General features: G+C 39.5%; 2 protein-coding genes across 5 annotated transcripts; one reads left to right on the top strand and one right to left on the bottom strand.

Annotated features, from left to right (window-relative positions):
* Positions 1 to 12,416: 12,416 nt before the first annotated feature.
* sox13 (SRY-box transcription factor 13) lies at positions 12,417 to 47,865 on the top strand. 4 transcript variants are annotated; one of them, XM_026306443.1, is made up of 14 exons: positions 12,417 to 12,734; positions 32,047 to 32,263; positions 32,426 to 32,528; positions 34,317 to 34,403; positions 34,984 to 35,156; positions 36,091 to 36,159; positions 36,259 to 36,370; positions 38,103 to 38,179; positions 38,816 to 38,981; positions 40,084 to 40,220; positions 41,615 to 41,720; positions 42,215 to 42,385; positions 43,371 to 43,587; positions 44,864 to 47,865. In XM_026306443.1, the coding sequence occupies exons 2-14, from the start codon at positions 32,048 to 32,050 to the stop codon at positions 45,147 to 45,149; spliced, it is 1,920 nt and encodes a 639-aa protein (XP_026162228.1). In that variant the 5' UTR covers positions 12,417 to 12,734; position 32,047; the 3' UTR covers positions 45,150 to 47,865. The 4 variants fall into 4 exon arrangements, with proteins under 4 accessions (XP_026162228.1, XP_026162226.1, XP_026162227.1 ...); XM_026306441.1 differs by having other exon boundaries at positions 36,256 to 36,370; XM_026306442.1 differs by lacking the exon at positions 12,417 to 12,734 and adding an exon at positions 16,869 to 16,916 and having other exon boundaries at positions 36,256 to 36,370.
* Positions 47,866 to 49,180: 1,315 nt separating this feature from the next.
* etnk2 (ethanolamine kinase 2) lies at positions 49,181 to 63,416 on the bottom strand. Its single transcript, XM_026306444.1, has 9 exons — positions 63,032 to 63,416; positions 58,796 to 58,933; positions 58,584 to 58,705; positions 57,479 to 57,619; positions 55,188 to 55,330; positions 54,845 to 54,928; positions 54,589 to 54,749; positions 54,410 to 54,483; positions 49,181 to 53,248 (listed from the first exon to the last, which is right to left on the bottom strand). The coding sequence occupies exons 1-9, from the start codon at positions 63,176 to 63,178 to the stop codon at positions 53,176 to 53,178; spliced, it is 1,083 nt and encodes a 360-aa protein (XP_026162229.1). The 5' UTR covers positions 63,179 to 63,416; the 3' UTR covers positions 49,181 to 53,175.
* Between the last annotated feature and the right edge of the window lie 1,906 nt (positions 63,417 to 65,322).

Here is a 65,322-nt window from a genome sequence, read left to right as displayed (position 1 = left end):
TACTACTCTGTGCCAACTGAGATACAGACGGGTGACATATTTCCTTAGTTGGTGTTTTGATGATAGAGCTCTCTAACACCTCACTCCAACATCTTACAGAGGTGCTAAAATGTGTTGAGATGTGACAGAAAATGATTCATATCACTTTCATAATTGTCAATAAAAAGTCATCAATACACACTTAAAGGTGCCAAAAGTTGGATGAGAATTCCCAAAAACACCCAGCATTCATGTTAAATAATGATTTAAAGAATCAATGGGCCTTGCAATGGGTACCAGGCATGCCATCATAAATCAGCTGGGTCCCATGACAGGGGACACCATTCTCTAGCCCTCAATTAATCTATCTTAAAGCTGTATGCTTTTGTTGCCACTTTCAATTCCTAGCAAAACTAGCTGAACAGTGCTAAAAGCTTCATAGAACTGAACCTCAGTGTCAGGTTATAAATGTCTGTGAAATTATCACTACAAGTGATACATTAGAAGCATATGATTTATTGTTAACATTGTTAAAATATTGATAAGTGCAGCTTTAATGCACTTGTAAAAGTGATTATAGAGTAAGAAAATGAGTTTCCAGTGTTGAATTCAGTTTAGGTTGGCATAAACTAAACTCAAAGTTCAGAGTTGTTACATGCCCAGAGATGAATAACTATAATAACTTTCTAGGTAAAATCCTGTAAACCCTATTTTATTCTCTTCATTCATACATTTGTACTAATCCTGGTAATTAAAAGCGGTTCTTACATTTCAGTAGCCCTACCTACTCCATACCTACTCATATTCTCCTTTTCTGTCTCTTCTCCTTTTCTGCGTTGTATCCTATCACTGTATTTGCTATGGCTCAGTGTCCTCATGGGAATCATTAAGCAACCTGGCACACTAGTATGGAAACTCTGGCACTCCAAAATTACAAACTGAGGTGGAGGATCTGTAATAAAGAACACGATAATACAAAGATTCACTAGAAAAGTATAATTAACAGTGGCTGAAGGTGCTGTAATGTGGTGCAGCCTGGCAGAGTAAACAAAGCAGACTGGCACTGCTCAGCAAGGCTTGGCCAGTTTCATCAATACAGACAAAGGTACATGACCTGAAAGTCAGGAAGGGGGAATAAAGTTTCAAGACTGAAGTTGAGACTATGCTTCCTACTTAAGAAAAACCATGGCGATTCAGAAGCACCATTGGTTTTTGAATGTAGAAAGGTTTGAAGGCTAAATATGAGGAGTTGAGCTCCCATCACCTGTAATGACTATAGAAGTAAACCAATGACTGTAGAAGGGGTGGACATAGCAAGGCCACTTCCGGGTTTGAAGCCATATAGGAAGTAACCACTGGTTCCAGCAAGCCCTGACCCCTATTGACCTCCATTGAAAAATCAGTGCCAATTACTATGTCACTGTTGTCATTAGTAGTTTTACATTTTCTCAGGTAAACATTTGATATGTTTTCAATGTTCTATTGTGAATAAAATATGATTATCAGCTTTGCAAATCATTGCATTTTGTTTTTATGTAGATTTTACACAGTGTCCCAACTTTTTTGGAATTGGGGTTGTATCTTAATTGTCTAAGACAAAACAATGTAGGAAAATAAAAATACATAAGAGTATTAAATAAAATTTTGGGGTCTTAAAAGCACAGTTTGACAGTTGAATTAAATATTACTATTATGGTGTTGGGGATGCAGAGAATGTGAGGACTTGATAAGAACAATGATTTATTTACAATTACCAGAGTAACTGAAGAAACTGAGCAGTGTTATCTAACAATAGCTCGCTACCACTGAAGACTGAAGGCCGAGATGTGGAACACACACAAGGAAACAAATCTTCCGACAACTGAAGATCTTCGGAGCGGAGCTTAAGTAGACAGCCGATGATTGACGCAGAATCAGCCGCTAAACCACACCTCACTCACCAACTCCACTGCAAGAGAGAGAGAGAACACACAGGCAAACACACACACACACAACCACCAATCCTAACATATTACAGTTTTTAGAAACCCTAGCAAATTTTGTGGTGTCATTTGTCACTCTCACTCCTTCTAGAGGTTTCTTTCATGTTATTCGTTGTATTTAGCAGTGGAATTAGAGTTTAACTTTAAGTTAAGGTTAGACTTGAATTGAATGCAACAATTTCAATTCATACTTCTACTATTGTAAATTACAGCGAAATTACTTTATTTTATTTGGAAAGTTGGCTGCTAATCTTTACACTAGTAGTATAAATGACATCCTGAAAGATGGTTTTTGGTGCTGGCAAACAAATTTGGTGACATACTTCTTGTCAGTTTGAGACCAGATATACATGGTGCACCTGCTATGGACCAATGAGGAGGAATAAATTGTCAGTAGATGTGACAAGCCTGGCTTATTTTGTGACTAATGAAATTCCTTCCTTCCCACTGTACGCTGTGCCATGTTTTCACGATGGAGCACAATGGTCCAAACTACGTTAACCAGAAAACATTCCAAGTGGGAATTCATGTTATATGTGCAGAATTAATGCATGTAAATACATGGCAACCTTTAGTTTATATGCTTGCAGGGGGTTACTGTGGCGTTCCAGCCTAAGAGAATGTAGAAAACAGACCTCTTTAATAGATGCGGCCACCTCCACAGTTCTCACTGCGTTATGGTGCAAAACCTGACAGCTCTGTGTTGGATTACATTCATTCACACCACAGCCATTTCTGTGTAGTTCAAATCCAAAATGATCTTTCTTTTATTTTACTGTTTTACAGATTTACATCAGTTGACCAACTTATCTAGCAAAACTGCTCATCTGCACTGTAACTAATCATGCACATGCAATGGCAAAGCCACAAAAAACACAGTCCAAATGCAACTGTGCTTTGAACCCAACATGCTGTCCGAGCCAAGGAAATGCAAATCTTGGTAATAATTGACATGAAAATTACGCCTCACAGCTTGATTTTTACTGGAACTGCACCTCTGTCCCCACACTTGCAGAGTTAACCTCACTGTTTGTCACCAAAACACCAAACACATGCAAGTGAGTAAGAAACCTGCTTAATTGATATGCCACTTTCCTCCCCAAAGTCCCACCATGTGCCACCATGAGCCATGAAAAAAGAGCCCATAGTGTTTTGCTCTGTGTCTGATGTATCAGAAATCAAAATATGTTTTTCTTTGGTATGATGTGGATTGATATGATATCTAATGTAAATGTAAAAACATTTAAAAACATTAAAAACATTTAATCTCATGTTTCACAAAAGGCCATGACAGGGAGATGAAGATTGTTTGAAATGTTTCTAGTATATCTATTAGCAAGTGCAAACTGGTTCAGTTTTATGAATACTGATTGTTTTGTAAATATACTGCTCAAAAAATTAAGGGAACAATAAATCATCGCAGTGTAACACTGAGTCAGTTAATCATCAGGGATATCAATCTGTCTGATCCAGAAGCAGCAGTGGCTGTGAATCAGTTTCACCTGCTTTGGTGCAAATTAAAGTGACAACAGGTGCAATAGAGACTGATTCCTCTCAGGTTTTGTGTTTTCCTAGTGTCCTTTTACTACTGGTACCATGAGGCAGAACCTGCAGCCTAGTAACGTTGTACACGCAGTCCAGTTATAACAAGATAACACATCACTATGTACAATTATAAGAAGGTTTTCTGTGGACCAGGCTCCATAAAGGTGAAGGCTCAACATCCTCTAGTATGAACTGTACTAACAGAAGCAGCACCATGAAGCTTGATTGGCATTCACCAGAGAACACCAGCATTAGCGCCTTGTTCTCTTCACAGATGAGAGCAGGTTCACACTGAGCACATGTGACAGGCGTGAAAGAGTCTAGAGATGCCACGATAAACATTATGCTGCCTGTAACATCATGCAGTGATGGTCTGGGGAGGCATATCCTTGAAGGGCCACATAAACTTCCATGCCACAGCTAACAGTACCCTGCCTGCTGTGAGGTACTAGGATGAAATTCGCAGTGTGACTGTCAGACCTTACACTGGTGCTGTGGGCCCTGGGTTCCTCCATGGTGCAGGGCAATGCCCAGCCTCATGTGGCCAGAGTCCATAGGCAGTTCCTGGATGACAAAGGCATTGACACGTTCCTCTGACCCGAATCCAACTGAGTTTGTCTTGGTGCATCCAACACAAGTACCACAACAGATTGATGCCCTAAACCATTCTGGGAGGAGATCCCCCTGGACACCATCAGCTGACACATACAGGCACACAGTGATTTTCAGTGTGACCACATGTGTTGATGACTTCTAATGACTGATTTTTGTTCTGAACAAATTATACAATGTACAGATTATGGAAATTTATGATTTTCAACTTGTCAACAAATTCAGAGCTGTTGTGTGATTTAAGTGTTCTCAAGTGTTCTTCAGCCTTATTATTGCCTTTGGTTTTTTCCAGCACTAAAGTACCTTTCTAATACAAGCACTTGCACTATTCCAGACAGTTTTAATATAAACACAACAAACATTGCAGTTATATTAGGGCCATGAGCATATACATCCATCCACCCATTCATTTTCTATACCCGCTTACTCCTTAACCAGGGTCACGGGGTATAATATACGTTATCATTTAATAATTTAACAATGAAAAGTGTTTATAAAGTCATCCTATATTTTGTAAGTAAAGTTTTAAAACCCTAGCCTGGCCAGCCAGACTAAATCTTTCTCTATTCTATTCAAAGAATGAGTCTGGAATCTCATGGGTTGTGATCAAATTCCAGAGGGCAAGCCAATGGACACAGAATAAACCAATCAGAGAAACAAAGTATATGATGTGTGTGGTAGAGTAGAGATGCTAGTGAATGACTGTTGTCGTTTTTGTTGTAAAAACATAAGAATACACAGTGTTATCACCAGTTCTGTGCATATTTTCAAACAGAGTAAACAGCATAAGCCAGCTGTAGAAAGATTTGCAGACTTGGGACTGGCATTGACAAATGTTACAAACAAGTTAGTGCATATGTGTAAAGTTTGTTTAAATCTGGTTGGATGACTGGAGTGTAAAACCCGCCTTTTTTTTCTCTCCAAGTAATTCAGTTTAGTTTACACCTGTGCATGTGTGGCACAACTATTGCAACATCACATCAACAGTAAAGTAAAACTAACTGTTCTTACAATGATCTAAACCCAGCTCATGTTCCCTATTAGTGGGTGAACAATCCAACAGAATCTGAATCAGTGAATTCGTGAGGCCAAAACTTTCAGGGTCTGTATTCATACTGAAAATCAAGATCAAGCGAGCTTTTTCCCTTTTACCTAAAGGGTGTTCATGCTAGAGCCAGATGTCTTTTACAAACCATCAACAAAAAAGGACCTGATCTGACAAAACATCTGAATTGAGCATTAGGGTTTGTAATGTTAATATAGTCGGTGTTTTCACCTACTGTAGGTTGTCTGAAGGTGGTAGTCTATGTCCAGAGCACCAGTCGTTACTGAGTAGTGGCTCACAACTTTTCCAGCATATGTTACTGATCTATCCTCACTGTGAAATCTGTGCAGGCCGGTGGAGACAGTCTTCATGTATGATTTGGCCAGTCTTTGCAGAGGTTTGTCCCAGGCTTTAGACAAATCAAATGAAATTTCCCTCCATGTATAATAATGGAGGGAATGTGTAACTATTAATGTGTAATAGGAAACTGACCCAGGTAACACAAAGAAGAATTTTTTGCTAAAAACAAGATTTTGAGATATGTACTTGATTACATGAATTTAAAAGTATTAAATTAGAGCCATATTAATAGAGAGTTAAGCTAGTTAGTTAACATTTTGTCATGATAAAGTCATCACAATGATCTCGAGAAGGAAAGCCTCCCTGGCTACTGGATTGTATAACATGAAATGAATGCCAGCAGTCAGGAGTTAAGCCTGTGAGAATCAAAATTACAACAAAATAATAATGAAAACACTGCTGGTGGGCTGACAGTAGTCATTCAGCAAAATACAGTTTCTTCTCATTGTTTATGTGCAATGTCAGGAACAATGGTGCATGCTCTTTAAATCAGGTGAAACAAACAATACAGCCATGTTTCAGTTTGCAAAACAGAAAAATGCTACTGAGGTTTTGAAACGATGTACACCATTAACCAAATCACATAATGATGACTAAAAAGAACATTTCATTTAAGGTAGAAAGTAGAAATCTGTCTCTTCTTTGAATCACTTTATAGTTTGCAGTCAGAAGAATTAAAACAATTCATGCAGTTCATAGAGGAGATGATATGTGACTCAGCCTAAAGGGTCCTTTGACCCTACTGATGAGCTTGACCTGGACTATCCTAAGTGGTTAAGAAAGTGGAAGGAAGAGCAGTGAAAAGATTCTTGATGCTCCATGTCTTGCCTGCAGCTGATTATATGACAGTATTGTGTCTACAATTGCTGCCCTGATGTCATTTGATCTTTTCTTTGAAGGCCTCCTCCGGTGTACCCCTGTGTCTCTCTGCATTTCCTACTCCCTCTGCTTCTGGTTTTTGACACACTACACTCTCTATTGTTCATATGCATTGTTCCTAACAAAAGCTTCACTTTTGACAGAAACAAATCAACTGTAAAATTGAGTTGTGGCTTCAAAACTCCTCATACAATCAGTTCCACCTGCAGTACGGTAAGTTAGAAAATAAAACTTTCTTTAAAGGACATAATCCTTTAGTCAGTCGGTTTACTTACTTATACTTCTGTCAAAATATGAATTGTATAAGACAAATCCAACCTCAAAATGTCATCATGTGTAATGAGCAGGGCAGTCCATAATGTATTATGGAAAAATATATCCTTCTGGAGGAAAACAATGAAGCTATCATTGAATGTTTTATTGATTTGCTCAATACTAACATATTTGCAAACTGCTAAAAACAGAAATGACCAAATCATATATCTCATATTCTCATCGTGGTTAGAAAATCAAGTTTTAGTTCAAATAAGTAGGGTTTGATAAAAATACAGTAATAATGTTATAGACCAATCACAGTCATAGGAAGATGAAATAACACTGTCAGTTGGAAAGGAGAAACAAACAGCAGATTTATGTGTCAAGTTTCAATGTTTTGTCAACCCATCCATCCAACCTGAAAACCTCCTTACGTTTTGGAGCATTTGCTGAAAAGACTTGATGCAGTCTTATACAAGTGCTTGACACCATTTAACAATAAACTGTAATGGGTCAGAATAAGCTGCGTTTGTGCAAATGTTTTTTGTTTTTTTTTTCTGGTTGGACAGTTTCAACTGCACACATAACTTTTTATATATGACTACACATGTGTATATGGTCTATGCATACAGATGTCAGCGTCTACCAAGGTAGTTTTAAATTTGGACCCAAAAGCAGACACAGAGCAAGAGAGAAAAAAGATATGCAATGTTTATGCAAGTCACCCAGGCAGCACAACAAAAGATGGTCCCAAAAGGAATCAAACAAAAACAATGAAGGGATATCCAAAAACACAAAGGCAAAAATACATGTAACGTTCTCACCTCAGCAACATAAAGTGCAAGAGTAGAAAGCAGGAACATGAACTTGAGAGTCAGAAACATGGCACATAAACCAGAGAGCTGAGGCCAGGAACCAAAGGTAACACAATGACAACAAATGACAAGGATCTGGCAAGTGGCCATGGTGAAAAGCTGGTATAAATACAAAACAAAAACTAGTTGGACACAGGTGAACACTATTAGGAAAAAGGAGCTAAGTAAATTAGTGGAACATGAGCAAGGGTCTGAACTCAGGAAGTACATGGTGGATTATGATATAGATCCTTTAAGCAATAGGGGTGCATAAAGCAGCTAAAAGATCGAAATCATTGCTGCAGACCCACACTTCCCATGCAGGAACCTGACCACTGACACTGATTTTGGGTGAATTATGCTTAAAGCAGCTCCATCAGGAAATAGCAGGTGTACTCAGAGCTGCTTCAATCCAAACTGTAACATCGGGTCTAGGATCGGCTGAACAACGTTAGTCGGAGCTGCTGGTGGAGTGTAAGGTTCTCTTACTGGACAGTGTAGAGAGATGCATCTAGTGTGTGACTCTCCAAACTGTCAATCATCATCCCTACACAGGGACAGCATGTAGGTCCACAAAAGACATAAACATATATAGCAACACATGAGTATGTCTAGTGTGTCAGACAGACAGAAAAAACCTGAAAAGATGAACTGAAGAAAGAAAAGGGACATCAGTTTGAAAGAGGAAGAAAAGAGAAAAGTGAAAGGGTAAAAGAGAAAAGGGGAGATGGAGAGAAAAAAACAAGAAGTGTAGAAAAGGGTTTTGTAATCTTGGTATAGTGGTGTTGTGCCGTCTCCATGGTGACAGGCACAAAGGCCTGTGGTTGGCCATTGATGGCTAATTGTATTCTTCACAGCTCTTTTATTAATTGTTGTCTGCCCAGCTCCCACTTCCTGCTGGGCCACGGCACAAAGCCACGAACAGTAGGGATTAGAAATGGCACATCAGCTCCCTCAATACACAGCCGAGCTGTCTCTACCTTGTTCTCTCCCTCTCTTTCATTCTTTCTCCTTCTTTCTTTCCCCCTCTCTTTCTTTCTCTGTCTCTCCATGTCCCCATACAGCCGCACCTCCTTTTATCTTCTCCTTACGGTGTGCACTCCCATGACCTTGCAGATTCTTTCGTTCTTTCGTTCTTTCTTCATATAAAGTCTTCACTTCTTAAGTCACATTTTTGATGTTCATCATCTTGTTTTTCTTTGTAGATTCCACCGTTATTCACACAGATACAGATAAGACAAGGTTACTGTACAACATGTAGATGCAAATGCTAATACATTTAAAAATGCATCTTTATGTAACAGTTTTTGGCTTTTCACCATCACTAAATCAACATTTTCCACCAGAAAACAAAGCTTTTGTGTTGTTATTAGCTCTGTGCTGTAGGTTTAAACAACTGCTTTCTTATAAAGAAGAAATGTAATGAACGGTGGATTAAACCTTGATCACAACTCTCTACTTATCAGATCCTTTGACTACAGAAACATAAAGACATCAATGGCAGCAGCTACCGTTTGATCCAATATATTGAGACAAAAAACAAGTGATTAGAAAGACAGAGGGGACTGGAGCAGAATAACTGATCCATCAATTTCAGCCTCAGAAGGTTGCAGTATTACTGCATTTACCTTTATATATTGTTTCTTTAGTCACCTTTAAGAGGAAAAAGAGGAGATTTAATGAACCCTTAAAATGAGCAATTGATCTGCTTAGAACAGTCCATGTTCACTAATGACCTCACTCTGCACTAATAGGATTGGTATATTGTTACAATCACACCCGCATCCTGTGAATATTAACATTATCTCCTACACACCACATTCATGGTGCCCAGGCCATGAATCCTTATTGATGCCCTGAGATTTCCTTTAACAGGTGGGCAGCACTGTCAACACTGTCATGTTTCCCTCAGGAACAGGAATCATGTGATCAGTGATCTTTTTCACCATTAGGTCAAAATTTGACTTTGACTCTAATTAGCAAACATTAGCACCCTAACAAAGCAAACTAAAGTGGTGAACATGGAAGACATTATTCAGGACCTGCTTAACAACAGGGTTGTCAGGCTGAGAACGTTAGCATGCTGACATTAGCACACCATGTTTGTTCATATTTCTGTGGAGATGAAATGGAATCCTGCTTGAGTACGAAATTCAATTATATTTGAAAAACATACTTGCATATCTTGATTTTGGGGAAAAAAGTGAGGAACATTTTTTTGTCAAATGTTCGTTTTGTGTCCATGGTCACAATTTGTTGTTTGTAGATTATGTAACACTTTTCCTAAAAGGGATATTGCTCTTGAGTTGATTAAATATTATTTATTTTGCTTTATTATCCACCACAAATTAAATTATTTTCATTTTTCTAGTACCAAGTGGTGGTATATGTTTCCCATCCGTCTATGGATTATCCATACCCGTTTGTTCCTATTTAGGGTCACAAGGATCTGCTGGAGGTTATCCCAGCTCTCTTTGGGTGAAAGGCAGGGGTACACAGTAGACAGGTCACCAGTCCATCACAGGGCCACATATAAAGACAAACAACCTCACACACTCACACTGACTCCTATGGGCAGTTTAGAGTCACCAATCAACCTGACATGCATGTTTTTGGACTGTGGGAGGAAACCGGAGTTCCCATAGAAAACCCACACAAGCACAGGGAGAACATGCAAACTTTACATAGAAAGGCCCCTGGTGAGTTTTGAACCTGGACAAACCTTGCTGTGAGGTAACCTTTGCTATCCACCAATTCACCACGCTACCCAGCATATGCTTTTTCTTGTCAAAACCTTGATAAAACCAAAACAGTTTATAGAAAACTGTTACTGGAACAGACCCTTTAAGAGGTCAATTAGTGATTGGAAATTACTAGTTGTGCCACAAAAATTAAATGCTACCTATTTTGACAAAGTAAAATTACACACATTGCTTCTCCACTGTGAGGATTTGTTTTTTATCTTTTTATATCATCCATCCCTCCATTATCTATACCCGCTTATTCCTTAACCAGGGTCATGGGGATCTGCTGGAGCCTATCCCAGCTCTCTTTGGGTGAAAGGCAGGGGTACACCCTGGGCAGGTAAACAAAATAAGAGACTGTACAAAAATTACTAGACTGTACCAAAAATTCAAGCCCATCTGACTTTGAAAGAAGACCTAAATGCTAAAACACTAATAAACTTATAAACTTTATAAAAGGCATTTTTTTCATGCAGAGTTATATATAACAAAGCTTTAAGTGTCTCAGTTACAGTTACAGATAAGTACTGTAAGTCTTGGAGTATAGTTGCTTGGCTCTGGATTCAACTTCTGATAACTGGAAACATTAAGCTCCACAGGCAAACACATCCCTCCTCAAATCATTTACTCGCATCCTGTGTTTGGTTTAATTGCCTCATCTTGTGTCTTTTTCTCTAAAATTACAAAGAAGATACAAAGAAGTAAGGTGTTGGGGTACATCTTGAACAGCCCAGGCCATCACACGGCTGATACCTAGATACAAATGCATTTTCACACCTACTGGCAATTTAGAGTCACCAATTAGCCTACCTTGCCTATGTTTGCACTGTGAGTGCTATGTGATGTTGGTGGATTGACTCTGGCGAAGGCACCAGTGCACACCAGTATGCAGAACGGGTACATTTACTCTTTGGCACACTGAGTTTTCACCTCATGACCTACTGGTCATCTTTTCGACTTTTCTGTCCTCTCCATATCATATGGACATTTCATAATGTATCCTATTGCATTACCCAGGGGGCACTATGTGATGCTCACATGTTCTGATTCACTCATCTCAACAAGTCTATGTTAATGCTGAGTAACATTAATACCAATAATGTTGGCCTGGAGCCATAACGGCACAAAAAGAACATGTGAATCAGACATAGATTCAACAGAGACTCAGCTAGAAACGGTAAAAATGCAGGCATGGATGAGCAAGGTAATGGTAGCACCACTCCTAGCAGTCATGAGCCTCACACAGACACACACACGTGCATTTGTACAGCTTAATGCATTCCCTAGACTCTAACCCTAACCTTAATCATCACAACTAAGTGCATCAACCCAACGATTATACCTCTAAGCCACGCCTAAACCTAATTCTAAAACCACATGTTAACCCCTGAAACAGACCTTTTAGGGTGTGTCAGAAAGTACACACTAACGTGACAATTTTACAGATTTGGGGATAAACTTTAATAAGTGATTTGAAACACACACATTGTATTTCTAAAAAACAGATTTAGCCTATCATTATTTATTATGTATTGTTTGATTGTTATGGGAAAACAAAACCCTAATCCAGAGACATGATTCTTGCCCTTTGTGATATGACAGTATGAGCATATGACCTGTAGCCCATTTGAAATCCTTCTTTGTAATTATTTCTTAACTATTTTGAACAAATCTCCCAAATAAAAGCTGAACTAAAATAAATCTAAAATAAATATGGGGAACACGAGAGAAAGGAAAATCCTGCTCTCCCCCCAAAAAAGTTAAGACTACTCTACAGTAAACATTTCCGTACAGTCCCTAGGAAATTGAAATACGTCACCTTGGACACTTAAAAAATGTGATTGTAGCATTTGTCAACATTTACAGACATTTTATCGATTCAGTGGCTAATCGGTTAAGAATCAGTACGGTTAGACGACGGGAATGGAAACAATCATGAATTGCGTCACAGAAAGTTAAATAACTTCTTTAATATCTGTTAAGCCGGCTGAAGTATCCAAGGTAAACTGAGCCTCTTCTCTCTTTCTCTCCCTGTCTGTCCTTGTGTCCCGACAGCCACCACCTGGAAATCAGTCCCTCTCTCTTTAAGTGGGAGGTGAGTGGCAGGGCGCTGCGCACGGTGAGCGCTGGGAACCCAGACCAGTATACAGAAAGTCACTGGGAGTGAGGGAGGGCGGGAGCGAGAGTAGGACTGCGCTCTCAGTCTCCAAAACATTTACGCACAGGCAGTAGTATTCCACCTCTGCGTGTATCCGCGCTCCCCCACCGTCATCGTACCAACATCCACCACCGCCAACCAGCTCACTCCACAGCGACGGATCGGGAGCAAAAGTCCGCACACGTACTGAGCAGCCTCTGTCCCAAACCACCGTGCTTTGCATGCGGTGAGCAATTAAACCGGGAGAGGAAGAGGAGGAGGACGGAAGTTTTTTTTTTTTTTTTGTTCTCTCGTGGAGAGCTCAGGGCGCATCGGTGACTGGTGAGTGGAGACTTGATCACATTTCGGTGTTAGTACGCTTGAAATGCAATCGCTTAAAAAACTAATCCTTGTGACTAAGGGATTGTTTAGGAACCTCTGCGCACATTAGAACTCACTGGTAGTATTTTTTTGTCACGCCACACTTGCTTTGAAAACTTCCTGAACTCTTTAAAATGTTGCGGATATGTATTTAAGTTTGTCCTTTATCAGTCTAGAGAGGTATAATTTTTATCCCACACATAAATGTCTGACTTCCAGGAATTTCCGTTCTTGCTTTCTTCCATCATAATTCATGCAAGAGATTTTATTCTGACCTAAAGCAAGTGCTCTCCACTCCGTGTCTTTCACTCTCTCCTGTGAAATCTTTATTTTTTTCCTCTGAATGTGCCAAAAATGAGAGTCTGACAGCACAGTGCTGCACTGCATGGCTGACAGCTTACACAATTATCCAGTTGGGGGGACTGATGATGATGATGATGATGATGAGGACGATGAGGATGTCAGCTCTGTTGGCAGATGCAAATGAGTGGGTATCAGCAGGTTCACTGAGAATAGGTACATGCGTCAACATTTTGCCAAAGGCTTCAACACCTTTCTATTTCCTGCTGGTTTGCTCAAGTTGAGGAGTGCAGCAGAATAATTAGAACTCTATCAAGGTTCATTATGATATGAACTTGCCCTTGTGGTCATATTTATAAAAATAACACAAAGGAAGCATTTAAATAACATTTTTTTCAGGTAGCATTAAAAAAGAAATTTGGTTTATATGAGGAAAAAGGGTAAAAAAAAAAAAGTTGAATTTGTTGTCTAGAACTAGTTTTTCCTATGTCATATGTCATGAATCATGGGTGCATTGTGAGTCAGCGGTGTGTGGATTCCCACCCAAGGGTCCTTTGATGAGGATACAGACATCCTCATCATGCAAAAAAGCTCAGAAATAAGTGTGTGGCTGATGGGGATCAGTGGTGAGGCTGTCTTGCTGCAGCATAGTTAAGGAGACTGTCACTGTGAGCCCTGGTTGTGGGACCAGTTCAGAGGTCTTAGTGCGGAGTACACAGTAAATAAAAAGCCTGTGGTTATTCTGCCACAGCGGGGGGAGGCACTGAACAGTAAAGTTGCAAATTTGTACGAGCGTGCATGCTTGTCTTTACAGTGGCTGGCTGCATACAAAGCTGTCTGTCAGTGGGGAGTCCCTGACCTTTCTTTTACGTCAATCTCCTTGTCTTCTTCGCCCCCCCCTACTGCTGCCACCACTCCTTTTCTTTCCTCTTCATTCATTCTTTCCTTCTTTTTTTTTTTTTTTTTTGGTAGAAGTGGGACAGTTAGAAGGACGGTACTGCTGCATATCTATATCCTGCAACTTGCATGTACACATCATCTCCTGATGCTCTGTGATGGCCACAGTGGAGAGGAGGATGGAGCTGTGCACAGTTGAAGACTGTCTATCAGCACCTCTTTATGTTGTATAGTATGTATGTCTCAATTTATCTGTTTGTCTGACACACACATACGCACATGGTAATCCCAAGGAGTGGCTTGGCATTTCACCCTTCACCTCTGCCTCCCCTGCCCATATTTTCTGTTTTGGAGCTACGTCTTCAGGTGTGGAACGAATGGGTTCATGTTGGATGAAAGGTGACCCAGGTGCTTACTGTTCCACTCATTGCTGGTTGTCTTGAGTGCTATCAATTCTCACATCATAGCAGTAGGACAAACTAGTGTATGATTGGCTGGCATGTGTCTGTTAGAATCTGAACACTTAAACTAGTCAGGTGTTCAACCAGTTTCAAATCGGAATGAATTTAAATAAACACAAAGAAATAGATGAGATAGTATCTGATATTTTTCTGTCGGAGGAGAGAACAGAGAAGCTCCCAAAAAAACGTAATCTGTTTCATAAAGTTTTTAGTAAAGACATGATTGGTTTATCTTATTATTTGCAAATGTGATATATTACCATTTAATTTGATGGGTCCCTAAAAATATATACTAGTACCTTGAAATCATTGTAAAATTCCACAAGGTCAGCATCTTGTTTTATGAGATTTCAAGTTTTCAAACATTAGCAGGCTTTTGTTTTTATAACAATTGGATGTTTAATCTTGTGCCTGCAATAAGAGGCAAAACCAAACCCTGTGTTTTTTTCCCTTTTGGCAGAGCCAAAACACTCTGCAGCATTCCAGTATAGAAGATAATGAACTGCACATTACTTATTATTTTTACATATAATGACACCTTCTTGTGCATTATTTATAACTTTTTTTTTTTCGCTCAGACTTTTGAATTAGTTGTGTTGCGTTTTAAATGGTTTGTTGTGTCTGTGTGTATGTATGTGTGTGCTCACTGTTTCCTATACATCGGATGTCCCCATAAGGGCAGCAGAGCAGACAAAGGTTTTTCCCCTCTCTCCTCCTGACCTCCGGTATCCTCTGGACATTGTTCTCTCAATCCTATTGACCAGGAGTCCGCAGAGAAACACCACAATGGAGAATAATGGCACGTCTGTGTGTGTGTGTCTGTGTGTGTGCGTGTACTCCTCAGCTTCTCCTGTAGCGTTGTGTGCGGCCCAGCTAATCACAAATAACAATGCAGGGTTTCGGGAGCCCTTGTGCTCTCTTAAAATAAAACCCTCTTGCCGCATTGTCTCCTTTTGGAATCACAACTGTGAACGTGGAAACACTCAACATGCTGACGTCTGATAGTTTTAGCCACAAGTCATGTCAGTGGCTCAAACTTCAAAACTTTTTTTAATTAATCCAGCAATTTGCTTGTTCTATCTTCAAGACCAAATACTACTCCTACCACTACTATTTTGACAACAACCACTACTAATACTATAATAAAAAATGATTGTAAATTGCTGTAGTTGTTGATTGTAAGTTGCAGTCCTAATAAATTTCTAATTGATTTACTATATAGTTGCAGTATTTTGATGTACTATAGTTTGCTATTGAATATTTTTACTGTTGTGAATTAAAATTAAACCGTTTTTGCCCAGCCATTATTGAGGCGCAATTACACTCTCATTCAACCATGTTCCCTTATTTAACCAGATAAATAATCCCACAGAAGTTTAAAACCACTATTGTAACAGGGACCTGGCACGGGAGGTAGTGTAGAAACATGTTTTGCCGGTCCTTGAAATCAGTTCCATCTAAAACTGAATATGGGTCATTATAGTTTGGCTTTCATGCATTATTTTGAGTAGTTTCTCTGCCTCTGTCTGTAGACTTGAAGTCTACAGCATTACAGTCAATTGCTGATCAATAGTTAACCTTTTCAGACATATGTCAATATGACAAAATTCTGTAGTTGCAGCTTTGAAATGTGTTGATGTTCTGGTGTTGTTCATCTTATATCATAGTAAAATGAATTTCGTTTCATTTTGGACTGTTGGTCAGAATATGCCATTTTTCATTCTGGGAAGTTTACTGACAAAACAACACAAGAAAGTAATCAGCAGTTGCAGCTGTATAGACATGAAGTTCTGCATATGATATACTGTTAACATGGTACCTACAGTATTGTGGTGTCAATTATGAGTTTATTCTCTCCGATAGGTAGTAAAGGTATGTCTCTAATCTGTTCTCTAATAAGTGGATCAAGTGAGATTATTCAGGTTTATTCTTCACCGTGTCCCTGATAAGAGCGTGCTATCACAGTCAGTTTCTGTGCCTCAGTGTCCTCTTTTGCATTATTTAACAGCCTGTTCTCCTCATGTTAAGCCATTATGATCTGTGAATATGTAATCTTTATAGATTCTGTATATCGGGATCATACATCACCAGACATTTAGTGCAAGTGCTGAGAAAACTGTCTAAGGGTAGAACTTCTTAGCCATCCTTAAGTGTCAAGCCACATCTCATCTTAAGCTTTTATTTTTTTTATTTATCTTTGGGGCCAATGGGGTAAGAAAGAGCACCTTATCTTAACATCTCATAACATCAACACCCATTGCAGGATTTTTTACTTTAAACCTGTTGCTTTGGTAGAGGAAGAAAAAAGAGAAGACTGTAGGAACTTCATAGGAAATGCACACATACACATACACACAAAGGATGCACTGTGGCTCTCAGTGGGTGGGTGATAAAGTATAAGTCTATACTGTTGATGGGCCACTCTGTGAGACATACAGAGACAACAGCAGCCACCCACTGGTGAGAATCTATATCCACCTTCAAGGTAAGAGTCGTGCTTTACATACATCAGGCTTTTCTTTACCAAACCCCCAGATGAGTGAGGCTTGTTTCTTTAAGGCTTTTCATGTGTTTGCTTCATATGCACTCTTTGAAGCATGCAATGACGTGTGTGTGTGTGTGTCAAAGCAGTAATCCAGTTTATGTTTAGGTGTCTGTTTCATGAAGATGAAGATTTTCTTTAAAAAAAGTACTTAAAGGATCTCAGTCTGTCCTGCACATGCAAAGTTGGCCACCTATGCGTTCAGTGTTCTTTCAATGGTGTCATAAGCTCATAATAACACACTAATAATGCAAGAGTGAAGCCCACGCTTTCAGCCGTTGCAGGCTATTTATCAACAGCTGTAAATCAGTTTTTAAAGAAGAAAGAACGGAAGCAATCTTGAATGCTGCCCAGCATTTCTCATGCCACTTTTAATCAGTCTTTAAGTTGTGAAAAAAAAAAAAAAAAGAGAACAGTACTTGAGTTTTCTGAACTTCTCTTACATGTGTTCACACCTGTGTTGAATGCACATGTTCATTCAGCACGCAATTTCAGAAAGCAAGCTCCTACAGGACTAAGGTGTGTTTCACTAAACACAGCGTCGAGAGGGAAGCTTTTGTTGGAAAGTATTTGGTGTGTTTTAAGTTCTGATCTCTGTGAAAGGGCCATAACTACAGGTTTCTTTTGTCTCGCTGTTCCCAAAATGCTCGTCACATAACGGCCCTGTATTGTTTGGCACATGGGACATGAATGAGCAAGTTTAGATGCTGAAAAATCAACAATAAAATGCTGTAGAATCTGCCTCCTCATTTGGAAGAGCCCTTATAGAGAGCAAATAATAAAAATGTAATGACTTGAAAATTATATTATTGAGGATTTTTTGTTGCTTTGATCATGATAAATGTGGACCCCAAATTTAAAAAAAAATGACTGTTAGACATAAATAAAGAATGGTCGTGACAACGTAATAAAATAAGTAAGATTAATTCACACATTAATTAAATTTAGACTTTACGTTTCATGCTACCACAATGCCACAGTTTCTGTTTGCTTTTTAATATGTTTCAGCACCTTTACTAACCAACAGATTTGCTTGCCATCAGAGAAGTGCACACAACAGATGTTTTTTGTTTGCCATGACTAAAGATAAAAGTATAATCAGCTTGTTGCCATCCTCCTTCCAGCCGATTTGTTTATTTCTGTGGCGATCGGGAAGAATTCACAAACACTCTATTGATACATGAGCTCGGCATGCACAAATAAAAACGTACCAGTTTCCTGGTTCATTTACATGACGTTCCCTTAGGCTCAACAACACCACACTGTTGTTATACGAAACCCTAATTTTTTATTAAAACCCTAGACTCCCACTCTATACCTGTGTCTGTGCGCGTGTTTGTGTGTGTGTGTGTGTGTGTACATGTGCAAGCATTTGCAAATGATCAGAAACCGTTTGTTCGCACTACAGCAGTCCAGCGGCATGATTTGCATCCTTTCAAAATCAGTGAAATCTAAAGCGACAGTAAGCCATTATGTGCTTACTTGTTTTTGTGTAAAACTTATTTGAACTATAATGTGACTACGACTAATCATTCACAATGTGTTTACTATAATGTGACTACGACTAATCATTCACAATGTGTTTAGGCTTTTGATATATCTTTTAGTGTCCAATAAAGTGAACAACAACACCAGTGACACATCTTTAAACTGATTCTTTCAGCAAAGTAAAAGATGTAAAAGATGATAGACTGCTGAAAATATAACAGCTTAACTTAAAAAAAAACAAAAAAAAAACTCCGCTGTAGTGAGGTCTGTCCTCGTCACACATACCCTGCCATTCTCAAATGAAATGAATGAAATCTCAAACTTCCAAAGGGAAATAAACAGAAATACATGTATGGTATATCACAGTACGCCAGAAAATAGAAAGGACAGAGGTGAGGTGGTACATACTGTGGCAGCAGTGAAGTTGTAGATGAGTGCTGGATGACCACACCATCCTGGTACACGATATCAGCTATAAACCCTAAACCTTTCTTTATTTGCTGCTCTTGGGCAGCTTGCTGCTGTTGCCCTGCAGGCAGATAAGGATTTCTTTCCATGTTTTAAGTCTTTTTCATGTGTCTTGGTTTTATCAATTGCTGAAGTCTAAAAAAATTGAAGGTGAAACCACTCAGATAAATTACAGCATGTGGCATTTAACCACTTTATCAGCCTGTCACCTCCAAAAACAAAAGAGCTCTGCAGACTATAAAGAATGGTGAACTTTTTCCTCAAATTTAAAACTGTATTTGGTTTCTACTCTGGGCTATTTTAGTTATAACTAAATACACCAGTTAATATTTCACTCGAATGGCATATAAAAAAAGTTTAGACTTTAGGAAATTAAGATGAAAAGAGAAACAGCTCACAAATATATAGTTTCAGTTAGAAAAAAGGCTCAGCCATTTCCTAAAACAGCTGTGCACTGGAGTTTTGAACAAATATGACTTAAATAGGAGGAAGTGCTGTATTTGTTGAGGACTGTTTAGAGTTGTGGATTAATTCAGATTTGGTGTGTTAGCGAGTATTTCTGTGAGCAGGATGGTGTATGAGCGATGAAGTCAAATACGCCGCAGTAATAAAGCAACATGAAACCTAGTGCAACAATATGTCTAACTGCTGTGTTTTTAACAATTCAATATGGTATTTTCATGGAATTTGCTCACAAGAGGGCAAATACAGAAAATCATCAGTTCTATGGCAAAGGCAAACAGGCACAAGAAAATGACTGTTAGTCTAGCCTGGTCTTCATTAGTGCTTTAAGCTTTAGCCAGTCCTGCTTACCTAAAGGCTAAAGTATATAATACAGGTTTGTACTTTGGCTTTTTTTCCACGTCTGAAAGTCATAGATTTTGTAGTATGGAGGGGAAGTTTTCCAATACGGATTGTGAAATAGGGTAAGAGAAACTTTTTCTTCATCTTTTGAGCAGTTTATCTGTCTCCAGGGAAAATAGTTACATTAGTTAAAATAGCAAGTTAATGTTCAAGTGAGTCTTCTATCAACCATAGCAGCAAAGCCTGATGGAATTATCCCCATAACATTAGCCTTTAATGTGAAAGGCTGCAGTTTGTTTCGTGTTAGTACTAATATTTAATCTTGTCTTCCTTATAAAGCTTGACCAGTGAGCTAGAACAGTGAAGTTGTGGACCTGACAGTTAACCAATGAGTTGAAAGTCACTATAAAGTTTAATAAAGCTGCAGAATCAGGTTCATCACTGCCAGCAACCCCGTTCACTTTGTCATTTTCTAAATAGTCATTTTAAAAACATTAATTTTAACTAATGGTTCCCTCTTTCCTGTTTTTCTTTCCTGTTCATGACCCTGCTTTCATCTCTCATTCTGCTTTTTGACTTGCCATTTGTATGAATATGGGTTATTGGAGCATGCTTCGATTTAAAATGATACCCTACCAATGTTACTGTGTTTTCCTGTTTTCACACAGATTCTAGATGTATCTGCAATGTACTCAGGTCTGCAGTTGGGCCTGTGCACGAAGCCAGGTAGTGTGTCATTATGGTGGTTATCTAGCAACTTCAGACATGATCTCCAGCTTATTGGAGCTGGTTAAGACCTATGGCACTAAGTTGTTAGTAGCATAAGATGCTATACTTGTGAAACACACATGTACGCACGCACACACACGCACACAGCAGAGCCCTCCTGCAGTTTCTCAGCGCTGAGACGAACGGGCCCTCGGCAGAATCACCTGTTGTGCTCCTTACTGCTCAAAGGCGTTTCCATAGTAACGTCTCAGAGCCCTGGCCCCTTGGTCTATAAGACCCTCAGCAAACAGACCCCCACCACCACCACCATTACAAACTCCATAAAACACACACACACACATAGGTTGTGCACACGTGGGTGCTCTCAGAAAGCAGCAGTGAATGGAGTAAGGATATAAAGTGTGCCAGGCTAAAGGAGAGAGCACATTGTGAGAGTCGGGCCTCCTTTGTCTGAGCTAGCCTGAAGGAGCAGGGGGTGGAAAGAGTGGGGGTGTGGGGGGGGGCTTTGTGAAGGAAGAGAAAAAAGTGGCCTTCATACACATCCTTTCTTCCCTTTCTCTTGTACTATCTCTTTATTGGGAGTGTGTTTTGTCTTCTCCCCCCAATCCTCCTCCTCCTTCTCTCTGATAAATGCCACAGTAGCCTTTCGCTAGCCGCCACAATAGACGACCTGTTTCAGGGAGAGAGAGGGAGAGAGAGGTAGAGAGAGAGAGAGAGAGAGAGAAAAAGAGAAGGATAAGGGGTTTGAAAAAATGGCTGCTTTTTAACCCGTGCTTCTGAAAAGCAGAAGAATAAAGGGGCCGTGACTATAGCCAGAGTCCCGTTCTCCTCTCTATTCTCTCTCCGCAGCGTCTTTGTGAAGGGTGCAGTTGTGTCATCAGCCTATTTATACATCTTATTTAGAAGCTCTTTGAGAGAGAAACTGGACAAGGAGATAGATAAGCCTGTAGAGTGGATTGGTGCAGGATAGAACCACAGCAGACATTATTCTTGCTGATGTGCAACTTTGATCACTGCTAATGCATCAAAGACTTAAAGTCAACAGAGCTGTGCTTTGATATTACTTCATTTCTGACCACAATAAACTAATGGAATGCATAATTAGAAACTATCAAAAACATATTGTGCTTTACCTTATTTGTTTATTGTCAGATTCCTGGCTTTCCTGGGATTACATTTTGCTTGCATTTAGACATTGCATATGTAGCATTTCAAAGCCACTGAAACCACTCACTCATCGTCATCGACCAATAGCAGGGGAATGATAATGAATATTGCAGAATGACTGGCACCATTGTTTCTGGGGTCCACCAAAAAAGTTGGGTACCAGATTTTGATAGATTGCATGTAATACAGAAAACAGTGAAAAAAAAAAAATTGTTTTGGAAAAAAAAAAATCAAAATGGCGGCAAATTTATGTCAGACCAAAATCTGCTTTCTGAATTGCAAAATCTTCCAAGGAATCATGAAAATTTTTGCTTGATGTGTCACATAGAAGTTATTAGTCCAGTCATTCAAAAAAATGTATTACCTGCCACATGGTGGTGAAATATTTTTATTATCTGTGGCAAGTACAAAAGTTTTATGTGATTATCTTGAACAGTTTTTGAGATATTAAGAAAAAACATGGCATTGTTTTCCCTGGTATTCCTTTGGGGAAAAATCCACTAGTTTTTCACAATTTGTAAAAAACTGCACACCAGATCCTTACCAAATATAGTCATAGAGCAGCATTCCCAATGGGAAGACACCAAATACAAGAATTTGAATAAATTCACGGAGTAACAACAATAGGCGTGCTTTACACCTTCGGTGCCAGCACACCGGCGTCTATCCTACTACTTGCACATGTTGCGCCATCTGAACCAAAAAATTAAAACCAATTTTTGTTTTTAGTAGACAAGCAAAATTCCATGAATGCATTGATTGTATGCACGAGCTGTAACAAAGCCCTGAAAGTAGCTATTTTTTGGAGTACTGGAAGCAAATTATACGTCTTACTGCTATGAGGTACATTGCACACTGGTGTGGGCAGGGGCAATGTGCAGGAACTACAACCCTTCAACTTTGAGAGTCATTAAAACACAGAGGGAAGCACAGGCATATGTTCAGAGCAAATTAAGGTGGAATGATTTTGCGACCCCCTTCAGCAACAATCACTCTCCTTTGCAATAATTGTGATGCAAATTTGGATTTGGTTTCTTTGATTCACTTTGAGTGATGATCTACTTTTCCTTCAGAAAACACAGATTGTTGAAGCTGTTGTCCACACCGAAGGTATTTGACAAACATCGTGCAGAGGGCTCTAAACAAAGCCTGACATTTATCACTGAAGAAGGCCTGCAGCCTACCAAGAACTGTATCTAAATAAAACAGTCTGCCCTGATTTCCTGACAACAGATTAAGTCATATTGGTTCTGTTTAAGAAAATTAACATATCTCTGTGGTCAGGGGTTAGGCATATGTGCAGTCTGTTCACTGTTAAAACTTTTTCAGACTTGTCTGACAAGAGATTATATTCAGGGGGCAATGGTAAAACAATAAGTAAAGCACAAATACACACATTTACAGCCATGTCTTGTGTACTACAAAACTTTCTCTTACATCTGACTGTAATCAGCAGTTATTTTAATTATTTTTATCATTTCATTTTGCGGCTTTTTCCTTGTTTTCTTTTCCGAATCAAATTGTTTTGTTTTTTTTCCACATTACAAGCTTGCACATTGTGTTACCTTCCTCTTCCGTATCTGACACATAAGACCTTTCTTGTTTGCTTGTTGAACCTCTGGGTCATGAATTTTCATAGTGCAGTATGTGTATGCTAATGTTCTTTTTCATCCCCCAAAACACTTTTAAAATAAAAAAAACATAAATTAAATGTTCACCACCTTTTTCCAACAGAAATAATATTTTCACAAGAAACATCTTAGCACGTGAAGTAATCACACTTTCTTCTCCATTCCTTCTTGGGTCATTTTCACTTTATTGACTACTTTTTTTGGTATTAATTTAATATTTATTGCATCTCTGGGCATGAGGTAAATTTGAACTGTGAGTTAGTGATGTGTTGGAGATTAGTGTGTGCTCTTGAGTGTGTGTCTGTGTGTGTGTGTGAGAGCATGTGTGTGCAGTAGGCAGGCCTCTACGGGGCAGCCCCTAAACTCCAAGAGGAAAAAGGGAGTAAAATGCAGTCTTTGTGATGTCTCTATCATTCAATCGCAGCACTGGAGTTCCCAACACTGCTCTTTGTGTGATGAACTGACCAGCAACCACAGAACAACAGCACCTTATCAGGGCTTGTAGTCCTCTGCTTCTAAGTACACACACACATATACACACACACACACGCGCGCACACACACACACACACACACACACACGGGCATACACGTTCACACACACACACACAGCAACAGATGCACAGAGTTCTTGAACAAAGCTGACTGGCCTCATTAGAGAATGCGCTCTCAGGACTGAAGACACAAAAGCCTTGCTCTCTTCTCCATTCCTTCCAATCTCTTCCTCTGTTCTCTTGGCCTTTTGATGTCAAGGGTACTGAACCATAGTGCATAGTCCAAAGAATAAGCTCATCAGGAATACACACTCAGTTTCCTCATTTTTTTTTTTTGTCTTTTTATCTTGCCCTGAGAGAGTGTGTGTGTATGTGTGTGTGTGTAGGTGCGTGGGTGTCTCACCAACTCTATCAATAAAAAAATAAAATAAAATAAAGGTCCCAAAACCCACACGCAGAGTTTGAATCATTTTCCTATGACAGTGTGGTCTTAAGGATGTTCAGTGTAAGCGTTCTGCTGCTTGGCCTTGAAATTTCACTGAAAAGCTGTTTTTGAAATTTTCTTAAAGTCGGTCTGATAGAGTTAAATAAAAGTGTGGTAAACTGTTGAGAGGCACACAGACACAGTATGAAAAGGTGTGTAAACCAAGCAAAATTCTATGTATGTGTGAAATACAGAAACTTGGAGTATGAGGGTGTTTTGTTTTGGAGGTCACTCACTTTTGCGATAGCTTTTTAGTTGTTTTGATGATTTAGGTACCTAATACTAATACTAATACTGGATGTGATATGGTTGAGTGTGAGTGGAAGAACTGGTAATTGCCCATCTTGGTTTGTTGGAAGCACTACTAGAAGGGCTACTGTTGCTGGATGTTGGATCTCAGTTGGCTGCTGTAGCTTATAACGTACTGGTCATTTCCATAGAGAGATCTGTTCACATACCTACAGTCATGCTTTTGATTATTTACACAGACAAATTGCAGTTTGAACTTTGCAGGACAGTTTGCTTGTGGCACAGCGTCCAGCTCTCCCCAATAGGGGAGTGTGTGTGTTCCATGCAAAGTCACGTTTCAGCTTTAAATGTTGAACCCCTTGAACGTGCCCATAGATGCAACCGTGAGTGTAACTGTGTCTCTATGACCTAACCTATCCAGAGTGTACCCCACCTCTCACCCAGTGTTAGCTGATACAAACCCCAAAGCCCCCCTCCTCACCCCCACCCAGTTGAAGAATTTACAAAATTGAATTTAATGAGCAAAAAATTTTAGTTCCTGTCCTCTGAATTATTAATGATTTTAAACAGCAGCGACAATAGTCTGATTCTATCACACGTTGTTGTTTATATGTTGCCTGGCCTGTACACCACAACCCTGTCATTATTCTGACCTCACTGTCCCTGGTTCCAGTCACATGTCCAGGGAATCATAACTGAGGATAAAGCTGACTTTGTTAAAAAGCGTCTGAAGCTGATGAATACTCTTATCACACCGCAATCACACCTGTTGGTTGGCTGATGTTGTGTGGTTATTGTGCAAGTTAGGGCTGCAGCCAGGGTTACCTGCATCTGCATGCTAATTATGCAAATGAAGACCACGGACGGTGGGATTTGAAGAGGCTCTTTGTGTTTCCTCCTCTTGAGCAGGGAGACTGGGTGGGGGGGGCGGCTGGGTCAGTGGTAACAGAAGAGTAGAAAAGACAGACATTTCTGGTGAAAAACAGTCAGACACTATGACTTGTATCAGCAGCTCTGTTCCAGTCAGGGAGCGCTGTTGGATCCCCTCACGACCGCTCGGCCATATCAGGTCAGTACAGAAAACTACATAGGAGACGGTGGAAAATGAAAGTTCTAAGTAGATCTTTTTTTTTTGTCTTCTAGTTTTGTGTTCACTACAAATATCCAATTTTAAAATTTGCAATTTTTTTGTTTATCATTAATTGAAGTTTGTGCACACTTTGTACGTGTAGCGTGCTCTTGAGTTTTATGAAACATGTCTTACTTTTTCTCTGAGCTGAAACCAAACAAAGCAGCATCCCTTATGTTAGGTTCAGGTTAAGAGAATCCAGATTTTTTTTAGAGTTTTAGAAAGGTTTGGTGTCTTTTAGTAATGTTTACCTTTGCTGGAAGACCTGCGTTAAGCCCAAGCCCCAGGCCCTGTGGGCAGACAGGCACTGCCTGGCACACAGCATTGGATTGTTTTATCATCCCTAAGCAAATCCTGCTAACTGTGAAACATTTCCCCAAACATTTGTTTATACATCGGTTTGCACTTGTCTTAACATGACTGCACAACAGGTTGAAAACTTACTCATCACACTGTCATGAAACGCTATCCACAACTGAACAATTTGTTTGTTGGAAATGTATCTAGAACTGGGGTGAAAGTATGCAAAGATCTAGGTGTTCGTTTGGTAGATTGTCGTGTTAGAGGCAGCTGACAGAGCCATGTTTTGGTTTTCTGTTATTGGTGCGTTCCTGCCGTAATAGCTGTCAGTCTTGGGGTTGACAGTGAGAACGTCTTTATTTGTTTATCACAGAGTAAACCTCTTTAGATGTTTAACACTTTATCCTGCTGATCTCAACTGCTGAGACCGGCTCCTGGCACTCTCTCTCTGTCTATTGTGCACTTTGCTATTCAGCCTCAGGCTGTAGTTGGAAAAGCAACAAGGACGATATAAATCCAAAAAGCTGCTCCTGTCAGAAGGAGAGGGGAAAAAAAACACTGAGAAAGAATAAGGAAACAAAGGAAGAAAAGAAAAGAAAGGGCAAACAACAGAAAGGATTTGCTCTGCCAATCCCCCTGGGGGTAATGTTAGGTTTTACGTGTTGCAACTTGTTGGGTAACTGAAGGTTTTGTGTGAAGTGTTTCTTGTGTCATGGGAAGTGTAAGGTTTCACTGCTGTCGGCACTCAAAGGAGAGGAGCTGATTTTTATCTGAGGCCAGAGGCGTGTTTCCTCTGTCCACTGTCATCCTCCATCGCCTCCTCCTCTGCTGCCACAGGAGCATTCAGTTCACAGCAGGGGTTGGGGCAAGTGTAGTTCTGTAACAACAGAAAAGATTAGTTCACACAAATCAAGGAAAACCTTTCCTTTTAACTCTGTAACTATTTCCAAATATAAAAGCTATTTATTGGAAAGAGCTGTGCAATCTGTGTTGATCACTTGAAGTCACTATTTTTTTTTTTTTTTTTAAATAAAATGTTGGTCGTCAAAACTAAGATTATATTGCATTCAAATTGGGCTAGAAAACAAATGATTCTTGATGTTAGCAAACGTTATCATTAAGACTAATGTGTAAGATATTCATTCTACTTTCAGCTGTTTTATCAACTGTAGCAACCAAAGAACAAAAATGACGTTTTTAGTTTTTAGTTTCATGGTGTTCTCCACTAACGTCTGATGTTCAGCTGAAAACTTTTACATGTCACTACAAATTAGGAAGTTGAGTTGCTTTATAATTCTCTATGGATTTGATTGCTAGATATTGCTGACTAAAAAGTATTCATGAAAAAGCATCACTAGAAGTTCTACGCTGAAACAGTCTTTCCTTTGATCTAAAATTAATCAGCGGATTTATGCAAAGCAATGTTCCACTGCACTTTCGTTTCTTTTTGAGGAATTTCCTAGAAACAGGTGTGAGTGTAGACATGGTTACATGGTGCAGATCGTGTCTCTTTTATAAAACAAGCATTGCTTAGCTCTTCAGAACAAATAAATAGGTATTGGAAGGAAGATACAGAGCCACCTGTGCTGATGGTTTACTCGCTGCTTGAGCTGAACTCGCCCCATTACAGTAGGTCATTTGTTCAGTTATATATATTTTTAATGTGAGAAATGGGTTGCAAAATTTACTTAGAGTGGTTTTTGCTCACTTTGTTCTACTTTGTTTAGCACAATGGCTGCTCTGAGGTCTATTTTATTGTTATTTCTTAGCAGCAAGGGGTGAGTGCCCATAAAAGCTGAGCAACACTGTAGGTGGTTGGAAAACATGCTTCAATAAGATAACCCAATAAGAAAGCAATGCTATTCAAATCATGCCACACAAACACATTACATATATACATAAGCAAGGTCAGGTTCCACATGGGTGCAGTCAGCTGCAAGTGTGTGTTTAACTACAAATAGAGTAATATAGAGGAAAGCAAAAACCTTGAGCGATTTGCAATATTGTAGCTAAGGTGCACGGTTTTATTTATTTATTTATTTTAAGAAAAAGGTTTGTGCTTGTAAACCACACACACCTTGACACATTCCTCACTGTCAACAGCTCTGTGCTCTGTGGGTTGCTGAGATTCTGTGCATACCTCTGCGCACACGCACACACACACACACACAATCTGTGTGCAGTCTGTGCAGAGGCGTGTGAAAGCCACCTGTGGCAGCTCTACAGTCCAGCCTCTGTGGAACGTGGAGGGGAGGCCCAGGAATAACTTCCAGCGTGGGACAAAAGTCGGTGCTCTGCCACTGCCAGCCTGACCCCCCGCTGTCGCACAATCAACCCCTTGCCGATAGTGACGGCGGCTGCTGCAGTGTTGGCTAAACAGTTTCCCACCTCTCCAACTTCATCCCTCCATTCTCATTTCATCTCAACGTTCTGCACACCCACACACCACACCTGAAAATAGCAATCACACAAGATTAGGCTGATAAAGATCGTTGTGGCTTTAAAGTTGCAGATAGCAGATATTTTATTGTAGAGGTTACCACAGATGTCCCAACAAGTTGCTTAATACTAAAAAATAATATTTATCCTGGGACACTAAAATAAATGCAGTCTAAATGTTCAGTTATGGCCCAAACACAAACAGATATCCACACACATTCTTGTCATACACACAAATAAATGTGATATCGAGTTCAAAGTTAACAGTAGTCAAGCAGACGGCATCAAATGAGTGTGAGTGGTGTTACACCCCCCCCTTTTTAGTCACAATCAGCTGTGGGAAATTGATTTTTTTTTTTATGATTCAGAGTTTGACAACACACACAGATATAAATACACACTCAATCCATGCAGGTTTTGGAGCCTTGGAAAACAGGTGGCTTTGTGTTAAAATTCAGTAACAACATTATTATGTATTTGGCTAACATGGAATGTTTCTTTTTTTTTTCATCTTGCGTGATTATAAGGGAATAACATACAAACCTTCAAATTAATGTAGCTCAGCTCATTAGTACGTGGTTTAACATGATTAGACGTTTTCTCAGCCGTCAGGTTTGTTCTTCAAATTACAAAGCAAGAAAAGAAAATAGGAACTTTTCAGGTTTTTCCTGTTCTGGCTATTTTTGCAACATTGCTTAAAACAGGCAGATATTCTCTACATTAAAAATACTTTCTTTTGAAGGAACGATGACCACCACCTGCGGATATATACATTTTAAGGTTATGCATTTTATATTTTTAGGAAGCCTTTATACTTCATTTTACCATTCATAGTTAAAGTTCTTTCTTTGGAACCTTGTATATAGAAAAATAATTTTGCTGCAAGAACCCTCTACATATAGAGTATACATTTGTATCATTTATGTTATCATTTACATCAAACATCAATGTTTAATTTTACCCTGAAATTTGTGTGGCCTTTCTCCTTTATTTTTCTGAAAAAAAAAAAAAAAATGTCTGGTATGGTTTTGCAGGTGTAGAAGTTGAGGGAGTTGACAGTGGGGGTAGTGTGCTCTATGAGTAAAACATAAAGGTGCCCTCTGGAGTCTCCACCACATGTGAAGTTTGAATGACGAGGTTTATGTTTCCTTTGTGTCTTGCGCAGTACTGTACAGTGTGCAAGAATGATGTGTATGAGGATGAGCACACAGGTGAGGTCATATGAATTCCTGCTGACGTGTCATGTTGTTTTACTGACTGACTGGTGGTAATGTACACCGGCTTAAGAAAACTCTGTCCCTTTAGATCTAAGGTTTTCAGTGCGGAAGAACCATAGAATGCCATCCAAAATTTCAGTCAGTCAGAGTCTCTTAGCTTTTTGATTTGCCACATGCTCAACCGTGTAGTTTTGAATACAAGTTTGGATTCATCACCTCCTGTGTAGAGAAGATTTTAGGCAGTGGCCACAAAAGGAGTCATTGGATTTCTATTTACAGAAATAGTCTCACATTGTGACTCATAGCTGTGTTTCACTGCGCAGCTTTGAAAACATATACATGCACACATATATATGGATATACATCACTAAGGTTTTGGAGTCTTGTACCCAGGCAGACAGGTGGCTTTGTTCAGAAACAGTATATAGGCTGGGAGAGCTGGGTGAAGTAGAGGGGGGTTTTAAACATTATTATGTTTTCTGCACAACGGTGGCGCGCCACATTTTTTTTTTGTTCCCGAGTTGGTCGGCACATTCCGCTGGCATTGTTATCCGGCCTGTTTCCTGCGGCCGGCGGCTTTTGTCAGCCTCTCCCCCATTGTCTCGGCTTCCTTTGTTCCCTGGCTCCAACAATGGCTTTTTTTCTGCCTCTTTATATATATGTGCACTTTTTGCCCTTGTGTGTTCTGTTTGTTTTGTTCTGCTGTCTGCTGTGTTTTTCTTTCCTCCTGCTGCAAAGCTGGGAAATAACACACACACACACACACACAAGCCCGAGGCGATTTGTTCAAGTTCACTGTGGTTCAAACCTCTCTCACTCAACCTGTCCTCTCCTCCTTTCTCTCATTTTCTCCCTTGCTGAGGCGTTGTCTGTCTCTCCCCTATAACCTCCTATTACTCACCGTCATACACACACTCACCCATTCATATGCACTCAGACAATAAGCACCACTGTGACCTCAGGTGGTAGAAGCACAACTGCCATCTAACCCTTAACCTCCCCTTTGGCAGTGACCAAATCATTGGTTCCTAACCTGAAAGACAGACCAGGCAGCAGAGACGCTCCCTGTGATGAGATTCTGTACCTTCTGTAATGATTCTGTATTTTCATGAACTGCTGTGCCTGACTCTGCTGATGTACCTGTCAGTAAAACAAGTCAAATTCTGCAACTGGATGATTTCAAACGTTTTTTATAGTAATTAATTGCAGAAAAGTGACATTTTTCTCATTCCACTGCTTATTTTAATATTTTAGTAAGAAAACGTTTTTGATGTACTGTGTTAACACGGACTCCAGATTGACTCTATGTTCATTTGTTGCTGTACCATAACTGTACCATAATGTACATTTGTGCTGCTAATTCCATTGCTACAGCAGCAACCTTTGATCCCCTCTACTTTGTTGTTAAAAAATCCATAATCCCTTCATCTCCTGATAGACTTTTAATGTGAAACATAAGCAGGAAATGTTTTGAGTTAAACTGATAGTTCCCCAGCTTAATAGTAATCAAAAGGACAAAATGTAGAACTAACTGGTGGAACAGAGAACTGACACGATTCTGAAATGAACACTGAGGATTTTTTTCCTTTAATTTTCTCTTTTATTGTAAATTTGTCACCTATAGAAACCAAGGAAACCCTTTGTACTATAGTATTATGCTCCCTTGTGTAGTTACTTTTAGTTTAACGCCTTCAGTTTTAGCGATGCTCAACAGACTGCAGTATCAGAGTCAGTTTGTCCTCCACTTTAGTCCACTGAAATATTTCAAGAACTATTATTATTGTTATTCACATTCCCCAAAACATGAATCCTAGTGTCTCCGGGGGTCGCCCTCAGCAGCCCAACAATTTTCACTTGCTCTGTCAAATATATCAGCAGCTACTAGTAATAAAAAAAATACACAATTTCTTGTAAATTTTTTTCCTCCAATTTTCTGTTTTATGCAAAACTAATAACATTTCCATCAGTCTCAGCTGTACTTTGTGTTTAGTGCTGATCAGTAACATTACAATTAAACAATCTGAGATGACATCCTTGGAAAACATGCAAACTTTCACCTGCCAAATATTGGCATGCTAGTATTCAGTCAGTAGCCTTAGCTCAATGCACCACTGTAGCTAAGGAATGCTGCATGGAGCCGCTTAAATGGTGGTAGAATCTGATACCTGGTACATTTTTACCTTTTGCCCAACTCTTTTCCAAAAGCTGCTTTAATGTATTCATTGTCTTCATGTCATACAAAGTACCTACAGTTGATACAGGCAAATATCATTTTGTCAGTGTGATAAATAAACAAAAAACTGCTACATGTAAAATGCATTAGTTGATTCTTAAAAATATCCTAGTGTTACTTTGATGTATGCTTTTTCTCAGTAATTCTATCAGCTACCAAGTAAAAACTGGCATGGCAACTGCCCAAACCTCACCACACCCAAATGACAGCTAGTATTGTGTGTTGTGTTTGCCTTTCAACAGAATGGTTGAACCCAGCCCTCCAGCAGTGCACCTCCTCTCCAGCGGGGATGTCAGTATGGCGGGTGTTGGAGTCAAAGTAGAAAAGGAGGAACCCAGCGGAGGAGGCAGAGTGACTACCAGTACTGAACCTCCTAAGACATCTCCTTTGAGTGACTGGTCAGGAAATCAGCCACTGGAGGTCCGTCAGCTGACCCCACCTCTCTCCCGCTCCCCTTCGGTAAGAACATCACAAAAAGAAATTACATAGAATTAAGGTGATAGGAAATTTGAATCTTGGAAGTGTCACAGATAGATATGTCTTTCAGTTGACCCTAGACATAATCTGCTTTTCTTACATGGGTCTGATGGATCAATCACTTTTTTCTCTGTGTCCTGGCAGGAGGGCTCCCCAGGTAAAGAGCTCCCTCACAGGCAGAGCCCCATGGGACTACATGAGGCCAAGACACGTGATCAACCAGAAGGACAATCCAACTTCAAGGAAGGTCTGTCTAAACTTGTTCACTTTCTGATCTGCGGGGTCTGGACTAGTGTTGATAGAGCTGACAAGTAATCATACTCAGCAATAGAAGCTGTCCTAATAGTGACTGTACAATCTGACTGGATCTTCTACAAATGGAAAATATCTCGTGTTTGTGAAGTTGAAAGCATAGCTGTTAATTAAAACAATTAAAAGAGAAATTATATTATATAATTACTATCCATTAAATTGTTCTGAATATTTTGACAAAACTAATTTAACAAAAGCTTCACACTTTTTCTGGCAGTGCCTTTGACCTCAGTAGGAGCAAAAGGCTACTACCTCTAACCTTTATTGTATTTTATTATTATTTTATTATTAGTTTGTTAGTGATTCTCTTTGGTGTTATTTTCTTTAATATTAAATGCTCATCCTGTATTATTACATATTGGGTCTTATGTTGAATGTTAGTGGCCATTAGTTGGACCAGCTCTTTGATTCACACTGAAATATCTCTGTCCTACCTTGGGATTGACATTAACAGTTTGTAATCAAAAAGCAATTACTCTGAACCTCCAGAGAATTAACTGACGTATCACATAACATAACACTGGGATCCTTTGACCTTTAGGTCAAAACTCCAGGTAGCCCATTAATGTGGTTTATGACATAGCTACAAAACTCTACTGGGATTTTATGTTTACTGCTAATTAGCCCCCCCAAAAAAAAAAACTTTTTAGGAAGTCAAAGTGTTTATAGCTGTGCGGGTTGTAAGACGAGTTGTAAAGCTGGGCATCATCGAGAGTGTGCAGATGTGATGTTATTTAAATATGGATATAACAGTACATAGTTGTAGGCAGTTTCTCCAAGGAAAATATTTGTATAGATATTTAAACCTATGTTGTTTAAAGCTACTAAACTAAGCAACTTTATGTGATTACAAATATTTTGATGGCATACTTTTTTTTTTTTTTTTGGTTTTAGTGTCGCTAGGTCCTCTCTGTGAGGACACACCGCATGTCTTTATCTGATGTTTGATGTTTGTTGTAAACACCTGATGATCTGAAGTTAATGCAAATGTTAATGTTTTAGCATGAAAAAAAAAACTGTCTTGTATTTGGAACTGAACTTAGTTCACCTCAGCAGGTACTCTCCATTTGTAGCATTTATATCAATGCGCCTCCACAGTCTGCCTCCTTTCTGCACCTCTGCTTTGTTTCCTTCTATGGCAGTCTTTCTCTCTTACTCACATGTATAGACGTCCATACAATTTTCTTACCCAAGACTTTGACAGCTCCATATCGTATGTGTTTAAGTGCACTTCATCCTGCTATCTATTCAGCATTAAACAATGAAGTCTGCTGAAAATCGATGTGTGTAAGTGACGGTTTGTCTGTTGTTGTGTTTCCTGAAAGGGTTTGGGGAGATCGGGGGTTGCTTTTTTTTAGCTTTTTTTTTTTTTTTTTTTTCCAATTCCTCGCATGTGGTCCAGAGACACTCTGTGCCCTCTTTTACCAGCCTGTGCTCCTTGTCTTAAAAATTTTCTCAAATTCTCTCTGCTATCTGACCTTGAATTGTTCTCTGTACAAATATTGATCCACTCAAACACTCAAAACTTCTCCCAGATGCACAAACAACCTCTGCTCTTCAGCACCTCAAATGTCTTTTTTAATCAATGTCATTAGGACGGCAGATGAGAGGCTGAGAAAGTAGTTTGGTGTCAGATGGATTTTATTTGACCGAATATATTTTTCACGCTGTCTAGTGCAGCCCAGTGTGGTTCTGCTGAATACCTGTTGTGTGCTATTAACAGTAATGCCTACCATTGAGAAGCTGCTGAACACTGACTGGAAGGAGAAGCTTCTGGATAAAAGCACAGTGGGAGCAGGTCAACTGAAAGGTTAGTTTTCAGACACCACTAGCACCTTTATACCACACTTACATTGCCGCAACTGTGTATTGATACCTGACATATTAGATTGTGATAATTTGCTGGGGTCATCATTTTTAGCTGAAAAATGTTCTGTAACACTTGCTACAAATTTCTAAAAACCTGCTGCATGTAGGGATTTGGTTCCATCTTCTGTTCCTTCAAAAATTTGTGTAAGTTGGGACAAAAACATCGGAAACACCACACCACATGTGTTTTTATATTAATCTTTATTCAACTCTGTTTCTTCACTTTTTTAGTTGTTGTCTTGTAGGTTTGGCAAATAATGAAATCAATTTCTCAATAAGATAATAGTTTCATCTTGTGAGAATTAGAAATAAACCAAATACTCCAGGCCTGTGGTGGGCTGGTGATCTGTCCAGGGTGTACCTCGCCTCTGGCACAGTGTCAGATGAGACTGGCTCCAGCCCTAGAGAGTACTTTAAACTTTTAAACTTTAAACTAGTAATAACATAACACTGTTTCTGTGTCATGAAATATAAGTGCTCAAGCAGTTTTAGGCGAAACCTGACCCTGTGACCCCCTTCAGGTACCCCAGAGTCTCTGGCAGAGAAGGAGTTCCAGTTGGTGATGATGATCAACCAGCTGAGTGGTCTGAGGGAGCAGCTCCTGGGAGCCCACTCTGAGCAGAGGAACATGGCTGCTTTGCTGCTGGAGAAACAGCAGCAGCAGATGGAGCTGGCTCGACAACAGCAGGAACAGGTGCCACTCTCATCCCTCTATCATCATTCCCATTCAAACATGAAGGAACTTCAAAACAAATGTGCATACTGTCTTTTAGCTTGATGAAAACTATAATGAACCTTTCTGATCGCACAGACCAGCAAACTGAGGAATCCTACGAACTAAATCAGGAAGTAAAAATCCCCCCCTGTAGATTTCTGTGTATTTGGATTGTGTATGAAGAAGTGTGAAGATTAAGCAAATTAGATGGACAACATTTAAGGGATCTTTGTTTTATACAGTATGTCACATTGGCACATGATGAGACAACAGCACAGAGCCAAGGCGTTGTTTTTCGTAATTCACTGCTGCATAACAGTGTGTATTTGAATGTTAGAAACGTGAAGTGAAACAGCAGAGAATCAGACAGAAAAGAACGACAACTGTCTGCACAGTGGAGATGGACCGTTAGTTTTATTGGTTTTTTTTTTTTTTTTAGTTAAAGTCAGGTTTTGGCTCTTTGGCTGTGTCAGCCTTTGCTCTCTCATCGACCGTCCACTATCTTTGCTGCTAACGTGGTCTCACACTGAGAGCCCCTGGCAGATATAAGAAATAGGGGACAGATCTGGTAGACGCTCCTTCATGTCGTCCATCTTTGTACAAAGTCTATGGTCAAGTGATATCACTTTACTCAATTTATTACATTTGCTTAAACATCTTCTTGTTATACAGATCAGATATTTGGCTCAAACTCTCAACCATGTTTTTTCATGTTTAAAGCTAATACAATTTGAATATTCCAAAAGGAGTAGTCCTTTTTGGTGCAGCTCATGTTCATTGCACCTTTTTTTAGCCTAATCATTTGTATTATTGAATTCTCAAAGTCTAATCTAATGTAGTAATGCATACAGTCATTTCACAGTTTATTTCATTTGTCACTTATGTGTAAGAATGAATATGTCTTGTATCTCAGATCGCCAAGCAGCAGCAGCAGCTGATCCAGCAGCAGCACAAAATCAATCTGCTTCAGCAGCAGATCCAGGTCAGCTCCTCTCCAGACCTTGATAAGTCTTCATATATCAAAGCCAAATGGAGTTAGAACTGTTATTTAAGGTGTATTTGTCCTGGATTGTCCCAGCAGGTGAACATGCCATACGTAATGATCCCGGCTTTCCACCCCAACACCCAGCCCCTCCCGGTCACCTCTGACCCCCAGATGACCCTGCCACTGCAACCAATCCCTTGCAAACCAAGTAAGTCCTCAACCTAGTAGGGAGGTTTCTGTTTTGGAACCATTAAATATAAATGCATTTTTGGAAAGGCAAAGATAAAAAAAAAAAAATCTAAATTATTAAAAATATTACAAGCAACACAAAATCTAAAGTGGATATTAAAGTGTACACATATTTTGATAAGGAAACTTTCTCTTGATCTAAAATTAGTCATTCTAAGTCTCTTCAGTGACTCGTTTGTGCTGGAATTTGTGCTTACAACATTATAGCACTGGCAAATCACAAAGTGTCATGATGATCTGGACATGTTTCATGTACCAGTGAGATGAGAATCAGATTGAGTCATAGATTCAGGAGCGTTAAGGCTTACTGGGATCAAAACATTACACATCAATTTACAAATGTTTATACTATTTTGGAACGTTACCACTGCAAAAATAAATGTATCTTTCATCACAGGTAAATGAGGTAAACAGCAGAAATACTCTTGTTTTAGTAGGAGATGCATTTTAGGATGGATAAAACGTATCAGTGGATGAAATAATTCTGATGGAATCAATAATGTTTGTTTTCTTTTTAATTCAGCGTTAGTTCATTGTAATTATCCTCCCAAGTTTTCTCTTCACCGAACCTATATAATGCTGAGAATTCACTTCTTTTATAGCCCCGTCTGACTGACCTGTTGTGAAAGAAAAATCAACAGTCAAGTTATCTGACAATATGTGTTTTGAAGGCCAGAAACTTTGTGCTGACAAGTTGTTGCCGTCAGTATAGATCCATGAGTTGCCATCCTTGCTGGAGAGTCTTCTGTATTTGAGTGTTTGGAGTGTTTTTGCAGAGTAACTTAAGCATATATATGTACTCTAACTCAAGGCCTATTTTACAGATAATGGAAAGAACTCTGTGAGATAGAAACGTAGACTTCAGTTGAACAGTATGGATGATAGCACCTTTCACATACTTATGCTTGTACAGTTAGCAGGGCACAGATTAGAAAGGTACAGCTTTGTGCGGTCTTGCTTTCACAAGTCTTAAAAGCTCTGCTCATGTATGACCTTGTCTTCTCCATCTTTTCAAACCTCAAAGACACAAGGTCAGTCTTTAAAACATTGTAGGTGGAATTTAAGGATATCCATTCATTTGCTTTCTTTATTTCAAGAAATGCTTCAGTCTATGTGAGTGCTTCAGAATGTTTTGACAGATTAATGTAAGAGATTGTAGAAGGACTGCTGTGTTGTGTGGAGGAGGTCAGCCGAAGTCATCTTTTCTTTGATACGGACAGAGAAAGGGGCTATGCTTTTTAATTTCATATTAGTGCTTCACTATTAACTAGACATTGTATTTTTGAGAGCTCCATGATGGTTTTCAGCATGATTTGTTGTGCTAGTGAAGAGAACATTTTCAATCACTGAACAGTCATGTCACAGTCTGTTCGGCAATATGACGGTATACTGTGGGTGATAGAAATATACCATGAGAAATTTTGCTATGCAGTTTACATCTTTGCCCCTTTATAATTCATTTTTACATAACAACTTCAATTTAAATACATAGTCCTAATAACTTTGGGCAACTGTTATATATACTGTCATGTGGTATTTTAAAGTGCTTTTGTTACTATTAAGGAATATATCAATAAGTCATATATTTACACCTATTGCATCTTATGTATTTATTTCTAATTTGGTATTTGCCTGGGCTTCAGTCAGTGATAATGTTTTTCAAAGAGAAAATGTAATTGCATCTTCCACAGCTGTGGACTATTCCATGCAGCTGCTGCCGAACCCTCATCCCACCCAGATAAAGAGGAGCAATGCTTCCTTCCGACAGGTACAGTGTTGCTACAGGACATGTTTTGTCAGTTATCAAAATGCACATCTAACTGCAATAAACCCATTTCTCTTGTTTTCTAAAACAAACATGTTAATGCATTATACAATGCAGATTATATTGTCAGAATACAAGCTTTGCTGAGGGAACAGTAAATTATACAAATGGATTTTCTTAACTGTACAGGAATATGGTGTGTTATGTAGTACATACATTAAGTTGCGTGTGTGCTTAATCGATGTTAAAGAAAGTGAAGCTGCTAGATTAAAGAGATAATGTAACGTTTCATAGGCTGAAAAGCTTTTGTACACCACACCCTCTGTTCAAAGATTTAATGTGTGTGGTATATGTGTCTTTCAGAGTGTTCTTGACTGTGTGTCTATGCAGCATGAACTGTATTTGCACGGCAAGCAATGATAGACCAACACAGCTTAAATAAACAAAAGGAAAGATAGGATAAAGTGAACGTGAAGACAAAAGATCAGGAACACTACAAAGGTGTGACAGATGCGCTCCAACATGCCAAATCTGCTGTGCATAACAGGAATACATGCACACCCTCATCCTTTGCAGTTAGGCTTGAATAAGTTAATAAGTGTCCCCACCCCTGCTCATCTGATCTTACTGTGTGTTTAGGAAGCCAGTCAGCCCTTGAACCTGACCTCCAAGCCAAAGGGACTGGAGCTGGGGAAAACACCCAGCCCACAGAGCCTGGAGCTGGGCTCACTGGCACTGCAGGGGGCCTATAGACCCAGGGATCTCCAGAGAGAAGTGTCCCACAGTCCACCACGATCTGCCCTCAGTGAGTTCCACTGACAGTTCCACTACTGTGATTGAAAGAAGGGAGTCCATTAGGAGGATCCCTCCAGCTACTCTTTGATGCTTGAATCAGTTGTGGTGTTAGATACTGTCTGTGTTTCTGCCTCGTCATGATAAAAGAATTTAAACTCCCTTTGGACAATGAAAGACCAACCAAGCCTGTTGAGTTTTTGACCACTTATAGTGCTAACTAGTAATGTTTTTAAGAGTTGTTTTGTTTGTACATGTGTATATGCATGTAGGTGGCATCCTTGTTGTCACACCATTCCACTGAGTGACAATCAGCATATGTGTTACCATAAACAGATGATGAAAAGCACTAAAACAAATCATCATTGTGGTTTAATAGAGAAGTAAGCGAGCCAACAGAAACTCAAAACAAAAGAAAGGAGACATAGGGTGTTTCCCAATTCCTTTATAGGATCGTTCCTTGGTCCTTGGTCGAACTGGAAGTTGTCCTGGTCTGCCATGATAAAGAATGATGGTGATGATGATGATGATCAGACAACAGTATGTCTCATGTCAGTTAAAACGTTTTTCTTCAGTCCTCTCTCCCTGCAGTTTCTTCCTGTATATTTCCCTTGCATCTTATGTGGGCAGGACTAAGACACAAGGAAAATACACAAGTGAGGGAAATGCTGATGCAATTCTTGGAATTGAGAAACACCCAGTGTACCTCCCACAGTGTTTGATTAACAGATTTTCTCAGTCCCATGCAGACACGCCACAGTAATGATCACTTGGCAACAAAAGTAGTAAATATAAAAGAACAAGATGTGGGTTGTATTAAATATGCTCAAGAAACAAAGTAAGGCTGTTTGGATTCAAAGAAAATCTTAAGTCACTTCATATGACATTGAACATGTATTTAATATATATATTTTCTTCAATACAAGGTAATGTTCATAGAGAGGAATGGAGGAAAAAAGGAAATCCAGATATATTTAAAATACAGGGGATTACGTACAGAAGACTTTTATTAGCGTCCACAAGTAAGGACTTCATGATAGCTGCTTTAACACTTCTCTTTCAGCTATTGCTGATTTTTGTTCTCCTCCTGCTCATCCTGTGTTTTTTGTCTGAAGGCTTCCTCGGAGATGGCGATGTAGTCACCCAAGCCATCCATGATGCCCAGCAGCTCCTGAGGAACCACAGCAGTGGAGGGCGAGAGAGGGAGAGAGACAGGGACAGAGAAAGAGAAAGAGACGGCAGTGGAAAGATGGTGAGCTGATTTTCCAATTTGCCCAGATTTAACAAAGACATTCACAGGTTACCCTATCACATTTTCACATCATCATTTGAAACATTGTTATTAAAAAAATATATATCAATTATAGCTGCTTATTAACACCTGTCAGCCAATCAGCATCAGGAATATACATGAATTGACATATATTTAAATAACAGGCATCCGCATCTACCAGAAAGCCATTAGTTTGACAGATAGATAAAGCCAACAATATTGTGTGTTTCATGTCTGAGGATCTTACTCCACATTTAAACTACATTTTGGCTTTCACTGGACACTTAATCTCAACACTTAACTTCAGAGTCAGGTTTAGTGTTACAGGGAGTCATGCTGCTGAGGATTTGACTGAAGAATATCCCAGCTGTAGTGTATTTACTTCCAGAAGCACATTGTTACAGCCTGATATTTTACGTGTTGTCTTATGTAAAATGCTGTGAAGTAAACACTATAGAATGGGCAAAGATTATAAATTATCAGTTGAAATGCATGTTCGCTGTCCTGGGGCAAAGTTTCTGATTCACTGAAAAAGTACAAAATGCCATTTATTATTTTTTATGCCATTGTAGCTACTGTGAAGCAAAACAGAAATGTTGCAATCTAAAATCCTAAATTTTATTTTGCATGTGTGTGGAATTGTTTTAAGTGCTTTAAAAGCATCTCAAAATTACATATTTTTACAGAACCCTTTGTTTTGCTTTGGTTTATGTAAAAATGGCCTTCTGTTCTGGTCTTGGTTTTTATTCTTTGAGGTGGCTGAAGCTTTGGTCTCGTCCTAGAGCAACAGCTGTTGCAGCCCCACAATACCACAAAGGCCTTAGTGTGGCATTGACTGAGCCACCTGCCCTCTCTCTTTGTCCAGAGTAATACTGTACTCTGTGGCTCTCCTCCTCCTCTCCTCCATTATCCTGCTCCATCTCGCCTCTGCGGCTGCACTAATACTCTTGACTGACCTATTTTGGCATTGCTCTGCACCTCATGGGGATAAATAATGTTTTACAGCAGGGGAATGGATAATAGATAAGACGCCAATGGTGTGATAGTTTTGCAAATTCAGAGTTCGTATATTCCCATCTCTGCCTTTTCTCCTTCACCTTTCCACCTCAAACAATAAACACCATTCTTCCTCCTCTATAGTGTTGTAATTTCCTTTCTTTGCATTTACAGTTCAGCAGCTGATACGGCAAGCATGACATTTCTTTACCTTAAATAGCACTCTGTATAACACATGCCTGCCATGAACACGCGACATGAACACTGGGTCATCTTTTTACTGCAGTCCAAATTCAAATCATCTCTTTGTGCTTGAGTGTGAACAGTTGTGTGCCTTAACTGCATGTCTGACTTCACCTGCTTTTTTATGTATTCAGGATTATAAAGATTCTCCTCGCAGTGAGAGAATTCCTCACTCGGAGCGGAGCAAAGACAGAAATGGCCTGCCGTCCACCGAGGACCACCTCAGCAGTGACTCTGAGGGTAGGTATCCCTGGTAGAGACTGCCTAATACTTTTCACTGTTGGGAAGCAACATGATAACCAGCAGTGTTGAATAAACATGTGACAGTTTTCAGTTCCAAAGGTATTATATTAAAATGTTAGAATATCACATTGACATTTAAATCTGAAATACCTTCAGATTTAACTGTATCACAATACGTCATCGTCTTCTTGACAATTGGGAGCTTCAGTGAGAAACAGAACAAAAGTTTATGATACAAACGTCAGGTTGAAGAATGTGGGTGGGGAAACTGAATCATAACTGTATGCACAATAGAATGAATAGAAAGTTTCATTTCAATGACGGAACGTTAATAAGCAGATGAGTTGCCAGGTCTTCATCAGTGTTAGGAGTGTAACAGAATAGGTTAATAACAAGAAGTGTACCACTCCTTTAAAAGGACTGAGCTATATTTAAGGAGTATACCAGCGCAATTTGGTGTGGTCTCTTGACTGTAGTCCTCTTTTCTCTAGGTGCCCTGCCTGTCTCAGTCCAAGGCAGCTATGCTGAGGCCCGGGCCCCTCCTTCCTCGGGCCACATCAAGAGACCCATGAATGCCTTCATGGTGTGGGCCAAGGACGAGCGCAGGAGGATCCTGCAGGCCTTCCCCGACATGCACAACTCCTCCATCAGCAAGATCCTGGGTGAGCCCAGCACTGGGTAGGGGTGGGTTTCACTCTGTGTCTCTATTCTGAGACACTGCCTGGCACATGTGAGGGCATGAACAGCCGCCTGCCTACCACACACACACACACACACACACACACACACACACACACACACACAGACACTGGCCTGAGCCTCTTTCTTTGGACCAAACATTTACATTCCTTTCTATTGTGGAGAGCTTGTGTGTGTTTGTGCAGCCACCCTTTACAAAGGCACACAAAGCCATGCAGACATGATACACGTGGATGCCAATTATACTATGTCATAACAGTAATGTACCTCAACACACAGTCATATTACTAATTACTTCTTGCCTTCACAATATACATAGTCTTTTTTTAATCTACTACACAAATACACCAAATTACATTTTTTTACAGCAGCTAATCCCACACCTCTCACTTTGTGTTAACCACACCTTGTAGGAGAAATTCCTTTCTGGTACAACTTCAAATTAACTTTGGTTTTGTTTAGATGAAAATATTAATTCTCATACCACGGTGATGTATGGACAAAGTTTTTGTTAGTAGTTAATTAATCATGATACTGACTAATGACGGAACATCTAGTAAAATGTACTGATGATTAAAAACAAATAAATGCTTTTCAAATATTTCAAAATCTACCAATTTTGGGGTTATTACCCTTAACTCTCTAACTTTAGAAAGAATAATCTTACAAATAAAGAGCTGAAATCACACTCTTGCTAAGTTCAGTACACACTGGGTTTTGCTGCTACAGCCTTATTCAGCCTGGTGTTACTTGACCTGGTGAGATTATGTTAACTAAGCTACATATTTGTGTGGTCAGTTTGCTGACTGAGTGACTCCTCTCTACTCTTATTCCTGTTATAGCGCTGAATGATTCTAGTTAACACACAAATCACAATACTCAAACCTGGAAGCTAAAATCACATTTTAACCTTAATCCTCTGTGTGTGAATGTGTCGTTGTCGCCCAGGTTCCAGGTGGAAAGCCATGTCTAACCAGGAGAAGCAGCCTTACTATGAAGAGCAGGCAAGGCTGAGCCGGCAACACCTGGAGCGCTACCCCGACTACAAATACAAACCCCGGCCCAAACGGACCTGCATCGTGGAGGGAAGAAGGCTGAGGGTGGGAGAGTACAAGGCCATGATGAAGAGCCGTCGGCAGGAACAGAGAGTGACCTACACACACAGGTAGAAACCAACTCATGCAAAGAGACCAGCATGCTTTACACAGTTCACAAGAACAATGCAAGAGAATTTGTCCCTGGCAGACAACACTGACAAGTGTTTGCTCTGCTGCTCTGCACCTCCACACTTTGTAGACAATGCCTTTAGCTACCAAAGCTTTTTTTTTTTTTTTTAATTCTTGAAGACACAAGCAAAAGTGGAGTATTGATACTGCTGCTGGGCTGTTTTTCATTCTGTCCTCGACGATGAATAGAATCCTTCGCCATTGTTCCAACCTCCAACTCCTCCAGCTTAACTAGCTGAACTGTTAACAGTGGGTGATTTGGAGTGTTTTTCTGTTTCTCTGTTGTTTCGTTCCCTCACAGATATTCAGCATTTTTACTCTTCTACTCTCTTGAAAGATAAAATGTCACAATGGCCTTGGATTTCGGTTTTGATCACTTAACCTGATTTAACCTTATCTTTTGGAAGTTACAGGGATATTGTAAGACTTTTACATTTAGAGTTCTTATGTCTTTTAGGTTCAGCTTGATGTGTGCGTTTTGAATTGAAGCCAATGCAAGGCTGACATTTCCCTACTGTCACAGTGACACATTTAAACTGAAACTAAAATGTAGATTTCAAAATTTCAAAAATTAGATTCCGGTCACCATTAGCCGTGCACGTAGCAGAACTTTAAAATTGGTGCTTGGGTGTTTCCTGCCAAAATGTAAGTTGGTAATCACAGTCAACCTTTCCTCTTAACTTTTTGTATACAAAGACTTGTAAACTAACTTTTATTTTTTTAATTTATTATTATTTTGTTAATCTTCTGTACTGCTTATTCAGCCAGGAGTGTTGTCTATCCAACCCACATAGAAGATAAACCTAACATTGTCTGTGGGAAAAATAAACCTTGTGGATGCACTTAAAATAACTCCTCGCACCACATGACTCAATTACTACCATGGGAACATCCACCTAGAATCTCAGACACTGTGTCCAAAAATATTTCTCATCCTTTGAGGAGGAAAATTTAAAAACTTGAACAACAGCAGCATTATTGTTATAGTTTATATTTCCATGCAAATAAAATGAGAATTCCAATTTCATTTTAGCTTCAAACTTTCAAATGAAAAGGATGAGTAATCATGAATACTTGTTTGTGTGATGAAACTGATACTGTATTAACACAATAAACACAAACCTCCCTGCCAGAATGATAGGAAAGATAATGTCCATCAGCAAACTATAGCTGGTTAATGCTGTATCTAATTGTAGGCCCTATGTCTTTTTTCAGTCAAACAGAGCCTCAGCAGATCCATTACTCCCACAGTGATGGCCAGTACCAGGGTGGTGCTGGCTCAGTTTCAGTGGGAACCATGCCCTTCCACCCTGCATTACTGGAGCATTACCTGCCGCAGGTCCCACCCACCCCACGGCGAGCAGAGGGCCACACCACACCCACTTCATTGCCTAGAGAGAGAGAGAGGGAAGGAGAAAGTGAGCGGGCCCCATACAGTGAAGGAGACGAAAGCGATGGGGCAGACAGGAGCGAGGGCGAACTAGTGCTCCTGACAGACTGAATGGGCGAGGTGGGTGGGAGAGGAAAAAAAAAAAAAAACAAGGAAGGTGAGGTATGGCGGGGGAGTCAAGGGTAGCTGAGGAGGAAGGGGTGCTGTTTGTAGATTGACAGTAAGAGAAGAAGATTAGAGGTTGAATTATGGAAAGAGGGAGGAATTGAGTATCCCTTGAATGAAATCTTCCTCTACAAGGAAATATCACACTTACTGTCTTGTAAATTAGCAGTGTCCACAAGAACCTTGCCCTGCACACATACACACATAAAGGCAAGCTCTTATTTTAGTCATTTCCCTTTATTGACATCATGTCATTAACTGCTTTGTGCTAGAACACAGAAGTTTTATTGAAGTTATAAAGTAAAGGGTTTTATCGTTTAATCTATCTGTTTTCCTCCCATGTTGATTTTGACAAACAAAATTGGCCACATGGATTAGGGTTGTGGGATGAATGTATAAAAGGAACCATAAATTCCTCGTTTTTTACCTGCTGAGCACCTGAGGGACGTTAGAGCGGCCCGAATAACTTTTCTGGTTGAAGCAACAGGCATGTGATTAAGTTGTATGTTTGTACTGCCCCCTGCTGGTAAATGCCAGTTATTACTTAATGAAGGCACACTTCTGTCTGCTAATTTTTACATAAAATAGCATAGTGTTGAAAACACTGTTGTTGCTTGTTGCAACATGAGCCTTAATTAAACTATAGTTAAAATATGTATCTCAACCTCATAACTCATGCTTCAGATTGTCTGGGCTCGAAGGGATGTACATTAAGATGCTTGGCTATTTAAAAAGGAGCATCAGTGTAACAGGTAATGTCTCCACACTTAAAAAAAAAAAACTATTCAGAAAGTGTTTTAATCCAAGTCAGATATTTGCTAGGTAAAAAGATGTACTGCTATTTAGTCCCAATTAGCTCCAAAATACTTGATTCTACATTTCTTACAATATGACTTTATAATGTTTTTCATTAGACCCTCCCTGGCTGGTAAACGCTCACACTGTCTCACACTGACACCCATCAGTCTCACTGGAGAAAAACATGTCAGTGGATCTAAACTAATTGTGTTTGTCAGAATTGATGGAGAATTTTTTTTTATTTCAAGGATTTCTCTCTTCATCTGATGGTTTTGAATCAAACCGCCCTTAAAATTATCTCAAAAAACCCCCAGTGTGACCCAGCTAATATACAGTAAATCAACAATCAAACCCTCCTCTCCCCTGGCCTTCTACATCACACTGCTGAGTTGAGCTATGCTGTATTATGCTGTATTTGTGTGTTTATCAGTTCTCTCCCTGTAGCATGGTGGGCTAATTTCAGCCTATTCTGTTTTTTATACCTCTGTTTGCATCTTTGAGTGTTTTTTTGATTGTCGTGTTGAGCTCCTCCTATCTATGTATCCATTCAGAGTCACTGAAATTCAAATTTCCCCAAGCTGCACTGGAATTAGTTTCATATTAGAAGCCTGAGAGTGAAACGAAATGACATTTTCGCAGTGACAGAACAATCAGCTTCATATTAGCATTAAGGGGAATAGACTAAACTGCCATCTTCACATTTCATATTTTAATTACCTGTTCCACAACTATCTCACAAAAGGCAAATCACCCCATGTCTGTGTGTTTCCAGTTGGTGAGGGAGCTGCTGTTTATTGGATGTTCCTCTCTTGTGGTAGATTCTGATGTGTTGCTGATGTTACAACATTGCCCAAAGTGAAAGGAACGCAGTTTATGAGACACAGAATCACTGTTAATGTCGTGGGAAGCCCAGACACCTAAAATATCCATGAGTTGTGTATACATCTTTGGCTACAGTGCTGCGTGCTTACAGTTTAGCTCGCTGAGTGGTACTATGGTCAAACTGTGTGGACAGCAAACATTACAGAGGAGACAAGCACAGCCATTAATTAGCTGCTTTTAAAGGTACAACCAAATTGAGCGGATGTTTCCCCGCAACTGTCTTCATCAGTCTAACAGAACAAAGGCACAAGACAGCCCATGTATTTGCCAGTCATTGGGAGGTGTACATTTGTTATTGGACAGCAGATAAACAGGAATTAAAATCTACTGGATAATTGATATAAGGAGCGGGATTGCCAATAGCTAATGCCTGAACACTACACATCTTAAGAACATGGCAAACATGTGAAATACATTAAAATGTATTTCCATGTGATGGACTGGTGACCTGCTTACAATATGTTAAGCCCTTGAAAGTTCTAAAATTGAATAAAGTCATTTCCAAGCACTGTGTTAATAACTAACAAGCTACACGTTTGTGTAGCTTCTATAGCAGTATTGAAATTTTGTGCAGAATCACCACTCAGTAGATGAATGCATGGTTGCAGCAAGTAAAACTGCCAGAAAATACATGGATAGTTTTGGTGTCTGTTCCCATCAGTCAGTGTGCGTGTTGCCCAATAGGACAGTTTAACAAAAACGTAGGTTCTCTTAATAACACTCACAATGGCAAGAAAAGACGTATTTCACATCTCGGGTTATTGAAAGCACAGTCAGGGCTGTGTAGAGTAAAATGCTGGCTTTTGTGTACAGAGATGGATATCAGAGGAAACTGTTATTTTTATTTTAGTGGAGACATGCTAAGGAGTCACCTGTCCTTACCCCTGCTGATGTAAATATAGAAAGAGACTTTATTTTGTTTATAAGAGCCTGTGTAATTTAAAGGTGTACATTTCTATGTTTTCAGAGTTTTGTGTTGTTTTTTTTTTTCCTTTTTCTTGAAAGACAATAAATTGCTTGTGTTAATTGTGTTTGGTATGATTTGTATGTGTTTGCATGTTTGAGTCACAGTTGCATAAATCTCTCCCCATAGGGGAGAATAATTACTTTACTCCATAATTCAGGTTTCCCAAAACATGTTCCCAGAATAATACACCATCTCAGCACAAACACCTACACATATGAACATAACAGCAGTTTGATTCACATTGTGATTTTCCTCTATTTCAGTAGGTTAAAAAAAAAAAAAACTGTAACTAGTAATATTAATTACAGCTGCACTCCAATCAAATGTTCCACTTTCAGATCACAAATATTCTGCATGTTGGCTCACTGGGACTGACACAAAAAATTGGGTTCAAAGGAATGAGTAATACTTGGGAGCTCAATTGGTTGCAGGGCTATTGTGCATTGTATGATATTGGATATATGCTTATATAAGGCACCACTTTCTAATAGAACATTTAGTCATCACTACCAAGAGTTTATGAACTGAAATTAATGGTTATTCTTGGTTAATACATAATTTACTACTGATTTATTGAACTTTTGCATTGTCAGGTTGTGGAGAATCCTCCTTTAGCATGGCACTTTGCTTGTATTAACATGTAAAACTGTAGACTCAATAATAGAGTATGACCAGTAATCTTATACAAAGGGGTAGCTGTTTTGCAAACTAAAATAGATGTAGACAGAATTATATGGTAAAGGTGACAAGTTGATGCTGAGTTTTACTACATTTTCAAGTTAAGAAGCTCCTATTTTGTTACTAAATCATGAGTTCAATCAAGTCTGCAGTTATTTATCAATCAACAGTTAATATATGTGACGTTATGGATTTTTTTTTTTTTTTTTTTTTAAATACAGTGTCAGATTTGATAACCATAGAATGTGGTGATGGACATGATACCTCTAGAAATTCATGAACGTCGGGTAACTCTATTTTGATTGAATTCCACAGAACACAAGGTGAAAGTGAGTGTGAAGGTAGAACATCGGAACAACACAGTCATGGAAAGCTCCTTGCCTAAGATGGTGGGACCACAACAGTCAGTGTCAGTTTGTGTGTGTGTGTGTGTGTGTGTGTGTGTGTGTGTGTTTTGACAGGATGTCCCACAGCAGAGGTTTTCTCCTTCCTTCCTCCCACTAGGGCCAAGGCATAGGGTCAGCTGGCCGACAGAAATAAACAGGAGGAAACTGGAGTGTCAGCAGACAAAAGGTCATATATTAGTAGTTTTCATGGATTCCCAGCACCTGAAAAAGTTATGCACAAAAAAGTATACACTTTTTTTTTTTTTTTTACAATTGTATACATTTATTTACTGACAACTGTTAAATAATTCATCTTGCCACTCCTACAAAGGTGTGAAGGATCACTGTACAGTAAGCTTTTCACAGTATTTCTTACAGTATTTACAGCCTCCAACTCTGCTGGCAGCACACATTGAAGCAGTATCTCCTTTAGCAGTGGGTAAGTACACTTACAGTCACATCTGCAAGCCAAATGCTGGCTGTCTTTACACAGCGCTCTACATTTCAACTTGCAGTATTTACATAAAGTAAACACCAGCATACAAAGAAAAAAAAATTATTTGTACAGTGTTTCTTAAAATTAGGTTAGTACATTCACAAACAAAAATAATAATCTCAAATGAATTGCAATGCAAAGTCTCTGAAGTTAACCAGGATGGAGCAGGAAATTCACACAGAGTCTGGGACACAAGTGGTCAACACAGGGAACACTTTTAGGTATTTTAACTGAGTTGTGCCAATGTCTTGTCACCCAGTGGGTCAAAATAAATTTTGAGTAATGGTATAACGTAGGAAAAAAATGGTAGAATTGAAACTCTGCATTGTTTTCATTCTGTGGCCTATTAGAATCTACACATTCTAAATAATAAAAAATAAGTTTGACTTAACTGTCAGAGCAGTCAAGAGGGCAAACACCCAATGAACAAAACATCTTACAAGTTGTTGTTCTGTCAGATTAATAACTTAGATTTAATTGTAACTGATAAGTGGCTTAGCTTCTCACTTTGCTGTGGTGATGAAGATGTGTACTCAAGGGTGCGTCTCTACACCGTGACATCATTATTAGGTGTTGTTACAAATGCATGTCAGAGCAACAAACTGAGTGGGGCAGTAAAATACACTGCTATTCAGACTGATACTAAGTTACTCTGTAAAGACTGATCAGGAAAAAACCATCACTTTGAGGGTGATAGAAGGGTCATGGCTTGTGTTTTTTTTTAATTTTTAACACTGATGCCACAGTTGACCACACACAATAATACACTGGTAAAGTTACGTGTGTCACTTCTTTCAGATCTTGAAGATACTGCAGGAATAAGGGTACTTCAGTGGTTTGGAGATGTAATGTGTGATGTATGTTGAAAGCCATGGACTAATGGGCAGTAAATTCAACAATTTCAGTAACACGAAGAATATTCTGGTATTTTGGTTCCGAACAACACAATTGGAAAAGTGACCAATGAGTCAAAATATTAGGGCACTCCCAAATGACTTTTCAGGGCACCCTCAGTTCTGTGCAGTTAGGGTTTACATGTAGTTCTAGCCTTTAGCTCCAGCATCTGCCAGAGTGTTATGTGTCATTTGAGAGGAAAACGAATAAACCTACCCTAACTTTTCAATTCATAAATCCTAAACTGTGTCAACAAATGAGGTCCACTCGGGGTTACTGTCCTCTATTTAGTGAATGGAGAAATTCATTCAGTGCTCATGGAGTGCAAATGCCTTTATATCCAGGCTGAATTCCTACCAGTGTAGTATGGTTGTGCTTTCAAGCAGCAAGCTCACTAATTTGGCCTTTGTCCACAAATCTACTAAACTGATTATTCCACTATTAGTTCCCTAAAAGAAATTTTGCTGGTAGCTTCCTGCTCCACAACGTGCCGTCAAAGGAGTACAAGTAATTCTTAAACCATTTAGCCTCACACAGCCCTAAATGAGTTAGAATTCACATTTTGCAGGCTCTGATCATCACTTCTAAGGATAAGAACCACTGATGCATTTCAGATACACATGTAAATCCGTCTTAAGACACTTGTGTCACCTCTCAGGTTAACTGCATTAACTGACTACCAACAACGTCACTCAGTCTCTGTGTATTCTGCTGGTGTGAAGGGCTGCTGCTCAAACGGTAAATTATTAAACCCGTCAGTCACAAGACGGGTGCTTAGTGTCTCCCTCTGCTGGGTCAGTGAGGGGTTAACTATCTTGAGGAGTGTGTGGAGGTGACAGCAAGGACACTTTCAGAAGATTCATGAACGCATTTATCAATGTACTGTAGTCTAATCAGGTAAGTGGCTCCATGATGTATGGGCAGGAGTAATAAATCCTCTACTTTGCTTGGGATGTGCTTGTGATTTTTCTGAGGCTTGTTTGTGTCAGGGAATCTGCAGGCTTCAAAAAGTCAAATACTGGACTATTTCAATTCTTTTTAAAAAACTGCATGTGGAATTTAATTAAAGGTCAAAGGCATAGTAAAAGGGAACACGTTTCAAATTTAACACTTGAAGATCAGTTTACTGGTTATACTTAGTGCTAAAAACTGAGATGAAACAACTAGTGATGTTTAAAACTAGTGGCCTTCCCCTTTAGTGCTTCTAGCATTATTCTTCTTCAATGAGCATTTGCTCATTCTTCTGGAAATGCCAGTCAGATGATTTGGAGTCAGGTGCTGTCTTTTTCCATCCAAGTAATAGGTTGATCCCGCAACAGTGCCACAAGCTAGACTTGACTTGATCCCTGATTTAACTTATGCAATTTCTGATTATGTAAGAAAATTTGGCTCTGGATCTGGAATGTGAATGTGAATGGGAATGAGATTAAAGTGTGAGGTTCACACCTGCACCATGCACCATTTGATGGTAAGAACAAGTATTACTACCTCAGTCTAGTCAGATAAAAGTTGATACGGAACACAACTGGGATTGGCGGAGATCAAAGATGGTAATGTGAGGAGGGAGAAGACACAGCAGGGCATAAGGGTGGGAGGAGGGGTTGGGGTGACAGAGGTTGTGATTTTCCAAGAGGTCTGGAAAGTTTAAATGGAAAGTTTAACAGAGCGATTCGCTGTAACCATAAAAGTCAAGAAGGTGGAAAAATGGTCTGAGGACAAATGCACACAGAATTTAGAGTGACATTTACACAGATTCCTTCTTTTAAACCGGCATCTATCTATCCAATTCCACACAAAACAACACCTACCAAAGCAACCCCAACTGAAGTTATTAACCTGAGATGTTCAATGACACGCAATGTTTGCACACAAATAAATAAAGACATATATAGCTACTCCCTATCACTGATTGCTATAACACAATAGTGATTCGGCCTACAACCAGTCCACAAAAAGCCTTTTTTCATTTGCTGTTCCACACACTCAGAGTCTGATCAGTCCTTCCCAGGTACGTCCACTAGCACACAAAAGAATGTTTCATAGTTCTAGCAGCAGCAGCAGTTTGCTTGAAACAACAAGAAAAGGAACAGACAGAAGCTCAAACTGCATCAATCCATAGAGAGACACACAGTACTGCTCAAAGTGTTTGATACACAGATCATCTCTGTGAAGCGCAGCGTAGAAATACTGCAGCTACAAGCTCTCAGCACCAGATATATAGAAAAAAAATAAAGAGAAAGGATCAAACATTAGAATTTAAAGTGTTAAAATATCTGCAGACACGAGGAGGAATGGTCTCACCGCACACATCAGGCGCAAATGTGATGAATCCCAAGTGAAATGCCTCTGTTGTCAGTTCCCAGTGATAATGAGGCCATGGCATTCAGCCATAGATACAGTGCACAGAAAACAGGACAAACTATCTGTCAGTGTGAGAATGAAACCCTACTTAACAGTCTTGCCTATCTTTTGACCTTCATTACCAGCATTGTGGAACATTTTGGCGCCAGTGTGACGGACGACAAAGCAGGTTTTTGGTAAACTCTAGCCTAAACTGCTGTGTGTCACTATGGCTGGTTCAGCTGCCCTAAGAAGGAAAGCAAGACGTCAAGATAAATTAACACAAACTCACATGGGTACATTCACACACACACATACAGAGCACTCATGGAAGTTCTATAATTCTTGAGCTAGAGTTGTGACAGACATGGGGTTATGACTGAAAGGAATGAAAGAGTTAACTGCGCTTGCTGCAGAGAATGACACCAGGTACAGTGGTCCATCAACTACTGGCACACAAAGTTCCCAGTCTAGATGAAGTCCCACCATAAAACCTGTTACACCCTCTCTTCTGACTCCCTCAGTGTCCCCTCATTCTGGGATCTGCAAGGCCATCACTGCAGGTTTGGTCTTGAAGTACTGGTTGAAACGTAGCACAGCATACCTGCAAGGAAACAAGAGCAAGACTGTGGTGATGTCACAACGTCTCAAAAACATCCAGCAAGGAGTAGTCCTTTAACTTTAGCACTTAATAAGATACTCTGTGATTTGGATCAGGGCACAGTAACATGTTAAAGTGGTATTACAACGTTTTATAGTGCTTGCCCAAATAAAAAAAAATCAATCAAATTACAGTACTTGCACTGCATCCTGCATCCTTTACTCCACTGACTTATAGTGCAACTTATATAGTGAAGCAACCTATATGTGTATATTTACAGTGATTTTGTCAAGTAGTTACTAGTGTTAGATGGCACTCTTGACTCAAATGAAGATAATACTATACAGTTGGAAAGTAAAAACGCTTATATTCATACTAAATTATATCTATATAAGTGTAACACAAGTGAAAAGAAACCCAATACAAAGAGCTGTACTGCAGACTTTAAACTGCAAGTGAAGTCCGGAGCTGAAATAAAGTTTGGAATGAGTGTGGGCATTCAGGCAACCAGAAAGAGGAGGAGCACACACACTACAATTATCTTAGTTTATCTAATAATAGTTTATCTTCAAAAACACAAGCACAGTCTGTATAGTGCTGTGGATAATCAGTTTCACTGTCTGAGATTGTAGACAAAATCATTACGCCAACAATTACAAGGGAACTGTAAAACTCAAACCACTACTAAATTTCCCTTTTTGTAATTATAATTTTGCCTAAATGAATAAAATCAAACAACCCGGTTATTAATCATTAGCTTGTGGTTGGAATTTAATGTCACCCTTATATGCAATAGCAGTCAAATCAGCAGGTGTTTTTTCATGGTTTTTCAACCATGCAAGTAAGAGAGAGATCACTTTCTAGCACTACCCTTCTGTGTCAACAAGGTGGGAGTGATTGGGTTGCAGCCTATGAAACCACCTTCAGCTTACTGTCTGTGTGTGGTACAGGTGTGTGGGCAGGAAGTGCTAGTTGGTATGGAAGCTCACATAAGAAAGAAGAGACACTGGCTGTGGGGTTTGAGGTTTCAGTTGTTCATAATGCTCTGTTTAAACCACACTGACAGATTCCTTTCAGGTACACGGTCCAACCTACTGCTAATTTAATATCCTACACATGGGGCCACCACGCACACCTCTTTCAAACACACACAGAGCAACTTACCCGAGGAAGTCAAAGTCAATAGATGAGTATTTGGCCTGGATGAGTGCCCAGAAACCCCAAAAGAAGTGAGAAGCCTTGAGCAAGACAAATAAAATATCAGATGAGGTGGAGTAACATGAAACACAGTGGGTGTGGGCACATAACAAATAATGTGTGTTTGTCAATGTATTTCTCCTCACCAGAGCAAACTTGTTGACCTGAACATAGAGCGTCTCCAGCTCCTGCTGGCTGACCTCCTCTGTTTTCTTGGTGAAGAGTTTGTATGCCTGTAGGTACACTTTGAGCCATTCCATCTGCAACTCCCGACTGGGGTACAGGCCGTAGTCCAGCTCGCTCATGCCTGATCACACACATGCACACAAAGTTGTAGAACAAACCAAATTATATAATATTAAGCTGTGTTCTCCAGGACAGATCACAAACAAATCAACAAACCTGCAAATTCATTGAAGTGGTTGCCGATGTCAAAGGCCTGGTAGTTGTAGCTAGAGTACTCATAGTCTATGAAGCGAACATGACCTGAAAAACACATTATATGTACTGTGTATTAAGGTTTTATGATTAATACAGCTTGGCAAAAATGGTTTAACTGGACTAAACATGCTTTATGTGTAAAATACACATAAAATAATTTTTACTATTTCTTGACCTTGTACAACAAACAATCAGGAGCATAATCAACAAATTAATCAACAATGAAAATAATCTAATATCCAACGCATCACTCCACCCGTGATGCCAACTGCACGATAACTTGATTTAAAGAGAGGGCACCTACCCTCTTTGCTGTTGTGGATGATGTTCTTACAGAGGAGGTCATTGTGGCAGAGCACCACAGGGGAGCCAAGTTTGGAGAGATGCTCCTTCATCCACACCATCTCCTGTTCCAGCACCGCCTTGCTGGGTACCTCCTGCTGGATTCTGGAGAGGGAGCACAGAGACAAGCAAAGAGAGGGGCAAAAGTCAGCTTTGTCACAACTAGGGCTGGGCGGCAGAACCATGTTGATTTGTTTTTTGTTTTTTTTTCCCCCCTTTCGGCTTCCCCCATTCGGGGTCACCACAGTGGATCAATTTGTCCGCATAATCAATTTGGTGCAAGTTTTACACCGGATGCCCTTCCTGACGCAACCTCAGTAGCTGAGGCTAGCAGCCCCTGGTCTTCCATGTTGGTCTCCCATCCAAGTACTAGCCTAGCATGGCCCTGCTTAGCTTCCATAATTGGACGCTATCACGCACTCACACTGGCTGCTAAAATCATGCTGATAATTATGAAAAAAATATTTCTGCTAAGTATTTTTAGCAATATCACTCATCCCTACTGACAACTATTTTGAGAAAACTGGCCCCACTAGCATAGGAAAGGAAAGAGATAGGAATAGATTAATTTGTTATTAACCAGAATGAACCGTGTTCTCGTGTTTTGGTATCATTCTTTAGTGGGAGCATATGTATAGTGAAAACAACCGAGAGCAACATGCACAGACAGCACACAGGCCCAATGGGGGACTGGTCTGCTGGCTCATGAGAACACAGCTACATAGAAACATGTTCTCAGTGGACACTCTGCTGCAGAGTGCTCCTGAGTCGCTATGGAAACACTGCTGTGTCTCGTTTCGAAAGGAGCAATCTCAGATCTGATTCGTAACATTTGGTTGGCGATTTAGTCCATATTAGGCTTGACAGTGGCATTTCTGCATGTCCTGCAACTTGTATATATTCAAGTCTTACCCATTTCTGTGCATATGCCACAAGCCTTCTGAACATTGAAGCATCCAGTGTTCTTTACAGGAGACCTAACTGACCCACTCAGACCGACAGCAGACATGGCTTCAGCCTGTGCCGACCAGCTGAGCAAGAGTTAGGTAGTTGGTGTTTCAGTCAATCAGAACTGTGAGTTGATCGGAGATCCCTGTGCTAACTGTAATGGGCTTATGAGACTTAATCCACAGTGAGCCTGATAGCAGGAGATGGGAGAGGATAGGGTGGGAGACACACACAGACACAGAAAAAGACAGAGAGAAAGACACACACACCCTGTCCTTGGAGATAGATAGGCAGAGGTAGACAGGTATTCTCTGTTTTGAATTAATTCTGTATTACACTCAGATCTCTGCTAGTTAGGAAAGTGCCCATTAAAAAATATGGCTTCTGTATAGTATGTTTCACACCGCATAGCAACAATTGTGCTGATCAGGGCCAGGACACACTAGCAGTCTGTGTTACCAAGTAACAGAGTAAAGTGAGCTGATATGCAGAGCTAAGCAAACATCGGCTGGCCCGCTGCATGCCTCAGACTCTCTAATCCAGTCATCTATTATTGTTACAGTTATATAACCCACATGCTGGACCTCATCTAAAAGGCATCAGAACAAAGATATCAGCTGTGACCTGCAGCTGGCCAGGTTATGAAATGCTCCACCCATGACTGCTCCACAGGTCCGGTGCAAAGAAGCAAACTTTGCACTGGACAATCACAATCAGAACAACCTTCAAGTTAAACTCCTATCAAGTGGTTAGACTTCTTTTGTTGAAAATACATTTTTTGTGTTTTGAAAGTCGAGTTATAAAGTGTGGTTTTATCTTTAGTTCAAAGATTTCTGCATAAACATTTAAACCAAATTTTAACCCTTTCCACAGAAGAAGTCAGAGGAACATTAAATCAGTAGGACTTATTTGTTTTTTTTTTTTAAACATGAATGTCTATACAAACCTTTATGGCAAACTGTCAATTTTTGCTGAGATCTATCACTTTGGTTCAAATTGGAGGACAGATCACTAACACCACATCTCCAGGAGGGCTAAAATTTCTATCTGCTAACTAAATAGTACAGGTGGACTGGATCTGGCCTGTTCTGACAAAAATAACTCTACCTTCAACTAAAATTAACCTCTCTAGTGTGTTAGATAAACCTGCACCACTGCTTCGCAACTCCCAGACGATATCATGCCAAGGGGAAATTGCTTCTGTCCTCAAAACTAATCTTACAGGCAAATCAGCCTGTGCTTCATAAGCTATTTGCATTATTACTGCAATGTATCCAAAATGGATACTGAGAAGCCAGGTTTCACCTGATGTTGGAGGCCTGAGCAGTGAACTCAGTGGCCACGAGGGAGAAGTATTTTTGCATCTTGATCCAGAGGTTGGGTTTGGGGATGCAGCCATTGTGCGCATGGATTGCGTGGATGCGAGCCATCTCCCTGGCTATGAGTCTGAGAAGAGAGGCATGCAAAGATGAATAAAGGTATCATCATAACCACTAAATAAAAGAAATCAATGTTATTAAAAAAAACCATCACTCCAATGACAGACAGTGCAAAGTTATTTGACCTCTATTGCTTAAGAGATTCTAGAAAGAAAATTCTAATGGAAACAATGGAGAACATGTGGTACATACCAAGCTGGATACATATGATTGAGTGAAAGCACCAGGAACAATGTGTGTTACCAGATCAGTACTGTACAGACTGTGTTGAACACACTGCTGTAGTAATAGTGACATGAGCAACTTCCTTCTTTAAAATCAGTTTTGGTTCTTTTGATTTTACAGTCCACTGCCAACTATCATTTGCATGTGACTCGTGTATGCTTCATTTGTTTTGTTTTTTTTCTTGTTTAGAGTTGAGATCATTTCTGCATTGCAAAGTAACTTGTTCCAAAGCTTCTATGGAGAAGTTAAAAATGGATTCTGTGCACAATACTACTTAGGACGCTGTTATATAAGGTGTCCATAAAGTCTCTTAACAATTAAAAAAAATTATTACAAAAGCAAATGAACAGACAAATATGTGGAAATTATTACAAAATGAGGAGTAGATATTGAAGTTTTTTTTGCCTCATTTAATACACCTCTATATGGGCACCATTAGTTGCACGAAGTACATCAAGACGGTACTCGACTTTTGCCATGTTTGCTGTATCATAGCCTCATCAATGGTGGCAATGGCATCAGTGATCTTTTGCTTTAGATCGGTGATGTCTCGTTCGATACACAATATCTTTAACATAACCCCATAGAAAGAACTTTGATAACCACTGAGTACATAGATCAAATCTGATTAACATATCTCATCAATTGCCTTAATAATATATTTTTTAAATTGTAAAGAGACTTTATGGACACCCTGTATTTCTACTTCAGGAGAAATCAGTCTAAAACCTCTACCATGTCCTGACCTGAGTAGAGCAGGATCTCTGACATCCTGTGTCCCAAGAGCATCCCCCTGCATGAACTCATAGCAGATGCCATTTTGAAAGGTACAATAGAGGTGAGGAGCACATCCATTAGCATGTAGCACCTAGAGGAGAAAGACACAAAACATAATTAGATGGGAAAAAACACATTCTCTGCAGCACACCAATTAAACTCACTTTGCTTTTTACACTACCTGAAAGCTTTTCAACTCATTGTCTCTGTCCACAATGAGCTCCGTCTTGTTCCCGTACACTCGGACCAGGACCACATCTTCCGGACTGTCCTCCACATAGCAGCCCACCAGTTTGTTGGTGGTTCCATCAGTGAAGAGCTGAAAGAGGAGAAAATTTACTGAAATACACATGATGACCCTTGTTCTCTTGCCTTACAACACTATGGTGGTTCCCTAACAAAAATTCTCAAAATGGAGATGACAAATACATTTAGCTGGTAGAGAGCTGCATTAGTGCCAGCAATTGGAAGTGGAAAACGTAAATCTGTTTTTTCTTCCTGTTTTTCATTATTTTAGTGTAATTCTAAACATAAAACTAATTTTAAAAATTAAAACCGTTATCTTCACCTCCTTATTCAGTCAGTTTTACTGCCTTCTACTTTTATTTTTTTACATCAAGCCATCAAATCTATAAAATATAACATATGGAACTATCTAGCAGTATACTACTGTGTGGCTATATATATATATAAGTGGATCTTGCAAGAGGTCCGAGAAGTCTTTCTGCAGGGTGGTGTTTGCTACTACACCAATGGGTCAACAAGTCCAACACCTCTTCAAACATGAAGCGTAAGCAAAATGCCTTCTGTGAGTTAGGCTAGGCCTTAAATATCAGAGTGGCAGCAACACTCCAGCAGAAAATGGTGGCAAAGTCCATCCCACTGCAGTAAACACAATAACAACATACACATTTCCCCCAACCCAGACGCTCACTCGCACATATCTGGAATTCCACACGGTGTTGGCCACAAAGATGGGCACACAGGCATCCCTGTTTTGACCATATGTACACAGGCAAACACGCCTTTGCTACCACATGACTGATCCCTTCTGCCCACCACACAATACTCCGCTAAGACCTGCAATCAATACATCGACAGACAATGATAAGCCTGAAGGCAGACAGAGGTAAACATTCTGCCATATAGTGATTGATGGGACAATGACCCAACCCATACCGGTAAGTCTACATTTTGGAGCCTGAAGAGGGCTTCCTGTGGCAGAGATGAATTGTTCTGTCTTCATCATGAGAAAAGTTGCAAGAGGAGACCGTTGCTCTGTTACTGTTGGCGTGCACTGCTGTTTCCAGGAACTGAGTTTGTGCATAGGTTGTTTGGAAATGGACTGTATATTTACAGTGAAAGTCTTCCTCTCCAGGTGGTGGGGCTAATCAGGTGTTTCTGTCAACAGAGCTGTCCTGCTGTTCTTCACCACATTTATTTCGTCCCGTTCCCATCAAAACAACAGTCCCACTGCTCAAGAACATCCTTCCCACCTTAACCAAAACAAAACTTTTTTTTTTTAATACAATAAGCACACGTTTTACGCAGTCCATTATCAGCTGCCACCTGGTTCATGAATACACTGCCGCTGTGCAGCTGTGCCTCTCTTTACAAGGACAAAAGCATCCAGTGGAACAAAGCCTGTCTGGGTAACGGTCATTGAGAAAAGCACTGCTAGTCTGGCCTTTAGCAAGCGAGGTAAACACTGTCACGGTCTCAGCTGCAAGTGTGTGAGTGGGTGGGGTACAATATCCAGAGAGATTAACCAGCAGGATATAAACACATGATCATTGCTGTAGCTGAGTTCAAACCGTGCACCACGAAAGTAATAAAAATAAATGGCCTCACTCCACAACCTACACTGTGGGCAGTTTGTTTGCTCAGTCAAACTTAAATGTGTGTAAATTTTTGGGCAGACTAATGCTGGTGACTGAGCTCAGAGATTCGCAAAGCTCCAACTCTCCCTCATTCAACTAGCAGCTCTTCAGTTTCACACTGAACATAGGTCACTTTCATCTGTTAAAATGACAAAAGTAAAGAGTGGATGATCACATTAACAGTGTGAGAAAGTTGATGAAACATGTCTGTTGTTGGGTCTGTGTGCTCTTTGCAGCCAATGAATATTTTCCCCAACCACTTCCCTCTAGTGGATTGCATCATAATTAATTTAAACTGATCAATTTAATAGTTTTCAACCAAACCCTAAAGTATTTGGAGCAAGCAACTTGGGAAGAATATGGTGTGCCAAAGTCAGCAGGCTACATCTGCTATTTAAGTTAAGTTAAGCAGTATTGTACATTTTCTAAGTAACAAGTCTGACTGTAAGAGATATCTAGCATTAATGTGTACTTAATGCAAGTGAAAAATAAACCAGTTTTTTAGGTTTCACTAATAGGATTATTACTTTGGACTATAAAATTTTTTGAAATGTTAATATGATCATATCATTACAATATGATATGCCCAGGAACCCACTACTATAATAGTGAATTATTGCCTAACCCCTGATACACAAAATCCAAAATGTGTATGTCGGCCTGTGCTCAAAAAGTTTTAATGTAAAGTCCACTGAGTTCAAGTCAAATGTAAAGAATTCAAGATAAAATGCCACCCTACAAATCTGTTCACTTAAAATATGAAATTGTGTTTCACTCGTGTCATCGTTTCCCCATGCAAAAGATGAGTTCTCAATGACCTTTAGAAGTAATTTTCTGTGACAACAAGCACAGACTGTGTGTGTCAGCTCGGAAAGGACTGGTTTTCTAAACTTAACAGGAAGTATAGTTCATTATTTTCCTCCAGACCATCTTGTTGCTGCTCATGTCAGTGGGAATTTATGTATAACACAACACTGTCTACTCGAGTCAGGTTTTAAACAGACACGCCTTCACCTTCATCTGTAAAAACTAGAACAGGCATGAATCTGTGTATCTGTGTCCAGATGTTACCTGATCTGTATCTTCGGCCTCTGTTTGTCCATTTTGTTGACTTTACGTGTGTGTGTGCGTGTGTGCGTGCGATCTCTCTACATTATTCTGCCTTGTAAAATGCAACTGAACTTCCCCACCGAACACATTTGTGAAAAAGTGGTTCATTCAACCGAATTCAGATATTTGTTTTTTATCCAAAATATTCTAACCCAGAACTTTTAAAATATATTAATTCAATTTCATATTCATAAGGAACTATTATTATTTCTTTTAAGACATGCAAAACATCAAACTTTTTAATATATTTAGCTAGAAATGATGAATTCAGTAACTGTAAATCCTATATGACGTATTGATGTACCCATGTTTGGTATTAGTTGTAAAGTACCATACGCTGAGCTATGAACCTCAACTGACAGATAATGTCCCACTTCTCACAAACATTCAGACAGTCATGAAATTAAAACCATATAAGCGTGCCAAGAGACATTAAATCATCAAACAAAAGACTAAATACCAGTAAACAATCTGAGGTAAACTACCCATAAAACAGCCTTCATGGGTGGTGAAGAACACTACACACCCTTATATCTGCAACACTAGACTACTGTAATGGTCTCCTTTCTAGTCTGCCCAAAAAGTTATTAATCCATTACATTTGGTTCAGAGATCTCAAGTGCTGATCAGGACCAGAAGGAACAAACATATTAAAACATTTTAAAGTATCAATACTGTCAGCTTTTAATAATAATAATAATTAGAATAATGAAAACTATTATTTATTATTATTCCCTCAAATATTTCATTATTGTATCCTATCTGTTCATTGCATGCTATTTATTTTATCTAGCTGTTTTATTCATTTCAATTATAATTTAAGGACTGATTTTTTTTTTATGTATTTGTTTTTGTCTGCCTAAAATTTTATGGGTGAAGCACTTTGCTTTGCACTGACGTGTGTGAAAGCTGCCTCATACATGAAACTGGATGTGATAAGGTGTGTCTGTCTCTGAGCCATCACGTCACCACCAGCTGGCCACTGACCCCAAGCTGACAGCGTGGCTTGACTTTCCTGCTATATTTGGCGCTAAGTTACAATGCTGTCTAGTGACTTCAGATACACAGTGCCGTCTGTGACGGGCATGGTGTTAGTTTTACACAGTCTATTTTCCTGCTGACTTGTGCAGTAACGTCAACTCACTGACGTTCATTTGTTAGCTTGGTTAAGACTTCCACCCTGAGGGCGCCTTTCTAGCTTAGTTAGTGTTCTTTTCTTTTGCAATCAAGACTGCAACATGATATCACATATTAGACGTCCTCATTCATTTTTTAGCCAGACAGCATGGCTGAGAACAAATGCAGGTGCCGGTAGATAATGTTTCCACGGCCCTCCTCTTGGCTGCCCCGGTGCTGCTTGGTGATGCTACAGACCCGTCAATCTTAGCCTAGCCTAGCATGCGCTGCTAGCACGGGGCTAACGTTACCTTGGTGTTGACATGTCTGCCGTCCCACGCCGGTCTCAGCTCTTTAATGAGCTTCAGTGCTCCTTCAGTGACGTTGTGTTCGTCCACGAAAATGGGAATTTTTCGTATAACCGGCGACCCGACGGGCACATGTATCTGCGTCTCCATCCTGCAGGCGTTTATCTGGAAGCTTAATCTGCGAGCCCTTCTGAGATATTTCTAGAAATTACAGCATACGAGGATGGCTTGATTTATAGGTAGCTCAGTATTGGTGTGTTTGTGTGAAAGACTAAAGTGCGGGTTAACAGACTGGCTGATGTTGCGATAACGCTGAGCTGAAAGGTGTACGGTGAAAGTGCCGTGTACAGATGCTCTTCGCCGGTTTTCTTGGGAGCAGGCAGCCCACAGAGCCATTTCCTCTTAGCAGGCTCCGCCCGCTTTAATCATCCGATTGTACAGCCGGCGAACACGCCCACTGTTTCCGAGTGCGTCCGAGTGACGCCCGGGTTCAGCCGAATTAAGAGACGTTTTACATGCTGCTGGCTTTATAGAAAAATGCAGTTTAGTAAAAGAGACCCTATTCTTTTTTTTGTTTTGTTTTTTTTAATGAATGACCCTAACCCTAAAAATGCCGCCGGGATGTCAGGGGGTTCAGACATTTTTTTTTTTAACCGAAATAACCCAGAACTTTTAAAATATATGAATTAAATTTCATATTCATAAGGAACTATTCTTTCATTTAAGACATGCAAAACATCAAACTATTTTTAATATATTTAGCTAGAAATAATGAATGCTGTAACTGTAAATCCTATATGATGTATTGATGTACATCAAGCACACACTATAGTCTCCTTAACAACTTTACTTAGTTTGTGGTTTGAGTTTTTTCCCTTTTTGACACAAGTAACTGTAACCTGTCATTTGAGCCACAAGCACAAGGCCAGTGCTTCTTTCAATGGTGAAAGAATAACAGGGATCATTTACTGTATATTAAATTATTTGATCATTTTTATTGATGCGTTATTGTGTTTGTCAATTTAATGTTGCAGCTGGTAAATGTGGAGCTAATGTTAGATATATGATTGTAATTGGAGTTACTATACATACTGCTGCTTGGCTTGTGAATTTCCCACTTGAGGATCAATAAAGATTTATGATTATACTGTATTTGTTTTATTTACATGAATCCAAAAGGTAACTAGTAACTAAAGTTATAAAATGAATCTAGAGCAGTGAAAGCATATTTTCTCCAAAATGTAATGAAGTCAACGTACGAAGTAGCAGAAAATGAAAATACTATAAAAACATGAGAAATTAGAAATGTTTGTGTTATCAGTTTAAGCACATTGTATTTGTCTATTGTTGTGACTGAGAAGAAGATAAGATCACATTTTATGGAAATTAATGGATATAAACAGTTAATTCCAAGATCTTTTTCTTACTACTGTACAATAATTCTACAATTAAAAAGCTGTATAAAATACAATAGTTTAGGCTTCTGTACACAAATATGATTTGTGTTTACTGATTTGTGCAACAAAAAAAAAACCTACCTCATTAAAGAACCCAGATTGTAGAAGCAGTATGAAGATAAAGATTATATGAACTTCCAGCTCAAACCGAAAAAAGAACTTGATGTAGTCACAAATTAACACATTCAATGCTATAAATCCAGTGAAGAGAACATCTGCAATCTGCAATGACCAGCAACTTCCCCATTGGCCCCATATGGTGGCAGTATAGTAATAAAAATGTCTTTGCTCTTTGCTGCAAACTAGAAGAAAGGGTCCCTTTCACTCCCAGTTAGAGTGAGCACATGAGTAAATCAGCTTCTATAAGCTGTATCAAGCAGTTCTCCTTTACTCTGACTATTGTCTTGCTGATATGTTTAGCCTTTAGCACATACAGTATTTTAAGAATAAGACTCACATAGACCCTACCTGCTTCCACGTACCTGAGCTGCCTACCAGTGCCTCGGTGTACCTGTGGCTCCTCCAGCTCGCAACCTATCCCAAATAAATAAAGCATAAAAATATTGGCATATGGTCACATATTTAGATTCCGCTGTGGCCTCACACATTTCACAATGTGAATAAATGTCCACTCAAATTTCCACTCAACCGAGGAGCCAAATACATACTCATACTGGTGAGTTCAGGAGACTGAAACCTTTCTTAAATTAATTCAGGAACCAGACACCTATATCATATTTCCATCATGTTTTCTTCATCGTTGTAGTTATCTTGAGGTTTGACTGGTGCTCTTTGAATTACATCATCAATAATTTAATGGCATCCAAGTGGAGAATT

Source organism: Mastacembelus armatus, chromosome 5 (assembly GCF_900324485.2).
Source record: "Mastacembelus armatus chromosome 5, fMasArm1.2, whole genome shotgun sequence".
NCBI lineage: Eukaryota > Metazoa > Chordata > Actinopteri > Synbranchiformes > Mastacembelidae > Mastacembelus > Mastacembelus armatus.
The sequence above is the reverse complement of the archived record's forward strand: the minus strand, read 5'-3'. Positions and strand labels throughout refer to the sequence as shown.

What these genes read in the sequence shown, in the direction of transcription:
- sox13 (XM_026306440.1), top strand. Translation starts at nt 25,482, where the DNA reads ATGACTTGTATCAGCAGCTCTGTTCCAGTCAGGGAGCGCTGTTGGATC. An exon ending in ACAATCCAACTTCAAGGAAG is followed by an intron (nt 32,529 to 34,316) that starts GTCTGTCTAAAC and finishes TGCTATTAACAG; the next exon opens with TAATGCCTACCATTGAGAAG. An exon ending in CTCCATCAGCAAGATCCTGG is followed by an intron (nt 42,386 to 43,370) that starts GTGAGCCCAGCA and finishes GTTGTCGCCCAG; the next exon opens with GTTCCAGGTGGAAAGCCATG.
- etnk2 (XM_026306444.1), bottom strand. Translation starts at nt 63,178, where the DNA reads ATGGAGACGCAGATACATGTGCCCGTCGGGTCGCCGGTTATACGAAAA. An exon ending in GCAGACATGTCAACACCAAG is followed by an intron (nt 58,934 to 63,031) that starts GTAACGTTAGCC and finishes CTCCTCTTTCAG; the next exon opens with CTCTTCACTGATGGAACCAC. An exon ending in AGAGATCCTGCTCTACTCAG is followed by an intron (nt 57,620 to 58,583) that starts GTCAGGACATGG and finishes CTCTCTTCTCAG; the next exon opens with ACTCATAGCCAGGGAGATGG.